Source organism: Passer domesticus, chromosome 3, assembly GCF_036417665.1.
Source record: "Passer domesticus isolate bPasDom1 chromosome 3, bPasDom1.hap1, whole genome shotgun sequence".
Classification (NCBI taxonomy): Eukaryota; Metazoa; Chordata; class Aves; order Passeriformes; family Passeridae; genus Passer; species Passer domesticus.
Window position 1 is genome coordinate 70,565,233 of NC_087476.1, and position 72,089 is coordinate 70,637,321.

General features: G+C 40.8%; 1 protein-coding gene and 3 long non-coding RNA genes across 4 annotated transcripts; 2 read left to right on the forward strand and 2 right to left on the reverse strand.

Moving 5' to 3' along the window:
* Positions 1-6,844: 6,844 nt before the first annotated feature.
* KCNK1 (potassium two pore domain channel subfamily K member 1) lies at positions 6,845-38,576 on the reverse strand. The gene is made up of 3 exons (XM_064413823.1): positions 38,012-38,576; positions 12,373-12,768; positions 6,845-9,476 (listed from the first exon to the last, which is right to left on the reverse strand). Exons 1-3 carry the CDS (start codon positions 38,364-38,366, stop codon positions 9,217-9,219), a joined length of 1,011 nt encoding a protein of 336 aa, XP_064269893.1. The 5' UTR covers positions 38,367-38,576; the 3' UTR covers positions 6,845-9,216.
* On the forward strand, positions 36,150-38,002 carry LOC135296892 (uncharacterized). The gene is made up of 3 exons (XR_010358913.1): positions 36,150-36,280; positions 37,047-37,097; positions 37,333-38,002. It is a non-coding gene; the product is annotated as an uncharacterized LOC135296892 (long non-coding RNA).
* Positions 38,577-38,612: 36 nt separating the features above from the next.
* LOC135296893 (uncharacterized) lies at positions 38,613-50,161 on the forward strand. The gene is made up of 2 exons (XR_010358914.1): positions 38,613-38,838; positions 38,927-50,161. It is a non-coding gene; the product is annotated as an uncharacterized LOC135296893 (long non-coding RNA).
* A 962-nt stretch (positions 50,162-51,123) lies between these two features.
* Positions 51,124-52,758, reverse strand: LOC135298147 (uncharacterized). The gene is made up of 3 exons (XR_010360138.1): positions 52,703-52,758; positions 51,900-52,003; positions 51,124-51,387 (listed from the first exon to the last, which is right to left on the reverse strand). It is a non-coding gene; the product is annotated as an uncharacterized LOC135298147 (long non-coding RNA).
* Between the last annotated feature and the right edge of the window lie 19,331 nt (positions 52,759-72,089).

The window sequence follows — 72,089 nt, forward strand, 5'->3', positions numbered from 1 at the left end:
TTAAATGCATACCTGCAGCTGGTGTGAAGCCCAGGTCTCTATTTGTTTTGATTTTGTCCCTCAAATCGAATTGTCACAATTAACTTCCTGTAATCCACTTAGCTGGGTTTGAGGCTAAACAATACCACACAGAAGAATAGAAGTTAATGTTCTGATTTGTGCATGGCCTTGAACTTTGGATGCAAAATAGGCCAAATTTATGTTAAGTTTGCTAAATTCCATGGGAAGGTGCAATATGGCTGCTGCATCAGGGCAAGAATATGAATTTAATGTAAGCAAGACAGGAACTGAAAAATCACCTCTGATCTCACTGCCTGTACTTGCTTCCTCATAGTCCTTTAGAGACCACTTTGTCATTACAGAGGTGAATTTGGACTCTTGAGATTGAGAGAGAAGCTCCAGGTCTCATACATGCTTCTGATTCTTGGATGAACTATTTGTGTCAATGCTTTAATCTCTGGTAAAATAGCAGCAAAAATACAAAGGGGACAGAATATGGTTGCATTTTTAAAGTGTGATAGAGCCATGGTCTACCAAGCAGAAGGGTTTATAAAATCATTAAACAAGATAAACTGACATACAAGCAAAAATACAGACTGAAACTGGGGTGGTAATTCCTAGCAATACTTGACACGTAGGTTTTCTACCCATTTTATATCTCACATCTAACAAGATATGAGGTTAAATGATGAGATGCAATTAAAACTGCCAGATTGACCACATGACCTCAGGGAATGCCTCACAGAGCTGCCAACATGATAGCATTAGCACACCATGGTGCTGCTGATGTAACATCTCTGAGAACATTTTAAACCAAGCCTGTATTGCATTCAAGTAGAGTGACACTTTCTGGATTATAGGATGGCTGCAAAGAGTGACGGTGACATAAAGGTAGAAAAATAGCAGAAGCAAATTGTTCTCTTAGCTGTCCACTAGATCAGTTTGGTGCAAACACATCATCTTGTTTCTTGGAATTCAATGAAATGATCTTACTGGGGGTCTTGCTGAACCAGGGCTGTGTGCTTTCCATTCATCCCTGCTTCTCTGCTCCAGATACCACCTCTGGGAATTTCATCCAGGCTTACATTTTGCAGCTGGGAAAGAAAGTCCTGCATTTGCCCAGGGGATCTATTTTTGTCCTGTTCAGGGTCAGTCTGCTGTCTGTGTACCAATCATTACATTATTCTGTTTAGTCACGAAGCTCACATCTAAGGGCATTCAGGACTGAAACTTCTCAAAAAACTATTTTCACGTTGTGATTGGTTTATGTTTCAATGCAGACTTTCAAATCAAAAACTGCAACTCTTATTAGCCTTCTTTGTGAGAAGATGAGGTAGCAGTACTTGCACCATCAAAATTATGTTTTGGATTTTGGGTTTTGGATTATTTGGAGGTGGGACCTCACTGCCTGACTCAGGACATCGCCTTACCTCAGTACCATGGAGTTAAGTCTCTTGCCTCATGTTGAATAGGAAATTGCAATCTCAGTTGCATTTTAATAACAACTAGACCTCACCAAGGGGGACACAGTATGCCTGTCCCCAAGAACATCACAGGGGCACTGTGTATCACAGGGGGATGCTACTGCCCTGGAGCAACTCCAGTGGATGTAAGATTTTTTTTTTACCTGTACCTTGAAGTTAATGAAAATCTTCCTACTCTGTGCAATGCCCTCCCTGCAAGGGGCTTCACTCCTGACCAAAGGTGCATTTATGCATTCATATTTGTTCTCAGCACCTTGTAGATGCCTGAGGCACAGCCAGGAGGGCAGGAGGATTGATGAGATGGCCCTCTTGCCAAAAATGAGTGCTCTGAGATTGCCTGAAGTAAATGTGCTGTTGACCCTTCTGGCAGATCTGCCCACGTTTCTTCTGAGCTCTGACAACCTCTTGCATCCCAAGGGTCTTCACAAGAGGCAAACAGCTTCTGCACAGCAGGCTGGGCAGAGGGACTGGGAGGCATTTACAAAGCTCCTGGCTCTTGCAGGGTGCAGCAGACTGTGTTTAAAATCAATGTCTCTGCGTCAGACACTTAGGAGCATTTAGGGCAGAGATGCTGCCACAGGCTCTCTGTCCCCATGCATCTCACCCAGATAAGTAGGGATAGGGACAAGTATCAAGTGCGCTCCACGGGTGAGGAGAGGGATGAAGGGAAACCTGGGCTCCCCAAAAACAGGGAAAGCATGGAGGTAGGGCCATGGTGGCTAATGCCATCTCCCTTTTCCACTCCACGGCCACAACACAGCCCCTTGCAGAGCTATCACCCCGGGTATTGGCAGGCGTGTGGCACCCTGGTTTCAGTGCTGGGTTGAAAAATGCATGTTGAAAAACTGGACCGGGAATGAGCTGAGCTTTTGACAAGATGCTCATGTTCAGCACTCAGAGGAGCGTGGCCTGCTTCACCTATTAAAGAGGACATTTGAAGGATGCTCATCTTTTCAGGGCAAGCTGGTAGCTAATATAATGTGGTAGGTCACTTAGCAGACAAACACGTAACAAAGTCCTATAGCAATGCTGGTTTTGGAACAATTAATTAGAAGTTGTGCAATTAGCCAAAGAAGACAGGAATTTTTTAATAGGGAAGGTACTTAGCATCAGGGGCAGAGGATGAGAGCTGGGACTGTTTCTGTCAGACCTGGAAATCCTATCTGCTCTAATACTGCAGATGTGTCTTGACTGCTGTACGAGGGCATGGAAGAGCATCAAAAGGGTCCTTTCTGCCTTTAAAAGACAGAAATTCACCTTCTCCCTCCACTCCACCTGTAACAGATTGACTAGTCTTGTTCTAGTGACACCAGCACTTTGATAATCCCGCTGTCAAATTATTCTCCTCCTCCCTTCACACTGCCTTGGGCACTGGTCCCTCCCCAGCGGCTGGGCTGGAGGAGGCTGGCTGCCCCTGACCCTCCAAGTCCCACCACGGCCCCCGTGAAAAGTAGAAAAGTGGCAAACTTTTCTACTTACTTTTGGCCTCAGAGCAGCTGTGCTCTCTGCTCTTGTGCCCCATGGAAGCTGCTCTCCCTGAGCCACTCCACACTCCTGAGGCTGATGTTGCTTGCAAACCTTTGCAGGGCAGGCTGCCTGACTGCACGCTCTGCATGGGTCAGCAAAACCCGGGGCTTTTCTCAGCCCTCAGCAGGGTCAGCAATACCGGGTCAAGCTCCTCAGAAGAGGGGGTACAAAATGAGGGCCATTTTCTTCTTTCATATTGATTCTTCTCTCCACTGAACATGAAGCAGGAATTTGAGTTAAATGGAGTGTAGAATTTCATTTTTGCACAATAAATTTCAAACAGGGCTTCATTATCCCATGCAAATAGTATTAATCTGAAAATGTAGCCTACTAAACATTTGAGGGACTTCATCCCAAAGGTGATGCTGCACTTCATTAGTGGGCAATGATATTTTTTGCATCTTTGTTCAGAAAGCATGCCTCAAATCACAGCTGGCAATCACTAAACTAATTTAACAGATCTTTGCCCATAATCCAGCCCAGAATTAGGATTTTCTAATTCCTATTTAAACTGACATTACAGTTTCCTGTCTTCTGTTTATGCAAACATGCTAATTAATTTTTGCCCACGTGGGGTTGAGATGGAAGCTTTAGAGTTGTAGGATAATATGTCCAGATGTAATATTGCAGGCCAGAATTCAATCAGTCTAATGCTCATAAGTAAAGCAGTAATACACTCAAAAAGAAAAATAAACCAATTTAATTCTTCTAAATGAGCTATTAGTTTTGGTGTCATTATGTTACCATTAGCACAAGCACTGGCTGACATGCACAGTACAGATGAGTGAATCATACAGTCTTTTTGTGCCAGACATTGGAAATAGTTTTAGAAATAAAGTGGTGGCTGCAGCTAAAGCTGGGGTGGGGATGGGGCTTTCCTGTCCCCTCACCTGGTCCCCTTTATTAGGGCAGATGATGAAGTCCCTTTCTACTCTCTGAATCTCACCTTGCCACTACTGAGATGGCCCAGCTAGGTACTAGTGAGAGCTTAAGGACAGCCAGAGAATGCTGTGAGCCATCTTCCTGAATGGAGAAGAGAAATTCAGGTTAAGGGGATCTCAAAAAAATCAGGCATAAAGAAGTGGCAGTTCTATGTGCTACTCCAGATACTTGCACATATGTACTGTACACACAAGACTATGAAACCCCTGGGATAACACCAAATAGATTTTGGGGAGTTTTGAAGCTTGACGAAGAGTGGGTTTCTCTCTTTTTAAGGTAGAGTGTTCATTCCTGTCTTTCCAGACAGGCTAGGCACTAAAATTAAAGGCTGACCCAAGGCCAGGCAGTGCCTTGAGCCACTTTTGCCCTTGGAAAGTTTCAGCAGTGACAATGACCTACACTCCTGCTCGGGGGTCTGAACTCCAAGTAAACTTAAGACAGAAAAAGCTTGTTAGGATAACAAGCACAACTTGCCTCAGGGGCCACAGGAGCCATCTACACTGTGGAAATTGCCAAACCATTATCCTGATTCATCGAATATATGGTGCAACTGAAGTAACAGAGCTGCAGATAAATGTAGATAAATGGTGAAAAACTTACTTCCAGTAAACTTCATTTCAGATGACTTTTGGCAATGTCCTTGCTCTTCCTTCCTCTAACTCCTAGTGACAGGCAACGTAGCCCAGCAAAAACTGTGTGGTCACTTAGCAGTTTGCCAGGATGATTTCTCCCTGACATTGGCTGTCAGCCCGTGCACCTGCTCCCAGCCACACTGTCCCTCCTCATTACCTAAATCTGTCACTTGGCCCCAGCTGCCATGAGTGAGATCGTCTTGTTATCAGCTAAGGCAATGGCAAACCTGCACCATCACCAGCAAAATAACTGCACCACAGTCCTCACACTCAGTGGTAACATGATCAACTTTGAAGATAATTGTGATAAGAACTCCGTGATAAAAAGTAAGTAGAATGGTAACTTAGGAAGCAATGAAACTGACAAGGTAGGCATTAAAACTACATACACCCAGTACCTAATCTGCATTAAGCAAGACATAGCTTTGCAGAAGCAGTGTCCAGAATCTCAAAAATATGGTTTCTGTTCAAAACAAGCAACAAGAAATTTTTTTGTCTCTCCAGAAGCTTTCTGATATATGTTGCAATACTGATGGTAGTGCAGAGAAGAGAAACCCCATTCTCTTGTACTGGCATACACTTGGAATAACACTGTTTCCCATTATAGTAACTTTATTTTGCTTCAGTAGAAAGCAGAATCTAGAAGAATAAATAATGGAATAATGTTAGGGCAATGGTATTTTTAGCAACTTATGGTTCATCTCATCACATTTGTGGCAACTGTTTACAAAGCAAATTGTAATGTGGAAATTCAAGATTTGGCATTAGCAAACAGGTTCTGTGCAAATTCCTATCTACCTAAAGGACAGCACTGTCCAAGTAACAGCACATAAAAGGCTTTCCCCTTTCCCCTTTTCCCCATCCTTCCTATTTTCAAGAGCCCATTCCATGCAAGTTACCTGCTAACTGCAAAGCAGCTAACTTGAAACAGCTTTGTGGGAAATCTCCATTTGATCCTGTACAGGACAATCTCTCACTGACCAAAGCAGAGAGCAGGCACCTCAGTGCAGAATCTCTTCCACACACCACAACCACACTGACTTCCCATCCCTCCTAGATACTGTCATGGATCCAGAGCTGCACATTGGTGGGAGCTAGAACATCCGGAGGACTGTTTGCTACACACTTATCCCTTCCTTACATAAGCTCACATCTTGCTCCTGACCATGGAAAGAGACCAAATGCTGGGCTAGACAAATATTTAACGCAATCCAGAACTCCTGGTCTTATGCAACTCCTCTGACATAAGCACCCAGCTAGGGAGGTTCTGCAGTGCTGACATTAAAGCTACAAACCACCCCCATCCCTGGAGTTACCTACTTAGAAAGTAACTAATTTCAACCTCCAGCATGTCTCCAGCACCCACACAAAGTGCCACTGGTGGACCTTGGGAAGAAATTTTGGGAAGAGAATATATTCATTAAGGGACAACATGGCTGTTACTCAGCTCCAAAATCAAAACTCGAGTGGGTTTTTCCATTTTCTTTTCTCCAACACAATGAGTATCCTGCTGGTCCTTTCCCTTGAAATAACAGTAAAACAAGCTTATATTTAATGACTGACAGACAACAAGAAGATGGCAAATGTCAGCTGGAGCACAGGAATAATGCTATTAATGGGATATATGCCTGGAACAATTGACAACAGGAGAGTGGGGACAGAACCCAGGCAATTTTTATGTGTACAAATAATTTGCTTGCATTTCTAACTCTCTCCTGACTTTTTTGAGCACCGTTGCTTTATGAGCCACGCTCTCCATCTGGGTTTACATGCACCTGCTTCCCAGTTTGCCTCTAGGTAAGGGACACACTTTATACTGAGGTTCTTGCATGATAATCTTTCTCCTTCTGATCTGGATTCCAGTTTCAACTCATCATATATGCTGGCTTCATGTGAAGATGTAAAAGCTATATGAAATGAAGGCCATTATTTTCAGCATTTTTTGAGATTTCTCAAATATTGGAGCAGTTGTTTCATAAGGACAGGATAAATGCTATGTCGCTATTTTTTATTTGCTATAATCAGTGAGCATGTGAAACAAAACCAAACTTACCTTGGACTGCTTTTTTTTTTTTTTTTTTTTTTTTTTTTTTTTTTTTTTTTTTTAAAGGAATAACCAGCACAATACTAAGCCACAATTAATATCAAGGTTAGGTACAACACTGGCATTAATAGAGCCTCCTTGAGCTGAAGAAGGCTAACTAAAGGATGCACAGACGTAGACAGGATTTCACATGTCACTAAAGAAAATACTCCCACTTCATAGTGCAGGCAGACAAAAGCCAGACTTTTTATTTGAGTTTAAAATAACAAATATTCACCTACAATCACAGTATACTGCTTAGTTTATCGCTTCTGCTTTGAATCCTGTGCTTTCATTTCACGTGTCTACATTTTGCATTTGTGTACACGCTGCAAAAGTAACTTTGTACATAATTTAACATTTGTGCATATCCTTTAGAGCTTAATATTACATGGAAATTGAAAGAAATTTTGTATTTTAAGATACCGAAAACAACCAATAAAGTTCCACAGAAAAAAATAATATAAATGTTTCTTATAGTACAGTACTCATAATTTTATGTCAGTGTCATTTTAATGCCATAGTTTTCAAATATTGACTGTATAAAGAGGAGACTAGGGGAAAAATTATCTAAAATGCCTTTCCTAAGTCTGTTAGACTCTGGTGATTTATGATATATGTACAGTATATAAATATATTTATGTATATATGTACATATATATAGGTTAACATTCATTATAAATAGAACTCTGTTAACCTAAGCAGTAGAAAAATAGCCACTTTCCTGGGAACATGCAAACACAATATGCTCTCACCTAGTCTATAAAACTCAAAACAACCAAAACCTTTAGCTCTGACTTTCTACAAATATAAATTTCAATTGAAGACTTTCAGCTGATTTAACCATAAAGTAAGTTTTTCCAGTAAAGATATAAAAAATTGTTTGATGCTAGCTATAATTAAGCTCAAACACAGTATATTTTGGGTTATTTACTTTCAAGTATTTTTCCCACGTGCGCTAAATCTAGACACGCTGCATTTGTTTTCTTTTACAGTGAATTATTATTCAGCTCTAAACACTAAAAGCCAAATTACAGGCAATCTGGCATGCTTGCACTGCAGGTAAAAGGCTCTCCTCTACACTGTTCCTATGTGGGAGGCTGTCCTATTATGGCTATTTGTGCTCCAGATCTTTTGTTCATTGCAAAGCATTATCAAGATTCCCCTATCATAAGATTCTTAAGGCCAGAAGAGAAAATATTACAACCACTTAAATCTCATCTCATGCTCACTGAAATTCACTCTGAGGTCCCTGCATTCAGCACAGTGACTGGCAGCTGGACTAAAACACCTCTGCTGTAACAGTCAAAGAGGTTCCAGCTTCAGAAGTTGAGCAAGATCTTGACTTTTTAGTGACTTTTCCCAAGGGGAAAAAAATTCGGTTCCATCTGAACCAAATGTGACATTTTTCCTTTTTTCTTGCCATACGAAAAACTGAAAAATTGTTTTGCCCTGAAACATTCCCTTCTCCTCCAAAGTGTTCCAAGTACCAGTTAGAAAAGCAAGAGAAGAAACAGGAGCTATGTTCAAAGGTGATGCTGCTTCTGTTCCTCCGTGTACCCACCAGCTCAGCAGAGCACACACTGGGCTGGACTGTGGGAGGAACAGCACAGAGTCCTTCTGCTGAGCAGATTTCAACCATCTATTAGCAGAATGCCACAAGCACATGACTGTGCCAGTCATGTGTGGCATATGCTGACTCGTTTTCATTCCATTCCACGCAGCTAATACCCACTCCTGCCCATTTCAGAAGACTAAAATGCATCTATCGTCCCTACCATCTCACCTCATCCAGAGATCTGAATTGCTTTTGCTAACTCTCAGAAAAATATTTCATACAAAAAGCAAACAGCACGGAAGACCCAAGGCACATTCTCTTCAGGACAACATTTTTCTGGTGATTGGAGGACCTTTTAAGGAAGTAGGAAATTAAGATGTAAATGGCATGGGCAAAGGAGGGATTGCAGTCTTATTTTTTCCTTCCTAGAATAATTGTTTACACCTGCAAGTTACTGGGTAATAGAGGGATGACCTAGATATTCCCCCCTCCACCAGATCTAGAGATATTGCTCTGAAAATATTTTCTAGATTAAGATGCTAGCTACTGGATTAAAACTGTGACTATGAAAAGTGCACATCCCAAAATCTGCTGTCAACCAGTTGCTCATTGAGTTGCATGCCCCCAGCTGCAAGACGGGGTATGCAACTCAATGAGCTGGATGTAGGTGAAGGCCTAGTCTCCTAAAGATGTTCAATGAAGTTGCTTGTGCAAGCCTTTCTCTCTGGCATCTCCGAATGCGGTACACCTAAATCCTTATCCCTCAACCAAAATGGCCTTATGTTCCCAGCCACATCTTGTATTTATTCCCTCTTCCCAGGGTGGCTCCCACATTTTTCCCAAAGGTCTTTTCTATGTCAGAAGTGATGAATTCTTGTTAAAGTAGCACAGTCTTCCAGCTTTTATAATTTGAGAAAAAAATATGAGGCTTTCTATTTTTTATGGTAAGTAGCATAAATGCACCAGAACACCGGTATGGATACCTGTGTATTAATTGTTTAGAGAGCTGTCATTGGAAGTTGGGGACTGGGAATTCACAAAAGGCTCGTTTGCCTTCTGATCGTCCTTCATGGAGGCTGCTTGGTCTGAGATGGAAGAGAAGGAGAGCTGGTCATGTTCCATTATATGGACTTGGTCCTCTTCCTTGTCCTTCTTCACATAAAACAACTTCCTAAACTTTTTGAGTTCATGGAGTTCACAGAAAGTCTCAAGAACCACCAACATTGCAATAAGGCCCATCAACAGATAACCTGAGTGAAAAAAAAAAATTAAAAATTAATTATTAGCAAACCAGGTAGAGCTGGACCAGTTTCAAGCCTGTGACTTTTCTCACCCCTGTCATCTCTGACCAGTATGTTAGTTTTCTTTATGGCATAATTTCAGAGCTTTGAACTGTGATATCCATGTGTTCTTTTTCATTTATTAATTCTACAACTAGAAGACCCCACATAAACAGAAAAAGTAATACTAGTGGCTTCAAATCTGTTAGCACTGTGCAAGAAAAAAAACATATAAAGGTGTTAAAAAAACCATAATAATAAAAATTTACCACATGCATACTCCCCTACTTACTTTTGACTTTCATGATTAAGTGCCCTTCAAAAGATTTTGATCAAAAGATGGAAAACAAACTTTTACCACAATATCCTATATATCAAAAGCAGAAGTAAAAATATGGAAGCTAATTATGGTCACTGGTTATTTGTATCAGTTTAGCAGGACAAATCACTTACTACTTCATGAAAACTTTGGAATTATTTTCCTCTAAAATTACTAGACATACAACACCCTGAAATACCTGGAAAAACAAAGCAACCAGGAATGTGTACAAACCCAATAAAACCGAAATGAAAAATTATTGTAAAATTATTCCTGGAATTTGAAAAACCTGACGCAGTTACTACATCTTTTGGGCGCATTTGCAATGTTTTACTAAGGTACATGGTTTACGGAAAACCTCGAAGTCTTATATAAAATGTATTACAAATTATTTTAGCCATGTACTGACAGACTTCTTTTTAGAGGTAATAGTCAGCTCTCATAGACTGAGACTTTTGGAAATGGAGGTCTCTATGACCAACAGTACGCTGTGCTCTTTATTTAATATATATTCTCCGAACATAAATGTGTATAGTTTAAAGGAAAATATTTAAATGAATATTTATTAATCTCAGTTTTTCACTAGATCCCTACTTCTGATCATTACAATTCAATGAGGAGCATGACTACTTATTTCTTTTATCATTTCAATGAAGTAAATGAAGCAGAAGCTAAGTGCATAACCATTAGCAGAATGCACTTGTCCAAGAGCTGCACATTAAGTGTGCTGAAAAATCAACACAGATTAATGATTATAATTTCCATATGGTCACTGTTCTGTTACCTAAAGGCATAAATATCTCACCTGTAGTTACAGATTATTCACTGGCAGGAACACTCCTTTTCCTTCCAGGAGTACCATTAATCAATTTTTAATACTGAATACTCATCTAAATCAGCACTACAGCTAAAATTTATTAATTGTTTTTAAACTTTATATCATAGCATCGGAGGAGAGCTATGCATTAACACAAGGAAGAAGTGACAAAGCTCTATCAATTGAAAAGCATCTGTAAATCTGCACTGAGAATTTGTCATTAAACCTGAAACTCAGTCCAGCTGATTGCTACTTGATTTAGAATGGGACTTGTGTTCTTCTAAAAATTCTTGAAAAGCCTGTAGTACTCATTAAGCATTTTCTGATGTAGAAGTCTAAAATATCTTACAGAAAATTTACGTTCAGGAGAAAACATTTTATTTGGTTCCTTGAATTGCTCACATGAAAGGAAAAATAATAATTTAAAAGTTATAACATTAAAATCTACTGAAATTAGATATTCTAAGGTCGTAACTTTGCCTAAAAGTTACTTTTTCCTTTTAGTATTTTCTTTAGTATTTCCTGCAATTTACTTCCTAATTGTTGTACAGCTTGAACAAGCTTTAATCTGAGCTATAATGTTTTCTTCAGATTTTAAATTTTCAGTAAAGCAAGCCTGTAACAAGGCCTTTGCCATGCGTGACTTTCCATTCACTTCACCACTTAGCATCCCCAAATCAACTCTGTAGATCAGCAGGTTAATTAAAAGCTACCATTCATAAGATAAACATGACAGGGAGAAGAGGAAATCTGCAACAGCAACAGGCCTGGTAGGATAATAACACAAAGTGTTCTATTGCTAGTTCAAGGCCGTGTTTCAAAGAATGAAACAACCTCTCTTCAGGTAAAACACAAAACCAAGTTAACACACTCTCTGCCTACACTATGACTGCTGGATCATGCACAGAAGCACAGTCGAATGCAGTCCAGACTAAGAAATGAACCTGACAGGAAAGGTTTGCTTTGGGTGTTTACATCTTTTAACTGATACCGCTGATGACACAAAGACTGCTCAGGTTGAAGCTGTATGAGAAACTGCCATGTTTCAAAACACTGCTGCTGGAAAATATTGTCCTCAGAATACCAAAATAAAGGTAATTTTCTTCTAAAAATCTTCACTTGATTAAAATCACTGATCACTATGATTTCTGCTGTGTCAAATATAATGAAATAATTTAAATTTAGCGTTCATGGTCTTGCTTTTCTACCATATCTCAGTTGACTTGTCCGACTTTGACAGCTGGTATGTAGCAGTGCCAGCCTCAGCTACCTTCTGTTACAACTGGAGTCAGAAACTTTGCTATTCCGCCTCGTTTTCCAGGGCTTCTTTATTCATTTCTGTCCACCTGTCATCTAACCTTATGGGATGGCCTTAGGTTACATGGATCATCTTGGCTCTGCGATGCACTGAAATGTTAGCCCAAGACGCTCTTAACCATTTTCATAACAGTTACATGAGGGGGTTTTTTTCTACTATTAATAAGAGAGTAAATATCTGTGGTTAGAATAATGGAATTTTAGTTTTAGCTTTTTCTTCCTTAACTAAGAAAACTGACCTTACTTAACAGTTCCCTCTTTACAGGGCTACCTAAATTAATGGCCAGTTTGCTAGCTGACAAATTATCATTATTCACAGAATGGAGTGGAGAAGTCTGATTGTCAGTTTGATGTTGATTGATTTTTTTTTAATGTAAAATGCCTTTTACCTAGCTGGTTAGTTTGATACTTACATGTAATCCCAATTTTATACAGCTCTCGGAATTTTTGATTGTAGCCTTCTCCTGGCACATAGTCTCCGAGGCCAATGGTGCTCAGGGAAATGAAACAAAAATAAAAAGACTCCAAAAAATTCCAGTCATCTTCCAGAACAGAAAATATTGCTGCTGGGATTAAAAAGAAGCAGGAGACAGTGACGAAGCCGAGGACCATAGCATGGATGATTGCAACGACCTGCTTGGAGAAGCCCCAGCGGATGTGGAAGTAGAGCACGGGGCGCCTGGTGACGTAGACGATGATGCGCTGCACCACGGCCGTCAGGAACAGCAGCGTGAACGGGATCCCGATGACCGAGTAGATGATGCAGAAGGCCTTTCCCCCATCAGATAAAGGCACTGTGTGTCCATAACCTGTAACAAAGCACAGAAGGCATGGGTTGAGGCAAAGTCAGACAGCTGCCAGTCTGATATCGGCTGTATTGAGTGAGAGAAATAAGCTGCATAACCAGTAATTCTGCTATTCTGCTATTCTTGACAAATGCTGTTCAAAGGTCTGTTTTAAGCAGGCAGACAAAACTCAATACTAGCCACCAGCAAGTGAACCCAAATATTTTTATATTTCAAAATTGTGAACATCATTGTATAAATGCTTGTTTCAGAGAAGGAAGAAAGGCCTAGTCAGGAGTGGAAACTTATGCCAGAAAATTTGTATTTGATTCTGGGTTTTCCTGCTGAACTTTTAATTTAGTTTTACCAAGGGATGTAACTTTTCTACCTACCTTGTAAACTGGAATAATACATACTTCAGAAAAATGTTCCTGCACCTACAGTAGTAACACACTCAAACATCTATTGTGAAAATCAATTAAATTACATAGAAGTACTATAATCAACATTCACAGCTATCTAATACCATGCCTCCACAGATCATAATCCATCAAAAGGTATCTAAAAGTAGAACAAACATTTTTCACAGCAAAACTCCATGGATCTAGCCCCTGTGGCTAGATTTTTGCCTCACCATCAGGTGGATGACTAGTGCTGCATTCAGAGTACAGGAATGGATCCCCTGGTGTAGGGGCTGATGACAGCCAGCAATCCCAGTGTCACAAACCTGTACAACTCTACTCAGTGCAAGTGGCTATGCTGCCAAAGCACACTCTGACAGACAGCATTTGGCTCTAAATGTAAGTCATCATCACAGAGGGAACAGTAAATCCAACATAAACCAGGAATGCTTTCTTCTGTTTGCCAACCAAGAAAAGGAGAAAAAAAAAAGAAAAGAAAAGAAGAGTATTTTGTTTTCATTGCAGCTAAGAAAAGGAAATCTCTTGAAATTTAGTCCGGGCAGCCTTTACACTGATATCAAACCGAGCAAGTGCAGAAAGCCCTACCAGTTCTGCAGCCCCAGATCAGCCAGCTCATTTGGGTTATATTACTGCTGTATAGCAAGGCATTTTCCAGAGCTACTGCAACTAGCTATCTTGAGCAGTCCAGGCAGAACACACAGTGAATTCAGGGTTATGCTGCTTCTGATTTCTGAACTGCACTCTGCACCACCCCAGTCTGCCCAGTGCAGCACTAGACTGGGCAGACGTTCCATGAGGCCTCCTGGGAACTCTGCCTGCTCTCCTGTGAAACTGGCTGTCCTGCAAGGCCCTTCAAGTTTTATATGAACAAAAGAGATTTCTTCTCTACTTTGATGGATTTAATAATAGAATCATTGCTTTTTAACTTTTCTAGAGGAGTAAATAAAAAATAACATTTCCTTTTCTTAAGACACATAAAGACATTTCCAGACAATGAGAGACAGGCAAAATGCCTTATCACTACGAAGTTCAAAGTCATGTAGAAGAAACACATGAGGTGTAATTTCTCTGTGTTAGCCAACCCAACAGGAAATTTCAGTTGTACTTGCATTTTAATGATATTATGAATAACTTACCCAAGCTCAGTCTTTTGAGCCCTGATAAATTGTATTAATTAATGGCTTTTTTTCCTGCTCACCTTCTGTTTGCTTTATCTGCTTTGAGATAAGAGGATCAGAACTGCACAGAGCAGTTCAATCCGATTTATGAAATTGTAGGGAAGTGTTCTACTGTGCCTAATAATGCTGGAGGTTTGACTGGCATTTCTGACGCTTTCTTGGCCCTGTCTATCAGAAGGCTTGGATCTTACATCCACCAGGGCATATCCCATCACTTAATGTTTGAAACTATGACCGAGCACGATTTTATCCACACTCATTTTTGTGTGACGCTTTACTGCCCAGCTGCCATGGGGCTCTTCCATCATCCTTACTGCCTTAATTAATGTTGTATATTTAGTAAACTTAGTTGCTTCCCTCTTCCAGGTCATTTAGGAATAAGCCCAACACAGTTCTACAAGGAACTGTGACAATGCCAGTCCTTCAAGAACTAACCATTTCTCCTACTCTGTCTGCTACCTTTACATATCTCAGGCTACAGCAAGTGGGGAAGAAAAGGATTCCTATTTTTGCCCAGTATGCAACTGCTTTTATGTAACTTTTCTTGACAATCTTAAGTGTCCAGAAAATTGCCTATAAGCTTAGTTATTACTGTACAAAAGTCATTAAAACACCCCAAACCAACACAGATAAATTTTAAAAGAGAGGAAATTAGAGATCTAATGCCCAAGATACTCCATTGTCTGCTTTCAGACACTTGTGCTCTATTGCCTCCCATCTCTGCTCTTGCATCTGTTTGTACTTTGTACTGTATCCTCTTCAGGGAGGTGTGTGTGCCCATTCACCTTTTTCAGTGGAAACCACCATGATCAGGAGCATTACAGTTGCAATCCTAAGGTATTGTTTTTGCTATGAGAACAGGATGCTCACCAAAAGGGCACTACTTATGAAGGTATTTTTTATTCTATCAAGGGCACTTGCTATGGGTGACTAGAATTAAATCATCAATGCAGTCTGTCTGATAACTGCATTACTGATTATGAAGAAAACAAGATTTATTGAATGCTATAGTTTCATATTGTATAATGAAAATATCAGATAACAGATAATCATCCATTTAAAAACACTGCCCATTGAAAAATCAAACTCTCAGATAACCTGGCCAAGCACTGCTACTCTCAGTGAGATACTGCTACTCTCACACTAGAGATAAAGGATATCACTCAAAAAAAAAAAAAAGCATCCAAGACCAGCAGAATTTGCCAAATGAACTAAGACCAATGTATTGGTTCATCTAGCTCAATGTCTTGAGATGGACCATGCTGGATTGATTACATAAAGAATAAAACTTACAAGATGTTGACAGTTGAGTTTCAGTTCTGTTCACATGTGGGGATTTTTTCCTTAAAAGTCTCTTATGGCTTGGAGGATTTCTACTATTATACACTTATAGAAATATTGAAAATGTCTTTATCAGTTCTGATGTAATTCTGAAGATTGTCACAAAAGTGAAAACATACATACAAATATTTATTTTTAGAAATAATTTAAAATACTGATATCTTTTTACAATTACTTTGGTGCTGAGTTATACACGTCAATGATGTATTCAAGTAAAACTTTCCTCTTGCTGTATTTCAAGTTAGTCTTCTGCTCTTACATCTTTCTAAAAAGGCTCAATCATGACTTTTCTACACTTCTCAGTATGCTGTATCCCTCTTGTGCAAGCTCCTCTTTCAGTTATTTTGTCTTCTGTCTTAACTGTGACTAATTGCTCCCGTTAGATCACTCAGTAGCTAAACACATAGAATTGGCCATTATAGTCCAGGTAAGATGAATTTTCTCCCTCCATTTTTATATACCATCAGACTCTGTTTTCCAGAGTCTCTAGGTTGCTTCCAACAATGTCCAATTCATAACAGGCTGTGTCAAACCCAGTGCTGCCTTTGAGCATTTCACTTCTGCCCTCTGTTAGCTTGGCACTTGTTGGCAGTGGGTGTTTTTCCCTTTCATCCTTCTCAGACACTGCTTTGACCAATCTAAGCAGTTGTGTATCATCACTGCTTTGTCTCTTTATAGTTCAGTCTCTCCTGTAACTCATTAATGAGCTCTTCTCTGTGTTAAGAGGCAGTGGCTGCATCACAGATCTTCCAGGACCCCAGACTGAGCATTTAGTGCCAGAGTGCAGAGGTGCTATGGTTCCATTTTGTAATAACCCAGCCTAGACTTCCACACTAATCCCCAGATGATGCCCCAAAGGGTGGATGTTTAAATGGTGGAGATGGATCTGACATCAACTGAGGCAAGTAACAAGCAAACACAACTGCTACAGCCCTCAGAAAGCTTCCCCCAGCCAGCCTTTCCCAGGCCAGGTGGATGAAGCCTGGCAGGTGTGTACAGACTGCAGCACTGCCTCTCTCTTCCACTGCCCTTTCATAGTTTAGAGGCACTATTCCTTCTAAGACATGTTTTGTCAAGTCACAACTCCCTCTGGCCCCAAGTGACCTGCTGCAACACTACCAGCCCTGTGGAGCACCCTGAGATTCTCAGGGCACAGAGAGGGTTATGTTCAGCACATCCAGCGTCCTCCCCAACACACCCATTCAGATGGCAGAATCACACCACACAGCATAACACAGCAAGTGTGCTCATCCCTTTGCTGGTCTGACTCAATGTCCTTGAAGAGAAGTCAGACCTTTAAGTCAGCTCATAATCTCAAAATACCCCAATAAATTAAGTGCATCATGTACTATGTATTTTGGAGTTATGCAAAAATCTTTAATTCATCCCAAGCATAACATGACTCACTGGAGTATGATGAAGATGGTCAATGATAATATTTACATAATTTCTAGACTTTCATTTTATAAGCCTTTGACATTTTCCACTGTGTTTAACAGTGAAATACATCTTCATAACTGGTCAATTATCTTCCAAGATGAAAAGGAAATGTCAGGTGATGGTAGATCTGTGTGGTAAGAGAAATCATCTTGGCTACTGCTATGCTTTTCCTTATAATAGCATAATCTGAGACTAGTTTTATCAAGAAAGATGTATTTAATTTTTAAACTTATTGTGCTACCAAAATCAAAACACTTTGGAAAAGTTCCCTAGCACCGTTTTCCTAAACAAATCAGAGAACTTGGATTTCTAGCCAGGCTGAAATATGCCACCCTATATTGCAGAAATGAGGAGAGAAAATTCCACTGTGACAGGCATTTTTAAGCAGAGGAAATCCATTTGGAAATTACATTTTGCTATCTCCTCAGTTGAGTTAATAAAACTGATTTAGTTTTAGTGCATTAGAAGAGGGAAGAGGAAGAGGTGTGGTAAACCAAAATTTATGAAATAATCAGAGGGGAGGCAAGGGGAGGGGAGGGGAGGATGAGGTTTGTTTGAAACCTAGTCAATTTCACTAATAAAAGCTTACTATGCAGCCATCAAAGACTTGCACAGGCACAACTGGAGACATGATGAAGGGTGTGGCAGAAACCTCTTAAACCAGTTTTGCCACTGAAGAAAAGAGTCATTAGGTTCATTCTCACACAGCACAAGTAAACATGATTTAAAAGTGATTTAGACTTCAGTCTGAGGTGATTTAGTGAGGCGCTGATCCAGCTCTCTTCAATAATATCATACCCCTCAAACCTCACTAGAATAAAAGTAGTAAAACAATATTTAAATTAATGTAACCATGAAGATTACATCTTCTTCACAGCAATATCTCACCTAATCACTTCTCAGAATAGAACTGTTTTGTTTTGCCAATTTCTAGAGTCAAGGGACTTCTTCCAAAAGTACAAACCAAGCAACCAAAACTCCAAAGAGATTCCAACACACTGATTTACATTCATCTCCTATGTGGTTTTGATTCCTTCTGAGGCTGTTCTCTGCTGCCACTAGTTATCAAAGCCAAAGACTGCTAATTCCTCAATGTCCTGCTGCTAGGTTTGGACCATGGAATAAACTGTGTCCATATAATCAATTCACAAATGTCACCTGCTGCACCAAGAAAAGCTGAAATGGCTTTTAACACAGTCAGTTTAGTAATAAATACTAACTACTAAATAAATACTCATATGAACAATTTGGCTGACTGTCAGAAATATCTGAACCAAAGAAACAAGGCATGGACATATTTGCTTCTATGGTCAAAGACAGTTTCAAAACCAATTTCTACCAGAACAGCTTATGTCAGAACATTTTTATCTTGCAAGGCATTCCAAATCTGCTTTGTCTGTTCCTGCACAAGAAGCTATATTTCACCTGCAGACATTTCAAAGAAACTGCATCCACAGATGTTGGGAAAGGGGGATGCTAACGAATCAAACTGGGGAAAATGTTTATATGAGGACAAGGGATACTTTCACACTTTATTCATATTTTTATGAAGAACAGCTTGCTCTACAGTCTTATGTTTGGTATTGTTTAAACTTCCTTTGGATTTGTACCAGTGCTAGCAAACCACTGATATTCACTTCCTGTTCTCATACATCTTGTGTCAGCTTAAATAACTGGTCTGAAAACGGGTTTACTGCATATGGACATGCAACATATCCTCATTCAGAAATCATGGTGATCAGTAATAATTTTAAAAAATCCAAAACATTATGCTGGAAGCAAAAGTAGTAATGCTTCTAAATTTCCTACTGAGTATGTTCTTAGTTGTCTGAAAAGCCTTCCTGCAATAAGCCCATGCCACCTCTGACTTCCTGGGGAGCCCTACAACAAAGCTTCTCATTGACCAGGACCTTTGAACAGAGTGGCACTTCTGGTGGAAAATAATTATCCATGCAAAAATACATCAAAAATTTAGCAAATAATTTGTGTATATATGAGTTTTAAATAAATGTATTAAGCCCATTGAATTTAACATATAAATATTTAAAACTAAATTAAAACTAATGTGAAAGTATTTTATGTATCCTGTAATAATTTGGTTATTTAATACTTATTGTGCTACCAAAGCAGAATGAAAGTATTTCCTTGCCCTCAAAATGTCCAGCTTCAGTAAAAAAATACTAGTCAGTCAGTGAACATGAATTGAAAAGTGGAAAACAATGATCTGGCAGGGGCAGTGTGCAACACAGCAGCATCCATATGCCACCTGCAGTATCACTCCCTAACCTACTACTCTTTCAGGTATTCATATACTCTGGTGAGTTTCTCCACAAAACCTCTCTTCTCCAGGCTCAGCAGTCCCAGTCTCTCCCAACCCTCACAGGAGAGATGCTCCAGTCCCTGTATTCCTTAGTAGCTCTTGGATGGACTCTCCAGTAGCTCCATGGTTTATTTTGCACTGGGGGGGCAGAACTGGAGCCAGCCCTTCAGGAGTGGCCTCACAGTGCTGAGTAGAGGGGAAGGATCATCTCCCTCAGGCTGCTGGCAGCACTCCTGGTGCAGCCCAGGATCACATCAGCCCTCTCCGCCATCTGTGCATGCTGCTGGCTCACCTGCCTCCATTAATTATGCAATGAAAACCTGAAAGTGCTTTAAGTCTTTTCAAATGAGTCAAACAAGTATGACCAGAATAAAGCCATACATTATGTATCTACTAATTTTCTTAACTAGAGAAAAATTACTGAACCATTTATTTACAACAAGAAGCCCTGTATATTTTTTGCTATTGTAAGACCATTTACATTCTTCTAGAGAGCTGCATGCTGTCATTTCAATCAGCAAGAGAAAATCTGCAGACAGTGCAGGAGGATTCCTGGACACTACATATTTATAGATGGTAATTTACTATTCAAAACATGATCATTTTTGATACTCTTCACATACCAGCAAGGCAGCAGGAGAAATTGCAAGATGCCACAATAAAGAAAATGTTTTTGTGTTAGGCTTGCAAGCAAAACTTTAAAACATGAAAATATTTTGGTTGCAATAGGAGCTTAGATCTTGTATCTGAATATCATGAAAAAAGTAGTATTTGATCATATTACTTAAGAGATCAGATACCTGCCAATTCCTGCCCAAAATCAATTATTTTGACCAATGGAATGCAAAGTATAGGCACAGCAAAAAAAAATAAAGGAAGAAAAAAAATTGCATGGTCATCTTGTTTACATTAGTATTATAGCCCAGTAAGTGTTGGTGCATAGTGCAGAATACTTGGTAGCATGTACCTAAATGCAAGATTATATTTAGGGAACCCAGGGTTTACTTCAGATTTGCTCTATTCTTTTCACAAAGACTGTAAGCCCAGTAAAAGCTGAGGCACTCTTTACTGCTTCAGGTTGTTTAATTAGAAAGAAGTCCAGTCTACATGCTCCAAAACTGTTCCACAAGCATGAACCAAAGCAGGAAGTCAAAATGATCTGTAGTGCACTCTTGATCTGAACCCAAGCAAAGGGCCGAGAAACAGGCAGACTTCAGCTGTCTTCAAAATGTGAAGTTGAATTCAGTCCTTCCCTAGCATCAGCTCCTCCACTGGTACTCCGCAGCAGAGCTGTGCCAGACTAGCTTAATTTCACAGCTCCCCATACTTCCCTGATGGGCTCCAGATTTTTGAGAGGAAAGACTTTCACTTATTTTTTCTGAATTTCCTTCATAGCTCAATAAGATGAACAACAACAGTATTAAAGGTCTGTGAGGCTACCTGAACCCCAGGTCACTTGATAATGCTCAAGGACGCTCTATTAATTGAAGGGAAACTAAATACAACTCTGAGCCAAACCAAATGAATGCTAGTATCTCCTGATTCTCCTTTCCTGTCATCAGAAAGACCATCCATGTCTCTCACACCTACAGCCTGATGGGAATTGCAAATGGCAGGAAGCAGTATCATTTTGTCCATTTACACTCACTGGTGTTTTAGACAGTATTTGCCCACAGCAAGTAAGTGAAACATCACAACCCTACAGCAGTGATGCTAATGATGAAGTGATTCCCATATCAGCAGTTAAGATGTGGAGGATGTGTAAAAGGAAGTACTTGTTACTAGAGCAGCACAACAGCAAATGGAATCCACTGCACAGGAACCAAATGCAGACATAAGATTAAGTGCAGAAATCAGTATCTGCCCCCCACATCTGAGATTATTACTATGAGTGTTTGGTGCACTATTATCTCTTCTCAACAAAAGTATCAGAGGGAAACACAGCTCAAAAGACAGTAACTTTAACTGGAAAATGACAGCACTCTTTCCTGCCACCACCCGACACTGGGCCTTGCTCATCCTGCCTGGATAGATTACGTATGACCAAAACAAGTATCAGCTACCCAGGGAACTGTTACACCCATCCAGTAGAGCCTGCATGAAAACACACATTCCTTGCCACCAGAAAGATGCCTACCATGTGTGAGACAGGGCTCCAGGTAATACACATTTACCATTCCAGGGCTAGTAAATATGCCTGTTGCCTGCAGGAACATGTTCCCTGCAGGAAGAGCTTGTGCTCTCCAGGCACTCAGACAGCAGGCAAAGCTTTCCCATTTCCCCTGCAAGAGAAGATTTTTTTCAAACCCTGCCTTTCAGCTACACGGCTCCTATCAGACTGCCTGTTGAGAAACTCCTCTTTGTCGGGACATGCTAAACTTCCAGCCTGCCATGCAGTCAGTGTGGGCTGGTCCCATACTCCCACAGTGCCCTCCCAACTTCAGTCATGTTTTCTGCATGTGTCATTAAAGATGTCCTGTCCTCTGTGCGCTTCACAGTGCTCCAGGGCAGGAAGACTAAATGTGAGTGACTTCAGCAGACAGAGATCTGCTAAACCTCTGTGCCAAAGCATTCAGGCCTTGCTTCTATTACAGAGGACAGTCAAGAGGTATGCATGAATTTCTGGGTTTGCCATTTGGGTTTGTGGGGTTTTTTTGTGGGTTTTTTTGGGGTTTTTTTAAGCTAACAGAACTTTTTCTTTAAAGCTCAAAGTCTTTATACTGGAAATTGGTTCCTCTTAGTGTCATCCTGGATTTAAGATCCTATAAGAGTTTAGCTCCAGTCCAACCAGGATCCATCTGGTGTTGGGCTATTTTTCCCCCACAGAACTCTCAATAGCAGCAAATTTCTAGAAATACCTATCCAAAACACAAACATCACATCTTTAGATCTGCCTCTAGCAAAAATTTAGCATAAACAAACAAACTCTTTGTTTCACCCATTATTTTCTGTAATCTCAGGTTCATTTTCCAATGGAGAAAGAAGTAAAAATTACAAAAGTCTGTTGAATAAAACTCAACCAACAGGTCAAAAGCAAGGTGAGACTTCCGGAGGGCTCCTCTGAGAATGCAGCCAGGAGAATTCCAATTATTCTTTTATTGGTTTACTTGCCTGCTAGGCAACAGATGGTCAAAAATCTGTTATCAAAGTAAGGGCTCCAACAGACTACTTTATTATTAAGGTTTCCTAATAGAACAAACTACTTAAGTCTCAGAAACTTAAATTTCCTAAAAGAGAAATGTGAGTGAGTTTTATTATGAAAGTTTAACTTGTAGTCCTCTGAAACATTAGGAAACAAGATGAGCTTTTTGCACTGGAATGTTCAGTAATGTGTATACAGCAGCACTGCCATAATAATGGATTTCTAAGCCACTGATCACCAAGACTAAAAAGCAGTAAAAGAAACAAGTTCTTTAAAAACCTTCCTAACAACTTCAATACCAACTTCAAGGTATTGAAAGAGGTTGTTGTGGTTTAATCCCAGGTGGCAACTAAGTACTATACAGCTCACTTCTCCCTCATGGTGGGGGGGATAATTAGGAATAAAAAGTAAAACTTATGGGTTGAGATAATAAATTTTAGCAATTGAAACAAAGCCAAACACAGTAATAATTATAATAATAATGATATGAAGAATGAAAGGAATAAAAGCCAAGACAGAGAAAAGAAGCACACACAATTTCTCATCACCTGCTGGCTGATGTCCATGCCATCCCCAAGCAGCAACTGGCCTCTACCAGCCAACTTTCCCCAGTTCATACACTGGGCATGATGTTCTGCAGTATGGAATATCCGTTTGGACAGTTTAGGTCAGGTGCCCTGGCCATGAGCCCTCACAGCTTCTTGTGCACCTGCTCCCTGGCAGATCATGGGAAACTGAAAAGTCCTTAACTTGGGGTAAGCACTACTGAGCAGCAGCTAAGCTTTCAGTGTGTTATCAACCTTATTCTCATAGGCAGTACAGAACAGAGCACTGTAGCAGCTACTAAGAAGAAAATGAACTTTATCCCACCTGAAATCAGGTGCAAGCCCTTTTACAGTTCTTCCTTATTGTAGCATGGCAACCCCCAGCCAGGGAATAACATGCCATGACTCCCAATGATTTCAGAAGGCTGAAAAAATGCTTTATTAAGCTATACTATATTATACTACATACTATACTAAAACAATACTCTATCCTACTAAGAAAACCCCATGACCCTTACCAGACAGTCACGACACAGCTTTGACGTAAACTGGTCAATCAATCCAAACAACCATCACCAGAGTCCAATTAACAAATCACTTTTGGTAAACAATCTCCATAACACATTCCACATGTGTCTAACCACAGATGCAGCAAGTAGAGATGAGAATTGTTTTCTTCTTTGTATGAGCTTTCTCACAGACTCTCCCCAGGAGAAATCCTGGTAAGGTTGTGCATGCTGCTCTGTGTGAAGAGACCTGTCGCCACACTTCCTGAGGTTCACAACCTGAAATATTCAAAGTAGGGAAAAAACCTTAATATGGACAATGTTTTGCAGAGAGAAAATGTCATTATTGATTAGACTTAGTCAGTAGCTTGTCCATGATATTGACCTTGTCATTTCTCATGTTAATTCAGTAAAAACACATGTTGAGGAATTTCATCTTAACTGTAGCATAGAAGTGATATATCTCACACAACAGATTTTACACATCCAGATTTTATCTGTAATTCCAGAAGTCTGCACCTATAGAAAAATTCCTTTTAGCAGCTAAGACACATTTAGCATCCAACTGGCAGTGAAGCTCAGAGGACACACTTTCTTAAGAGACAGAAGATGGATCTTTCTTTTTAAAGAAAAGGTCTGGAACCACAGATTCATTCTATGCTGCAACTCTGTCTTTCCACAGCCCCTCTAATTTTCATGTAACAGGTGGTTTTCCAGTTCTCTCAATTACTTCAGCTTTCTACCACTTGAAAGACCTTGTGTATGCATGGTGTACCACAGGGATGCGCCAGGTGCTACTGCTGAATCCAGCACCTGTGCACTGTAGTGCTCTGCTTGAAGCCTGGTACAGTTCACTAGAAAAGAGATTTCTGAAAATTTATAATTCACACCTGTTACCATCCCAAATGCAGCCTGGGATGTGTCAAAAGCTTTGAATGTGTTGCAGTGGCACTTACTGCAGTGTTTTAATCACATATCCAGTTACTGAAGAATACCTATCTAGTCTTGCAAACTTAATTTTTTGCACTGAAATGAGCCATGTTTTTTCTTCCTACCATATGGAAATAAAAAGAAACAACCAGCTGCAAATTAGTAGGCTTTCCACCTCCACTTTGAAACAAAGATTGCTTTATTGCACCATCAGAAATTACAGAGCATGAAAACAGTGAAGGGAACTTGTATTGTGGGCAGTAAGGAATTATCACACAACATTAAAAAATTAGGCCATTTCACGCTGTGGAGTTAAAATTGAATCTGTAAGCAGCATCTCTGCATTAGAATGCAACCTCACGTAGAAGTAAGTGTTATCTACTAGATGCAGCAGGGGAATAGGAATATTTACTTCTAATCTTGTTATTGATTTGACATCTGGAACTCAGGGAAATTACAAGCATCAACTCCCTTGTTTGGCAGAGAAAGACACATAGTCCTTGCCTATTTTTGTAAGATATTTCAATATTTCATATATAAGTCAGTCAGTCACCATAATGTATTTGAATGTGGATAAATCCTATTACTATCTTCTGTTTCAATAGCTATTTCTCAGAAACATAAATATTTTAACAACACATAAAGCCAAACAGAAGCAAAACAATTTAACACAAATAGGAAAAAATCACTAAAGCAACTAACAAAACCACACAGAACTGAAGTTCATCATGCTCCACTTTCACACAAACACGTTCCATCTGGAATAATAAAGATAAATTACAAGACAATATTTATATAAGGACCAAAGCGAGATACTTTTACAGATGAGATGGCTTATTCAAAACTCTAAATCACAGTCCTAAATATGATGCTTGACAATACTCTCACATCTGAATACAGTCTAGCTGAATATATTCACCATTTCTAGTTCAAAATAGAACACAAATTTGCAAAACTCAATGGGGAAATACTTCAGCTGTTGTGAGAACTAGTTTACTGAAACATAAACAGGTTTTATAGATACACTAGTCCTATTCAATTACTCACATGTTTAAGACATCCCTCATAGCAAACAATAATTGTGGGAAACATAAATTTGATTAGTTACACTGGAATAAGGACAAACAGGATAATCACAGGTCTAGGGCCTATCACTAAAGAAGGGGAAAGGAAAAGAACAGTGGTTGTACATATGTTCACAAGCAGATAAAATGTAGAAGTTTCTGCTTATCTAGAAGTTATTTAGAAATAAACAGGAATGTAGCATTTAGAAAGGTAAACTACATACACAAGACATTTAGCCAGCTATGTAAAGACACAGACAGAGCAACTTAAACACTCTGTGGTTTTCAAAATCTGTATTGTCTGTTTAGACTAATGGCAATTTGTTTTAAAACAATGCACTTCACTTTGCTACAAAAATTTCTCTTGGTGGGATAGTTGATGATTCCAAAAATTCTTACAACTATAGGATGACTTTCCTATATATGTAGAAATACAAAATTCTAACTTCTAAGGGCCAGAATAAGATAGGTGTGCATATAATGAAAGCAGGCAACATTAAATTGAGTATGACAAAAAGTATGACAATTCATCAAAAAATACTCCAGTTGCCCAATCACAACTCTGGACTCACGAAGTCAGTGAAAAACCATCAACACTGACTAAAGATGTCATTTCCTTAAATCCAGCAAGGCAGCACAGATATCAGAAATGCTTAGCCACCATCCATGCTGAACGTTTCATGTTCAGCACTCTCCTGCCAGCACTTGCATTTGCAAACAGTGACCAACATGGAAAAGGTTGGACTGACACAACCTGTGACTGTGTAAGGAAATCACTATGCTGTACATGGCATCTCTCAGACCTCAGCAAAAAGGGGAGAGTAATGTAAAATTATTGGTAATTCCAAAAGAAAGGCCTAGCACAGAAGAGCCTGAGCAGCAATGAATAAACGGATAGTTAACACATCTTTACAAGGGACAGATTTCTTTACAAGTGTCTGGTCCTATGAATGCATCAAGTTTCTTGTAATTGTCAATGATAAGAATTTGTAAACTGGGTACAATGGTATGACGGCATTACTTCCTTACTAACTCCAAAGACAATGCAATTTACCACATAACAGTAGTTACCCAGCAGGAAAAAATTAAGTTCCCCTGAAGATATGTGGACCTGAAATACACCAGAGAGAAATATTTTAATGATGGCATCTGAATTAACAAAAAAGGAGTCCAGTTAAAATTCTTTCAGCTTTGCTAGCTGATATTTTAATCCTGTGTGAAATAATGCTCCTTTACAAGGGACAGCCAGCAATTGTCAGATACATTATCAGTACAGGAAACACTTTCTCAGATTACCAGCTCTTTTCTTATATCTGTTGTTGATTTGGCTGTGCTTTTTTGATTCTTTCTGTGCTTCTACCACGCAGCTACATCAAATGCCTAACTAATCCCAGAGTAACTGCTAGGAAAAAGGTTGCTGTTGGATCTGCCCCCTCTTCTATTGGTGGCAATTTGCTCAAATATAGTAACTCAGAACAAACTAATCCAGCAGGAAGGGAATATGTTTCTTCCAGTCTGATAAAGTGACTTGGCCTACTGTTGTGGTCCTGTTGGCAAGAGACCTAGCACAGGGATGGACTCTAGCATGAGAATCAGGGATCCAAGACATCTTCCTACCACTGGCAAAGCTGTTAGGTAGGCTCAGCCCATTTTATTTTACAGCACCCTGAGCAAACCCTTTGCTAGGTAAAGAGAGGCATCCAGCATGCTAAAGCAGAACAAATTCTCCCACCTTCTCACAAAGGCCACTCAGGCATTTGATCAGTTATGTGGGTGGCATTATCTGCTGTGTAGGGTGTTTTCTACACAAAGTACACAACTGAACAATTCCCTAGAAGGGAGAGGCAATATTTCTGGATTCTCCACTGAAGTAAAGATACAGAAATGTGCATTGCAGACTTTGATGTGGCTTCTGTAAAACTCTATTCAAGTAGCTGTGATTTCCCGTGAAAAGAACATCAAATGCAAGAAAATAAAAACCTGCTGAAGTGCATCCACAGGATGGGAAATCAGCTTACTGTATGGGAACACAGCCTAGCAGCAGAAATGGACAACTGCAAGACAAAACACACAGGTTCCTAATTCTTGACCATACTAATGGCTCATATGTGGTCTTTCACTATTGTTTTTCCTTTGTCTTAGCTTATCCTTTAGCAAAATACATACAGAAATGTCACTGTGATTTCTCAAGATGCAGAACATAACATCAGTACACTAATCAGCAAAACAGTTTCTGGCATGCACATGCTTCAAGATCCACTGATAAAACATTATTCAGAAATGTGAAAGATTATCACCATCTTCCTCGTGACATCTAAGGACATGGTGTAATGCAAGGCTAAAACCAGGAGCTCAAACTTCTGTTTGACATGTTGAGAGAGATTCCATCTTTTGCTTTGATTGCGATTCATAGCTAACAATAACTCCTAGGATAAATGACATTTTCCTCAAAGCAGCATACAAAATACTCTCAGGTGGCAGCTAGAAAACTGACCTGAGGTGGCCTCACTGACTACATAGAGCTGCCCTAAAAGACACAACTGAAAATCAAAGAGTATCTTTCCACTATAGATAGACAGAATGTAAATACATAACAACTATAATAAAAAACTGTGGCCTAATCTAAGGCCTGAGATTAGTCTTGGATTTAGATTTTTTTACTTATCAACATGAATTGTTGATTCACACAGTGCTGCACCCTGTAGTGTTCACAGTTCCTTGGATATCCCCAACCAGAGCTGCAGCAGTGGACCAGGAGCCAGGTTGGAGTCCTGGATTTCTCAACAACGCGTAAATGCACAGAGGTAAATTAAACAATCCTACATTAGAAAAATTCCTAAGTAATAATTGTTCAAATAATTTACAGCATTTTGCATTAATTTCTGTGCACCACTTAGAGTTTACCGTAGCTGGCATTTTCAAATAGTAACAATAATACTTCTTTGAGCCCTGTCTGTTTTTGCTATACTGCTCAGTCAGCATCACAACACTAACCAAAACAGAGCCATGGAAATCACTGCTCATCGAACTGTTAAGTTGGAAAAACTCTCCAAGATCACCAAGTCCAACCCTCAACCTATATAACATATATAAATAAGTAACAAGCGCTGCTGTGAAGTGTTTAAAATTTAATTGCCCATTAGTAAATCATACAGCCCAGATCTTCCACAACTCTACAAGAGATGGAAGTTCTTTGGTTTGTTTTAGAGTTTTCTCATTTCCTTTAGGCTGTAGGCTTCAAAGGAAAAGGTCTAGGCAATTCTTGTATAGCATACAGCTGGGAAAATAGCTATTTTGAATAACATACAAAGCAGGGATTCCAAGGCCCTCCCATATTAATGTTAAGTACAATGATCAATTTTTTAGGTTCTTTTCCCCTTTCTGTGGAGGGAGATGTATGAACTACTACAATGAAGTCCCCAAGAGTTACACATCCAAACTATTTAATTTTTAGCAGATCTCTGGATATGTTGCTACTTTCTGAACATGAGGAGGATTTTTCCACTTTAAAGCCACATACAGTAGAGTCTCAGCCTATCTGGGAAGAGGTGAAATCAGATTTTTGCCTTGTGTTTGCACTTGGTGACTCTGAAGTAATATCTCATTTTCAAACTATATTGTAAACAAAAGAGGATACCTACTCTAACTTGCCTCTGGACTTTGGCACTAGTACTGCATGTTGCAATGTCTGAGGCTGCCAGTCACATTTTAAAAGCTCGACTGAGCAAAATAGGTGTTCATAGTGTGCCACATAGTTTTAAAATATCAAAGAAACTAGAAGACCAAGTGTCACATAAGAAAAAATTCAATAAGGACTTTAAAATAAAATCATACTTAAGTCCCATTCCAGTCAGTGCTGCAACATTTGAGATTATCTGAAGGGTTACTTTTGCCTCTCAATGCTGAGAAATCTTCTCATACTTGGAAATAATTATAGTTTTAGAATGCATTTCATAGAATCATAGAATGGGTTGGTTGGAAGGGACCTTAAAGGTCATCTTGCTCCAACCCCCCCTGCCATGGGAAGGACACCTTTCCAAGGTTGCTCAGGGCCCCATCCAAACCTGGCCCTGAACTTTTCCAGGGATGGGCCATCTATAACTAGATTCCTCTCTCATTCTGCTCATTGGAAAAAAAACAAACCCATGAACAATGATGCATCTTAACTTTATCATTTCAATATCTAATTCTGGTTAGTCTCTTTTTTTACCTGAAACCAACTTATATGTCTAGTCTTAGAAACCTTCTGTGAAGAAGCTACTGTTGAAGAATTTAAGGTTATTCAGCTGAGTCAATTTAAACAGTGTTTAAATCACTGAAAGACACAGAAGGAGATACTACAAGCAGAATGAAATTCAGAGATACATTTTAACCTTTTCATTTGAGTTATTTTAAGCATATTCAGAAAAAAATACTCAGTATATCAGACACCAAATGCATGAGGAGCAAAATATATGACAAAGCCCCATTCTCACAGTACCAATAATCTCAAAAGCTGCATTTGCAATTATATTAAATTACGCTTGAAAACATTCTGTGCAGAGATTCTGGTCACACCAAAAGTTTTCAATTTGTAGTAGAGGACAGCAGAAAGCCTCTGCTTGCTGTTATCATAACAGTCTGGACTCACAATTTGCAGGACAAAGAATTCTGCTGTGAAGTTTCTAGCACTAAATAGCATGCGACTTTGTCAGAGGGCACAGACTCAATTTCTCACGCACAAGCAAAGGGTACTTTGAAGACTACTGGGCCAGCTTGTTCCGCTGGCAAAACCTGTTTCCCAGCACAGCCTGCAACTGGCATTTCCCTGGTTCCTCAAAGATGATGTGACAACTTCCAAAGCTGCTGAGTGGCAACAGTGACTGGCACAGAATCAATTTAGAGTACAGACCATGGTAATACTTGGGAAGCATCAGCTAGTAAATATTTGGAGTCTGATGACAGCTGGTATACCACTTGGATTCATATGTGCTTTTCCTACAAGGACGCTGGTACATTCTGTTTTCAGAGATGAATGAGTATCTTTTCCTTTCCAAGGGAAAGGAAATCCATATGTTCTTCCAAGAGGCACTTGGATACTTTTGTGAAGCACAGCCACTTGAAAAGCTTTGCTCCATTGATTCCTTTCAGTCCTGCTCTTAACCAGAACCACATTGCTGTTTTGACCTCATAAGAAACAATCTGTTTAAGGTTTAGGCGGGGTTCTTCTGTGAAAAAGACAACTGGTACATTTCTCCTAGATCTTCCGGGTCACCATCAGTAACCACTGTAGGTCATCAGCTGAATTTTGTACAAATATCCTAACTCTCAAGTAGCTGAGGTCAGACCCGGAGAGACAGTAGGTATTTAAGCAGCCAATTCCCAAGAAACTTGTTATTACTGTTCTTTAATCTTGAAGGCATAAAAACTCTCATAGGAATCCTAATTTTTCCTCAAAATGCTAAACTTCTAGTTCTTCACAGGCCAAGAAATATTCTGGTCTTCATACGGTTTAGTAGCTTATAACCTACTTTTTAATTAACCTGGAGCAGTGATTAAAATAGACATCAGTCCATAGATATGGTATTACTCTATTTAAAAAAACCCACAGATTATTAAAATGATGATGCAGTTGGCCAAAGTGAAACAAGGAAAGAACCAAAACAACCAACAAATAAATGAAAACAGGAGAAACAACAGGTTTAAAAGACCTTTAAAAAATTATATTCAGATAAAAGTGAAAATCCTACCAAGTAATGGCCAGGAACTTCAGGATTTGGTTGTTAAGTTTTAGAAATCCTGCTGTGAAAGTATACATGACTTTTAACTTAGGATTTGATTTGGAGATACAAATTCCAGCTTTACAAAAGGGTTGAAAAACAGAAAATGTTTAACGAAAGGCAATTTTGTGAAAGATAACTCTCTTGCTTTCAACTGTTTGTGTTTCAGCACAGGAGGAATGACCCTAGGCCAAACACAGAAGGACTACAGAGGCAGCAGTTGCAGTCCTTCACCTGCTGAGAGCTGCTGGGGTGGCTCCTCATCATTAGGAACTTAGCAAGGCAAGAGAAACTGCAGGATACAGAAGTGAGAACAGAGTTTGTAAGAAAGACATTCCATCCCTCAGCAGCCAGCAGTGCTGGTGATACAATAATACAGTCTTGGTAATCCATGGCTTCCCCAGTTTCTGCCAAGAGATGGTTTTTACTACTCACTGACCTGTAAAGAAGGCCAAATATTGGTTAAGAGCGACTCTTGACACCCTTTGTTTCAGCAAGCACAAGCAGGATTTTTGGCTTAGCTGATTGCTGTAGTCCCATGAGAAACCAGGAGCTACGACCCTGCCTGGAACACAAGACAGGGAGAAACCCAGATTTCCTCTCTGCTACTGTTTACTGCAGTAGAAGAAAACAAGACCTTTGTCCTGGGCATACAAGAGATATGTGGCCAATCTGTTGGCTGTACCTCATTTCTGGTAACTGAGTGCCTTCTGTTCTGAAGTCCAGAACCTAATACCTTTCTCAAAAATGTTTATTAGCATGGATTTTGACAAAATATAGGGGTTTTGGAGATATTCACACCACACATTTTTGGTTTGTGTATTTTGGTAGGTTTGCTTGGTTTTGTGTTGTTGGGTTTTTTTTCAGTTTGCTTGGGTTTTTTAACTTGTCAAGTCCCTTCTTTTCTGGTTGTAAATGTGATTTTTTTTTTTTTTTTTTTTACTACTTAATTGAACATTCCCATGATTTTGTGTTGTAAGGCAAAGATACCAGAAGCATCCAAGGTAGTTTCTCAGCATGACTCCATACATATTCAACTTCTTTCACAACTTCCCTAGATGCTGGTCTTTTTGTCTCCTCTACCTAAGGAGTTCTAGAAAACCCTAGTTCAAATCCTTGTACTGAGATTAACATTAAGCTGAACTCAACGGAAATCTCCCACATCCCAGGAGACAGCATCTTTACCTTGGGGCCAGACTAAATGACAGCAGCAAATCTGGAACAGCTCCATGGGTATAGAATGAAAGAACTTCCCTTGAGACGAAAGCAAACACACAGGCAGACAGAATCACTCTTTGACTTTGTGTTTATACCACTTAACGCAAGAGGTAGGATGCCTGGTTCCAGGACAATTGATCTGGAGGCCAACAGCCTTGGGGCCAGGAGCTGTGATTACCCTGTCCCAGAAAACCCTGTAGGCTTCAACCACTCGGGTTCAGATCCAAACAGTTAGATGCCAGAGGAGAAGGATTACATTCAGTAAGCTTTCTCAACCTACCTCATGATTTCCTTTGCACTTAGAACGTCTCCTGTACAAAAACCACTCTGTTGCAGAGCACAGCACAACCTCCCTTGGCTTCCGAGATCATCCCCAGCAAATTACCTCTCCTGTAGATGTTATTTCCAAGTAACAAACAACTCTTAAAAGAAAAACAAAGTTCCCAAAGTTTGGCATCCTCACCCTGGTGAATAGCTGCAATTCATCACAACAATTTAAATAATCTATGAGTTGTGCAGTCAGAGCAACAGCACAATGAAGCTTCAGTGTTCTGCTGGAGTCAGGGGTGACTACCAGTGAGACAAATCTGAGTTTAATCTATCACCAAGTTTGTATATTTTCAGAGAAGAGGCAACAGAGAATCTTATGTCAGGTCTCTAGACAGACATTTAGTATGAATTATGAAACACATTTATTTGGTGTGTATTAATGAGATAATACAGGCATCACCAGGGACACAGCCCACATATTCTGACAGCAGCAAAAATAGCATATGCATTTTACATTGAATTCAAGCATGGGACAGAAAACCATGTCTTCCCTAAAGCCTCTGTAAACTGTCCTCTTATTTATTATTTATTACCTTAAGTTATATTCACATCTTTCTATACAGGTTTGATAGACCCCAGTAGTTTCTTCCACCTGAGGGTTCTACTGTTAGGGCCTACAAATCTTATGATGTCTTTGTAGTGCTCCATTGTGATGCTTTCATGGCACTCGCCCATCTTCTATGGATTTGTTCAGATGTGTAATGCACACTAAATATGCACTGGATGTGGAGCCTGTTCCCCTGAGGGAGAAGGAAGGCAAGAAAATCAAGCACTTGTGAGAAGAACACAGAGAAAATCTTGCAGACGGCAAGGCTTCTGTTTCCCTGGTCTCTTCATACAGAATGCACTTTCTTTTGCAGTACATCACAACCTCACAGCCTGCTACTTGTCACAAATAAAGGCATAGCTTAGTTTCTCTTGCAAGTCATCAGTAGCAATGCTTATGAGAGTCAGCTCTAATAGAGAACAATTTTATAAATCAAATTATAGATGCATTAACTCCTCATACAGCTTGGCAGTTAAATAACCTGAATGCAAAATTTCCCCTGAAAGCCATATTGTATCTTTACTAGCCCTTCAACCAAGCACTTTCAAAGTAACAGCCTCTGTCAGCATTTATCTGCAACTACTGAATTAACACTGCTTCTTACCCCGTTCAAAATCCAGTGAGCAGAAACCCAAATTTCATTGTGGATTTTGGATGACATTCTCTGAATGCAGCACAATACACCCATCCTCAGCACCAACAAAGAGATTGGTACAGGCTGAATTATGGAGAAAATGCTGCTTTCACAAACCACTTGGCAGACAGCCACGTCACAGGCCTCAGAAGTGGTCAAATACGGATAATCCTCCCCTCTCTTATTGCCTTAACTCCTGTGGTTCAAATGAGAGGCCAGCTGACCTCAATCAAAAAATTTAAAACGTGTTGCCATTGTAGAAGAGGCAACTTCTCACCTTTCCTCTGCAAATCTCTAAATCAAGACAAGGCTATCCTCACTTCCTTCTAATGGGTATCTTGCCAAGCCTATCACAGCAGAGAAGGATACAAAGCAGCTCTTCCTCAGAATCCCTCTGGTATCTAAATGTTATATGAAATCTCCAGCCATGCTTGTAGGTGGCACGGCTTGTAGATGAAGGCAAAAATACTCAAAGCTGGACAGCCTGTTAGTATAAAATGCCATGGAATATACTTGCACTGAGAAGACTCTTTCCAGAAACAAACATAAAACTACAGGCCCCAAGTTCCTAAATTGGCAGCTCCTTTCCTTCCCTACCTATTTTCCTTTAACAAGCAGAAGTCAGTGTACTTTTCACATCTGTCAACACAACCAGTATCAATTTCTTTGGTTGCTTCATTCTGCTTACAACTCGTGTAATGCAGTATTCCCATATTGTACCAATATGGGATAAGATGTTAGACACTGACAGCATGCCAAGATGAGTTAAAACACCACCTGCAAGGGTGAGTGCAAAAATTACCTCATTTTTATTGTTAGAAATAAAAGACTTTAGTACAGATGGCACCACAACAAAGCCAACCAGAAAGAACTGCTTCAGCATAATGATTTGATGGCATCTAGCACTGAGACAAGCAGACCACAGATGTGTGTCAGGTATTAATTACAGGGAATTTCCAAGGCAGACACTACTTAAATGTACACAACTGTATATTCTTAGTGTTTAGGTTGTCAATTATTAATGACCAAAGTGCTTCACCTTACACACCACTCATATGGCATTCTGCACAACTGCTTAAGGTGCATAGGGAGGAATAAAGTCAGAAGAGAAACCTGCTGCCTGTCACTGCTACAATATGCTGAAGCCTCACCACCAGTCAATTTCACTGCCCTTTGCTTGCCTGTCCTTCAGGCAGCTTGTGACAGTCCTGTGGCAGCCCATGTGCACAGCAATATTAATTGCTTTCAAGTAGCAATTTGCCTTATTCTGCCATCTCCTTTAAGATTATTTTTTTAATTCCTTAACTGGCTTTATAATTTCAAGGATTTTCTCTAGTGAGTAAGAAGCTAAAGACTATAATAAGGATGGGAGGGAACAAGAAGAAAAGTCAGGGTTGCCAAATTTAAACACTTCCCCACAAGCTTTATATAGAAAACTGAAAGGCTACAAAAGAAGCCTTGTCCTCTGTACAAGGGGTAGGTGTGCATTTATTTACATATGAGAGACAAATTCACTCAGCTGAACATAAGGAACATCCAGGTGCTCTCTGTAATTTCAATTACACACAGAAACAGCCCTCAGCTGGCACCACCAGTAGCAGGGATCTCTTTTCTGTTTTTGCCCTCAGTGTACTTGGCAAAGGGAGGGCATTTCAGGTGTACATTTCATAAGAATACAGCATATTTTGAATGTTCAAACACTTCTGAACAACTGTTTGAGGTGGCCAGGCAGGTTCTTCTGCTTGTTGTCCCTTTTAATGACCATTTCAAGAGACCTGAATGATTTCTTGCACAGGTGCAGAGTCAATTTAGGGGAAAAAATGCACCTCGCCAGAAACACCTGTGCTCTGGGGAGAATTTGAACATGCATTGGAGGTACTGTACTGCTCTGAATTGATACTTGTCTACTTGTACAAACTCTAATTTATATTAAATAGGGATTAAACACAGCTGAAAGCCAATGCATAAAACAAGAAACAGATAGATTTGGTTAAAAAGGGTCCAAGTCAAAGGACTATCAGGCACAGAAGGAAGTAGCACCACTTGATGCCTGGTCTATTACATCAGTGATGACTGGATGAACTGTTTATGAAGCTGACAGAAATGATGAAAACTCACCTCACACATGTCAGACCTCTGGGTTTTCTGCACACATGCCAGGTAAGTGGCATTTTCAAAACAGTTTTCCATTCGGACAACGGTACCTTGACTCTTCTTCCCTGGCACGGCCTCTATGATCAAGCCAGCTAAAGGGCCAGGCTATGCCTTGCCCTTCAGCAGACATGCAGTGGGAAAGAGATATCCCTGCCTGAGCTGTACTGCTGAAGCCAAACATCCTGTAGCTCTACATCAGCAGGAAGTGTTAAGGTGTTACCAACTCAGACTCACCTCCACTGTCCCAACAGTGAACATTTTCTGACTGAGTCATTAAAAAAAAAAAAAGGCAGGACCTTTTTTAATACCTTTTTAAAAATTATTTTAATGTGAGTTACTACACTACAGAAAAACTAATTTGAATATAAAAATAGCTCTAGGACAAAATAATTTACCTTTTATAGTACCTAACAGTATAACTGATTAGAAATGGAAAAAAGCAGGTCAATTCAGCTCCTTAAATTTTAAGTGCTTTATAGCTTTACAGAAAGAAAAAGAAAAAAGGAAGAAAAAAATTGGGTGCTGAAGTACTATCACAGTTCTATTCTTTTTCATCAGCAGTATTCCAATATGTTCATTAATGCTTGCAAATTTATTCACTGAAAGCATTAAACTGCTTTAAGTGTGTCACTTTCTCTCTTCTTACAAACTCTAGTAATTAAGAAGTGGGAAGGTGAGGTGTTGTGGGGATACCCATAAACCTGTTTTACTTTTTAAAAACACAACTTCCTTATAACCCTAATGTGTACAACTCAATGACAACTATTTATAGGACAAGCATTGCCTGTTTGAGATCAGTCGGGAAGCACTAACATATGAACAGGTAAGCAAATTATTAAATGTCACTGTTAGTATCAGCTGATTAAATTTCCCATAATAGAAGGAGTGTTAACTTGGGGTCAAGGAGGCAAAAAAAAAAAAAAAAGAAAGAAAGAAACAGTGCATATTTTATAGCAATATCAATGTACTGCCAAGACACAAAGCCCTCTCTGGTTGAACAAATTTTGGGGTGATTTTTTAAAAACTCTTATTTGACAAGCCCTCATTATTTGTGTCAGTGACCTGCATTCAAACACCAGAACCCAGCTTCCCAGCACAAATGCCTGCACCTATCCTTTAGAAGGCTTTCCACTATGACGGTATGCGAAATGTAACTACTGTAAAAATAAGTGCTTGTAAAAACTATGGTCAGTGGAACGTTTCCTCGAGCTTTTCAAAACACCAATGCAAACTGCTATGTGGAAGAAAGGAAGCATTATCTTTCAGTCACTTATATGCAAATGTTACATGGAAATTGACAGTAAAACATGAAAATGAAATTTAACATCTTTATAACCGGGTTAGCAGTCCGTCCCTGTCCATCCCCGTGTGTGTATCCCCCCACCTCCGGGAAAGAATCAGCCAGAAAAGAAAACACCAAAGGAGAACGCAAAGGAGTCACCTCTAGCAGCATTTAAAAGTTCAAATAAAGAGACGGGCATCTCGCCGGATTTTCGAAACGATATCAGCGTGGGGGAACTGGCAGCCCGGCTCTCAGCGGGTCAGGCACGGGGGCTGCAGGCTAACCAAACGGGAGGGTTCGGGAAGCAGGCTGCCTCCGGAGCCCCTCACGCCCAGCGCCGCGGGGCCGGCGGTCGCTCCGCGCCCCCACACCGGCCCCGCCGCCGCCGCGGGGCCCTCGGGGGTCCGGGCCTCCCCGGAAGGCCTCCGGCAGCGGGCGAACCGCCCTTGCCTTACCCGTGGTGGAGAGGACGGTGCTGGCGAAGAAGAGGGAGGAGGTGAAGTCCCAGTTCCAGTTTCCCGAGGCGTTGCTGAGCACCGAGACGCCGTAGTTGCTGGCCTCCAGCACCCGCATCAGGAACTGCTCCAGCTGCTGCTCCGAGAGGCAGGCGTGCTCCTCCAGGAAGCGCTGCTTCAGCTTGCCCAGCTCCTGGCGCAGCAGGTCCTCGTAGGGCAGCTCCACCGAGGAGAAGACCACGGCGCCGAACACCAGGTAGAGCAGGTAGCCCAGCACCAGCAGCGCGAAGCACCAGGCGGAGCGGTGCTGCTCCACCAGCCGCACGCAGGAGCTGCCCGCCAGCGACTGCAGCATCTTCCCGAGCCGGGGCCGGCTGAGCCCCGGGCCGGGCCGGGCCAGGCCGCTGAGGGGAGCGGGGGCCGAAGGAAACAGGGAAGGGCAGGGGGAGCGCGGCCGCTGGCTGACTTGGAGGGCGCGGAGCGGCGCTGATGTGGCGCTCACGTGGACGCGCGGCGCAGGTACCGCGGCGGAGGGAGGGACGCAGGAGGAAGGGCCTCCCCCCCCCCCTCCTCCTCCTCCCCCCCCCCCCCTCCTCCTCCTCCCCCTCCTCCTGCCGCCCGTGCCGCTCCCGCCGCCTCGTGTCGGGATGCCGGCGCCTTCTCTCGCTGCCGTTCCTTGTCTCCGAGTAACGCGTGGAATCCCCCGCTGGCGCTCAGAGGAGCCGACCCGGGAGCCTCCCCCCGCCCCGCTGCGGTGGACGTTAATTCCCCTTTCCGCACAAAAGTTTCTGGAGAATTCCTTGCCCCGCTGCTCCCCGCCCCCTGTGGTGAGAAACCCCCAAAACAGCAATTCCTTCCACTATTTGTTGTTGTTATTATTTACTTATTCATTCATTCATTCACGTTTCAACGCAGAATAAGGTGACGCAGTGTGAAGCGGGAGGCTGACTTTCATCCACTGCAGGATGTGATGAGTTCAAGGAGAAAGCCAGATGTCAGGTGTTGAAGTCCTCCCTCAGGTCTGTAACTTCAAAATGGGGCCTGTTTGGGGGTGCACTTTGAGCCAGGTGACCTCCAGCAGCTCCCCAAACAAGCTAAAGGAATCTTTGCTCTTGTGAGACACTTTCTTTTTAATAGTGTGGAGTGCCTGGCTAGTGCTCAGCGCAGCATCCACGGCGAATACAAATGCACTGTGCAGCCAGCCCTCTGCATAGCCCCAGCCAGAGATCTTCACAAGTTTCACTGTGAATGCTTCTTTCTTCATCCATCTCGAACTGCAACCAGCAACCACACAGTAAACTTGCCAGATGAGGCTCCCCACCAGATGAAAAGGAGCAGTAAAAATTACAGCTTCCCAAACTATCCCTTACTGTGAATAAAGACAGCTTCTAGTAAAGGAGAGAGACAGGGTTTCCTGGTCGCAAGGCTCTGCCATGGTCCTTCCACCTCTCAGCTGATAGCAATTTATACAGACACAAAGCACTAACTTGCAAATTAGAAATTTACTAGGGCTAAGCCAGGGAGTTTGGACACAGTAAATAAAATCCAGCAACCTATCTTAAGCTGTGAGGTATCCCTCTGAGCTTTAAGTATTACTGTGGGAAAAGAATAGAAAAATGAAAGGCAAAAAAAAAAAAATTCAGGCTAAAACTGTAAAATTATATGTCAACATTTCCTTTTATACAACAGCTACATGAAGCTATGGGATAAATCTGGCCTGACAGAACAGCTCATCCCGTTCCTGGTCTGTTCCCCACTGCCAGCCACAGCTGGGTCATTCCAGGGCCCTGAACACATCCCCCACCCGCGTGTTTCATTAAAATGTAAATGTGCTCTTGCATGCAAACAGCAGCTGCTTGAATGGTTGGTCAGTAGAGCACTGGGGGGATGTGGGAGGGACGCAGGAGACAGGCTGAGCAGGCAGACTCCCGATGACGTGCTGGGAGAACACATCGCTGGTATTCGTGATAGGCAGTGGTCATGTCTTTGCTATAAAACAGAATTTTCCCTACCTTCAAGCCAAATATTTGTTTAAAGGTTAGAAAATGTTTGCATAAGAACACACCTCTCTTCAGTTACAGGAAAGTGTGTCTGGGTAAGCTGAACCAGCCTCCTTCAGTTTTCCATTTTTATGAATCAGTCACTCTCCATTTTTAGAAGCCTCTCACACTTGGAGGCTTGTTGCACTGAAGAGAAAAGGAGGACTCTCTGCTGAACAGAACCTGCAGTACTCTCCTAACTTAATTTTTATCTCCAAAGCTTTCTAGAGGCATGGACTGAGGGGAACAATGGCAGAGTGTCACAGCTGTGTCACCAAAGCATTCAGTTCTTGCTTCCAAAGCAAACATCTGGACTGTCTGAGTTTTAGCCACCATTATTGATATTCATATTTTAACTCAAAGTGCCTAACATAACAAATAACTTAATTATATATTTCTTTGGAATAAGAAGGTGTCTTCATATTCAGTTTTCTGATTTGAGTGATTGTATTTACCATGATAATATCACATATGAATGCAGTTAGGGCATTCCAGCTTCATTCCACAGTATGCTATATCCATTTACATGTTTTGCTAGTCAAGGATTAGGCTAGTTGAGTATTCAGTGTACTGAATTCCATGTTCTGTCCTGTATAACATGACTTCACAACATGCTTCAGCAGGGAGTGACTGAAACTGGGGAGCAGGCTGCTACAGAACAGCCTTTTCCTAGCAGACGTTTCATTCTATGGTGACCATTCCTCTTAATAAAATATGCATCCAGTTAATAAAGTGTACCGCATCATCACATTGTACACCAACAGTGCTCTGTGGCGACTGGGCTCCTTACTGTTGGAGAAGTCCAGCTGCAAGCAGAGTGAAGAAACCCACTGTTGGAAGATACTGGTGTTCTTCATTGCATGAAACTCCCTCAGAGCTACAGAAAATGCAAATACAAGCTGCCTGTCTAGGGACAGAAAAGAAGGCAGACATTCTAATCCACCATAGAACTGAGACAGAAACCACAGTTGTGTCCTGGGGTACTAGAAAACCACAGAGAAAATTAGTAGTTTCCAACTCTGCTGCCTGGGGAGGTAGGACAACTCCCCTATCACATCACTGGGCATGCAGCTTCTATGGCATAGTCCAGAGGCTGAGAAAATCCTCTCTTGTACATAAGAAGTGTAAGGCCCTTTCAGAGCTATATGAGTCACTGACATTTTCTGTTGGGAGAAAAGTAAAAATGAAATGAAGAAGTGTTAATGGCAGTCTGTTCTTCTCTGAGATTTTTGGTTAACTAGAATAATCTTTAATTACAGAAATGTTGCCAATGAAATGCTGAAGGGCTTGAGACATCAGAAGATAAGGAGGTGCTGGCTAGAGGAAGAGGACCGCTTGGTGGCAGACAGTGACCAGAGAGGGGGATCACTGGACTCTAGTCTTTTGTCCAGTGACTGAAAATGACAATAGATAAAAATAGTAGCTTCAGTGAAAAGCAAGAATAGCACAAAGCAGTGCTCCAGTGCCCAGAGCCTGGTCTGTGCTGGGTGGCATAGGCCAAAGAGGAGATTTGACATGGACGCTCTGCTGCTGTAATCGCTGGGCTCTAGTCAGTGAGCAGGAATGAGTCTGGGGAAAGGGAAACACCCATGTTTGGCACTGTTACTTCTATCAAGATTATAACATATTTTCAGCACCAAAAAGAAAACTGGAAGTTACTCATATGCACAGAAACTTCAAGTTAACTGAAAGGATTATTTATTTTCCTTTTATTTTTGCCCCCACCAAAAGAGTAGTCTCTTAGCCAGATCACAAAACTTTTTCCATCAGTCTTAGAAGAAAAAGCCCTTCCTCTCATTATGTTGTAGAACCTTAAGTCCCAGGAGCTGGGTAAATAAAATTAGTTACCAGGCAATACTTATCCTGCCAAACCTGTTCTGCTCTGGCATACGTACAGCATGAACTCACAGTACAGGGAACAGAGGAGGTGGTGGTGAGGAATAGTGGGATGAACCAGGACAGTGTGGGAGGCAATGGAAAATTAAGTGGGGAAAACGTGAAGCAGTATCAAAGCCGTGTCACCGACAGCTGAATATTGAATAGCAGCAGGGAACTGCTTTGTCCTTCAGAACCTTTCTTCAAATTTGGCATGGATATAAATTCAGTGGTTATGACAGTTTGAAGTCTGATCAGTCCTAAATTATGTATACATGAAGAAAGATTGCCATTAATGTGCGAGTCTCTGAATTCACTTCTATTAATGATTCTGCCCCTGGAATATTTTTTAATGAAACTGATAAGAAGTAGAATCCTTCATTATTTAGTCTATCTGTTAAGTTAAGGCTGGAACATAATACATTTCCTTTTATAGAAGAATATTTTTCTGATCAATTGTTTCTAAATACTGAAGTTACAAGCTTTTGCAGAAGTTAGTACAAGGTTGGCTAGTGGCTCTGATTGAATGTCATGGCCCTGTGGGCAGGCAGGATGTGAATTTGTAAGAATCACATCCTCACAGACAATAACACAAATGTAGTTAAGTTGAGAGGCTGTCAGATGTTGCCATGTGTTCTGTTTCCAATGGGTAAGGTGTTCTATTTTGGTTAAATGGAATAATCTAGATTTGGGTCAAATAAAGTAAAACTTACAAAAGTTGAGAGCCTGACTTTTCAGTGAAAAAAGTAATCTGTGAAGAGGGGATGCATTCCCATCTTAATTTGGCAGGAGGATGGAGATGGAATAAGAGAGTACAGATGTATTTAGGTCTTTAAAATTTATCAGCAGCATACTGCTGACAGTAGATACATTGCTTTGGAAGAAAAAGAGTCAGCAAATTTTGTGTCCATGTTCATGCCATTTCCAACAAAACGTGCCTGGCTAAATTCTACTTGAGAGGGAAGGGATAAAGCTTGAGATTTAGTGGTTTCCTCAAAAAAACCCAAAAAAACAACCAAACATTTTATGCTGTGTACTTAATGGTGCAACGCTGTCCACAAAGGTTAAGACCACTGATGTGTGATAGCAAAGGAATGAATGTACCTAGTTTGGACCTATATTTAGGGGAAGGTTTGCATCATGAAGTAGTAGTGTTTAGAATCAAGGAAGTTTATATGCATGGTCAGGCACAATTTCTTTCTTGAGTGAGTCATCCTTGTTCAGCATAAATATAATTTTCTTTAGAGTTGCAATAAGTATTCTTATCTAACCACTGATCTTGCTGTCCAGTTAGAATAACTGATAGATAACTCTTTTATTAAGATAAGCATTTTATGTCATGGAAAAAGTAGTGTCATGTATATTTGCCACCAGGTTTACCAGTGACATTATCCAGAAAGCAGCTTGGTTTATCTAAGAGGTATAGGTCCAATGGGGATGAGGGCTGCATATGTGTACATAAACACACACACCCATGTATATACAGATATGGTCTTGTATAATTGTATATATAGCATGCTTCTTCAAACTCCTCACTATTATATTCCAGGTTGTGCCATATCTTTGTAGAAAGGTAATTACCTGTTATTTGTAGGATTGAGTTAACACTAAAGAAATGTATTAGCTCAGAGAATTCAGTATGTCAACATGACCTTATTAGTGAATTGCATTAGATAAAATTCAACATTTTCAATAAAATGACCTTGCCTTCCTAAGTCCTGGGACAGTCACCCAGCAGAAACAGTCTTTTTAATCTCTTGTTCAAGATGTTGAAAAGACAAATAGTTGATATACTTAACACTTTGTACTGGAAAAGTAGGGTTCAAGTAAAAAAATATTTTATATCTTTTCCATCTACTCTGTCGAATTTTTTGTTCTTCTTCCCCCAGCCTGGCAATCTGCTCTTAAAGGTGGTCATGGTGGGAAATAAAATAATGCAGTAGCTAAAGTGGGCTCACACAACTGTGGATGTCCAAGCCTCCATCCTGGTCTTCCCAGTTCTGAGACCAGTTTTGGTTTTGTCTTGAAGATGCTATGTCAGTTCTTGGTCACCCAGGAAATAATGGTGTCAGCAAAGCCCACCAGCTTTCTCTGGGCCTGTTTCAAAACATACAGACTTAGAATTGATTACACACTAAATGGTCTGTCTGTAATTACTTTTTACAGTAGTTGGGCTCTATTTCCATGGTTTCTGATTTTGGCTAACTAGGGCCCTAGTCCTGGTCTTAGTTTAGTGGTCCTGTTGGGCTATAGTGTACATCCTTTTGCCTCTTTTAATTCAATTTGCATCAATGTAGAATTTGTGTACTTGTTGTAAAATCAATTTTGTGCTACAGGCTGAGTTGGACTTGTGTTCAGTGGCGGACAAAAACCTGGACGCAGCCGTGGTGACATTCTCTCTGACAGCTCATGCACCCTTTCACCCATTCACGGAAAGGTCACATTAACTTGTCAAAACAGCTTTCAGCTTCAGCTCCATTTGATTCTGTGTTCCTGGGCCACAGCATGTGTACACAGCACAGCACTGCTCTTTGAGGCCTCCTTGCCCTGGGCTATGAGGTTGGAAGGAACAATATGTTCATGCTCGGACTGGATGTACTGGGGCCAGTGTGCTGGAGCTTGGTCTAGACACTGACTGCTCTTTGGCTCTGCCTCAGGCAGCTGGGCTCCAGTGACTGGAGATGTTTCCCTTTGGAGCAGTGAGTGTCTTCATGACTGCAAGGCAATGGTTCCAGCCCATAGGAGACCTAGTGGATAGTGCATCTCATCTCCAGGCCAAGATTCCTTGCTAAAGTAGAGAGGTCTAGTGCTGGATGTAGCTGCCTGCATGTGGATCATACAGGGCAGGTTCTTAGGATTAGTTTCAGATGCTGTCTAGACGCTGCCCAAGAAGTAATCAGCTGTGGAATAAGCAGGGTTGAAGATTTGGGAAAGGATCTCTTTCCCGCTTCATCCACAGCTGATAGCTAGGATCTACTGCAGCTTGGCTTTTCATGGCTCTAGGCTCCTAGAGAGCAGTGCTAGTGAGAGGCCCATCTTTGCAGTGCCTAATGTAAAATACATTCTAACCCAGACACTTGGGCATACGTGAAAACAACACTTGTATCTGACCTTGCGTATTTCCTGTGCTGTTTGGATCCTACAGTTTAAAGGAGCTTAATGTTTAACTGTAGGGTGGCGTAAGTTCCAATGCTTCCCTGAAAATGTCCCAGCAGGATGGAGGACCCAGGCAACCTCTTCCCTGGGCACAGGCTTTACAGCCAGCACATGGTGGAGGGAAACACTGAAACAGGGACCCTTCTCTCTTTGTTTCTGCAGGGCAAATCTGTGTGTTTCTGTGGTTGGTCCTGACAGCTCAGAGGCCTAAAAGTTCTTCTCTGGGAGTGCAGCACAAACCAACACACTGTACCAGAGACCCTCAGCCATGGCATTTATACCTTGTAGCTAAAGGCCCACATTACCACAGTGAAGTCAGCAGGAATTACTACTTCTCGATGAGGAAACACAGGCAAACCATCTAATTTGTGATACTCCCACCTAACCATGCTATTTAGACAGGTCCATTTTCCAGGCAGCCTTTCTGCCTCAGCAGTGTTATATTTTAATAAGTGCTATTCATTGCCTCACTGAACCAATGTCTGGAACAGCCCATGGGTACTATTGCCACATGCACCTGCTATAATGAACACCAAAGCCTATTTCAGTGACCTGAATCTTTTGAAAATTTAGTCCTTTATTTTTATCCACTTAGAGGGAGCACAAGCTACAGTGTCCTACTTTTTCTCAACTGTGTCATCTGACTTATCAATCAAAACTGAGGCTGAATCTTCTTATCACCCACTGACTTTCAATCAACCTAACAAACTGATCAGAAGTACAAAGGAAAGGTTTTGTCACTCAGCCCTATACCTCTGCAAATCTTGAGTCATGTGAGATATTATAAAGTTTACAAAAAATACAATTTCAGTAAGGCCAAATCCTACACTCTTCCTTGGAAAGGTACGCTTAGATAGAAAGAACATCACAGGACAAAGAGAAAAACTTCTGTGAAGTAAGGCAACTTTAATATGAGCTTTTGTACTATTGGGTTGCTTAATTTTAAATATAATACAATAGTAGTATCATTTTTATCCACTTCCATCAGAGTCCACTGTACACTCTTATAACATTTACCAGATACAGAAATATAAAAGATAGTTGGCCTACAGGCTGTTAAAGAAATGGCTTAAAATGTAGGTCTATCCTGAAGAACCTCTGTTAAAAATGTGACAGGTTTTTCCCCTGCACTTTAGAAAATGCATGAAGCAGTTTAAAAATAACGTCACCATCACCCCTACCTCCAAAATCTGGTTTTCTTGTTGTTATGGCAAAACAAGTGTCAGTGACCTGATCCTATTCTGTCTGACTCAGGAGACATATATAGGAAACAATTACAACACATGCTAGAAGATAATTCCTTCCTTCCTCTTAGAAACTCTTTCCCAGAATCCAGCCTGTGATCCTTCAAAAAGTCTTCAGCCTGGCCAGGAATAAAGAATAAAAGACTGAAATATCCCTGTTTCCAAGGAAAACAGCCCACATTTCTCACTGTGCCACCATTTGTCTTCTGATGTCTCACACCTGATTTTAAGACAGATCTACAAAAAACGTTGAAAATATGTTAGGTTGGGACCTAACATTCGCAGCCCTTTTGAACATTGCCAACTGTGGATTTTCTTTTTCTGCTGCGTTGTGATTGTCTCTACCTCCCCCAGTTCTTTGTTTAAATTAGTCCTACCTGTGCCTCTTCTTGCTCCTGGTTAAAGTCCTCGTCTCATACACATCCCATAAAGTAAATTTAGGACTGTATTTTCATAAACAGTAAAATGAAATAAAATTAACACTATATATATTTTTCAAGCTGTCCTTTCATAAATTAAGTCCTAAGCAGTACCTCAGTGCATACAACTAATGATCAAATGCTAAGCCAGGCTGCAGAATTGACCATCAGCATAGGTTTTCCAATGAAACTGAATGGGTGTTAAATTAATTTTGGGACAGTAGATACACAGCTTAGTATTTGGAACAATCTTGCTCACAGGTTTTATGCTTTGCATGAACCTCTGTTTCCAAGTCAACCACCTCATCACCTCATCATACACCTCATCAACATAAAACCAATCAAAATATAAATGATTTATATAAAGTTATAACTAATAGTAATCAGATGTATTGCCACAATGACAATTACTTTTATTTTGTGTTCATTAAATAAAAAATTGAAGTTTTTTACCAGGCAGTGCTCAGAGAAGGAAAGATGAAATAGAAACCCTAATATTATTGGTTGTTGGAGTTAATTTTAATATCACCAGTCAAAGGGACAAATTAATAATTTTAACATTGTACTGATGTCTTCTGTTTTACTGCAGTTAAAATCTTACCATGGAAAGTTTGACTATAAAATACAAAGGCTTTCATATGCTGTGTGCCTCTATGCCACATTAAATGTTTCTTTTTGAAAAAGCATTATTTTGGTGCAATTTACCTGCAACAGCACAAAACTCTGTTGGTAAACAAAAATCAATCTGCTGATGAAATTCAGTACATCTAAAACATATTACTTTGTAAAGGAAATTATTGCCTGTGGAGGAAGGAAAGTATTGTCTGTAGAGAAGCAACTTCTGGGCTGTACACTCTTCTTCAGTTAATCTGAGCTTTGATTGCAATAATGTAGTTTAAAACAGTTCATTCCAAAGAGTGAGACCAGAAGAATCAGACTGTAATAAAAGAATGTTTCAGTAAGATTTTTGTGAGAAAAGTGCATAGTGATACATATTTGACATTAAGCTTCACTGATACTAAGCATTTAGGTTAGTGCTGAGTAGACCCCTTATTCCTCAAAGGAATCTCAGTCACATTCCACAAGGGAAACAAGCATGAGAACACAAGGAGAATGTGCAGCAAGCAGCTAGAGGCTAAATGAGGTCCTGTCAGAATTTCAGTAAGGACAAATCTCCCCTAGCCAAGATCAGTGAAAGGATCTTGTGGAGTTGCCTCAGATGTTTAAGGCAACTAGAAGAGAAACACTATTTGTCAGGTAAAAATAGTTACAAGAATCAGACAATGAGTGAGGTTTTATGAGATTATACTGATGAAGAAAATGATGATGGTTATTCCTACTATCCAAAACCATAGCAATTTGGTCCAGGGTTACAAAGAACCTCAATATTATTGAGTATTTATATCTTCATGCTCTTATCAAATCTATTCAGCCATAAAATTTATCTAATATATGATATTACTGTGTCATAATTACTGAACAACTTAATTTTGAGCACTGAAAAGAGAGAAAATTTCAGTGCTTTAAATCTCCTGACAGCTTGCGAGTGAGGAAATTTTGGTTTTCTGATTTTCTATCTGAAAAATGGAGTAATAGAAACAGAAGATTACTTTCTGAAAGCCAGTCACCATGAGATTGGGAGAGGTATTTAATAACACAGTCAGGAGTGCCAGCAAACCCCTACTGGCATCATTAGGAGTTGACATTCAGTTGATAGCAGTACTTTTTTGCAATCTCATGAAGGACTTGCCAGCCTCCTAAACCTCTAATCCCCAGTGGCTGAAGTCCCTGCATGAGGAGAAAGCAATGATGGAATCAGTTGCCTGCTGCCTGGAAATGAAATCTGTGTGCAAAGCACAGGGAAAGCGGATTTTTCTACAGCGTGTGGAAGGGATGTCTGATTTCCAAGCTGGCCTCTGCCAGAAAGTTTCATTCCCTGGCAGGGTCTTACCTTGCTCCTTCTCTGGGTCACACTTTTAACCTGTCAGTAATTCCTGCAGGATTTTCTGAATGCTTGTATGCATGCAGCCATGTCCAAAACTCAACCAAGTAGAAAGGGCTGATGGTGACTTGCAGCAGAGCAGTTGTGCTCTGCTGCCAGTCACCATCAGCCCTTTCTACTTGACACCCTCTCCTGCTAAAGATTCAACAAACATAACTCCCACTGAAGAACAACGGGTGTTTCCAGTTTAAATGGCAGTGGATGAAGAATCCTATTGGTGTGCAGTCCTTACCTTCCAGCTCAGCACCTCAGCACCTCAGGCAGAGCTGGCCTGAGTGACTTCCCGTGGTGTCTGGGCTGTGGTGGAAATACTGGACATATGCCAGGGACACTGCAGCTGTTGGCTTGCTGCCTTCTCCCTCATGTGGCTTGATGTGGCTCATGTATGGTTTTCCACAGGCAAAGGGGATAACAGACCTGAAGGACCATTGCACAAAAGAACCTGTAACAGCTCAGGAAAACCAAGAGTCTTGCGGTTAGTTCCCTAAACACCAATTCTGAAACTTGAAGATAGACACTTCGAAATTTTTAGCCACAGACTTCTTCCTACTTAGACATTTCCATTCATATTCTGTGATAGATAGACATTATTTTGGGAGAACAAAATGGGCTATTACCACAGGATGATATAAATTCTCCCTGTCTTCTGGGAAGTTCAGACTGAAAGATAATCTGGATGTAACTATCCTAAAACATTAAACATTTATGAAAAATATATATCACGGCATCTTACATACAATTGTGCAATATACTTTTGTGATTTTGCTCCCAAGGCACTTCTTTTAGATATTAAATTGATGAAAAATGGCGTGAGGCTTTGCAGCAAGAAAAGATTTCTCCTCCAACCCCCCAAATGAACTCCCTAAGACATATTTCTTCTGCTTCATGTTAAAGCAGAAAACTGCATTTCCACCTCATCATTTTATATTGTAATGGTTCTGGTTATGAAAATGGAATAATCAAGAAAGCTATTTTTAAAATAGCTTCACTAAACTATAGAGGAAATTATATTGTCTGCTGAGTTAGAAAATCTGTCTACAATTAGATTTAAATGTCACTCCTTTCAGTGCATTTTGGCATTTCTGCAGACTGTAGCCCTTATGAAGTATATAGTTCCAGAGTATGGCCTTCCTCTTTTGAAAGTTATGACCCTGTGGCATGCTTTCAGGAGATGATGTCTTTATATCAGCTGTAAAAGATAATTATCTAATAGTTGATGCAGTCTCATTCCTGTGGCATAATTTGTTTTCATTTACTTTTCCATATGTATTGTGTGTTGTAAGATTGTGAAGAAAATTATTCATCGGTAGCTAAGGATAGTACATAATTTTACTATAAATGTCTCTATTTTGTATTTTACAAGTGATGCTTGTGTATATGAAGTGCTATTTACATAAAGAACAGTGGAATTTCAACGATTGTAGTTTGTTCCTCATTCTGCAATCTTACTGTATAAATAATGAAACATAGTTATTATTATGAAAGATATATAACTGTCCTTTTGCAGAAAAAATGCCAACTGACCAGCTCTTGTTGGGTTTTGTATGGCCTGCAATAATGCCATCATTTTACAAGGTTGGGTTTTTTACTCATCCACCTGTGGTGGCTGTTTCCAAATTGAGATTTGTTTTCTGAAAACTATACTGAAGAATAAAAAGTGACTCCTAAAGAAACTGTTGACACCATATTGTTAGTTCATCTGGTTATCAAGATATTGCTATGCTTTAGTGTCTTCTGGGTACACCTGCAGTATGCAGGATAAGTATGGGGTGGAGAGATGGAGAGAGGAGGGGGACCCACAAGCAGCTGGTGGTGTCCTCTGGCCACCTCGCAGCTCTGCCATGTGTCTTGGTGGTGTGCAAGTGGTTGCTGCAGTGCTGGCAAACCTCCATGATCCTTTTCTCCTTGTCTTCCAGTTCACTTCTAACATTTGACCGGCTCAGATATGTTCCCCAAATCAGTCCCTGAGCAGTGACAGGGAGGGGAGGGAATAGGGAATAAAGGTGCACAAGGCCAGATCATCCGCCAGCATTGAGCAGAGAAAACAAGACCAATGTAGATGGCTTGTCATACCTGCAGTTTGGATGTGGATGCCTTCATCCTTGAGAATAGCAGAGCTTACCCTCTCCTCTACCAGGTACACCTTGTTCTCAGGTGTTCAACCACTGCTGGATTTGTGTTTAAATCAATTGAAGTATAATACAGTGGAAATATTTTCCCTTTGGGACCTCTGGGTTTCAGAAGATATAGTTCCCCTTGTTAGCCAGAAATGAACTGTAAAAATCACACCTCAGCCCATATGAATTCTGACTGTACTTGAAACTTTAACCTCATTAAACTGTTAACTTTAAACATTTTTACATTTTGTAGGTAAGGTAACATCTCCCATTTTGGTGGCCTTTGTACTACACAATGTTGAGTTCAGACATTTGAAATCTAATTAGGGCATATACATGGACTTCACAAACTTGTGATGTAAGTAAGTGGAGCCATGATTTCCAGCTCAGGTGACCCAGCCTGCCTGGCTCTCCTTGCATACCAACCATGCAGCTGGTGAAACAATGCAATTTCTTTTATCAAAAAGTCCTGACTCCAAAGATCTGTCACTGCAAACAGTCATGGGAGCAAATCACATGCCAGCCTAAAAAATCAATATTGAAGAATAAATTGAACTATAATAGCATGTCTGTCTGGTTATTTAAAAATAGATGAACAAAGAAAATGCAAAGTACACAAAGCAGCCAAGAAAGGTTTACAGAGATTACTCAAAGGCTGAAAAATTGCAGGGAAACTCCCCTTCTAGAAACAGCTTAGCTCAACACCCTCTGAAATCAGAGAAATGTCTTGTTCCCATGACTTTGAAAGTCTTCTCAAACACATCATTTGTGTCTTTGCAGGCACAAAGATATTGTAGCTAATTTCCTTTTTTGCTTATATGCTCCTACTGAGGCCCATTGATAGAGCCCAAATAAGGCAAAAGGAAGGGTCTTGGACATGTAACAATTCAGCCTTCAGGCCATGAACTTTCAAGGAAATGGCACACAGCAAATCCATCAACAAACAGTGAGCTGAGATTGTCTCAAGAGGGCTTATTAAATTTGCAGGAGAGCTATGAACACATTCAAAAGGTTGTACTGAACACTGCTATCAAACCTCTGAACTGTTACAAGCATCTTCTGGTGATACTCTGGAGGCTTCTTCTAACATTCTAGAGAAGATGCAGTTTTCCTTTAAACTCCACAGGGTACTTCAAAAGTCTGCAAGGGTTATAATTTTCTGGTAAATATCATTGTATCAAACATTTCTTTTAAAATTCTCTTTCAAAAGAAAAAGTAATGAAAAGCAAAAAACAGTTATAAATCAAGGTTTTGACTATCAAGAAAAAGGGGAGACAGCTGAAAAAAATTAGTATATGTGAATATAGTGAAACTCAAGGATTTATAAATAAATTAATGACATTAATTAATCACTAGCAGGGATCTACAAATAATTATATATTCAAAGCTTCTTAAAGTAACACTTTAGTTGGACAAAGATCTCTTGACATCTGGATCCATAGGAATAAACCTTTCTGGGTGCCATATTAGAGTCAGCAGGTTTTCTCTAGAAACTAACTTTAAATGCTAATAATTTTTCAAAAGTTATCTATGAATTATTCCTAGAATTATCCTGTGCAGCTGCTCCATTTCTCATTTCTCATTTCTTTTGGGGTTGTCCTCAATGGACAGGGGGAACCTGTGAGCTCCAACTTGATCAGTTGTTTGCCAGAAATTGGCCAGGGGATTCATCATGGGAAGGGCTGATCTGATACCAGTTCCCTAAATGTTGTGCTTGAGTCAGCTCCTGGCTCAATGGTTATCAGAAGCCTGAAGTGATTTTCCTGAAGAAGCTGAAATAATTGAGGTTTGTTAGCTTGTTTTACAAGAAATCCACCCTGCTTTTAATCAGCTAATTACCCTGCATTCTTATTGCTGGTTGTGCTTTTCTAATGCATTGTGAAATCTGCTGAATCTGGAGGCAGAACTATTATGACACCTCAGGTTCATGTGCGATTACAGTTTGTCACTGTGTAAGCAGTGACTGTTCTCACAGCTCACATTGCATCAGAGAAACTCAGAGCATTTTATGAACACTCAGAACAGTTGGAGAATATATCAATTATTAATAAGATACATTCTTATGTTTGAACATTATATGCTGTCTTTTCTTCTCAAAATGTTTTCCAATATACAAATACACTAACAGCTTCATTCTCTGTGGCACTGTATACAGTCTATGCTCAATCTAACAGAGTTTAGGGTCGGAAGCAAAACTATGGTTGCTAGAGAAAAGGACAGAAACCACTCTGAGATGCAAATAGTAACTACTCAGTTAGAATTCGTCTTAGGATATGGAAGCTAAAATCTGTGTGCTGTTTTTAATGACTGCTGTGTCAAGGGTGTGCCCTTACAACTGTTTAAACACAGCTCCTATTAGCACCAGTCTGGATTTTGTGTTAAGACAAGGTCAGAGAGATGAGTCATGCACAGTGCAGTACGAGCGGGTCACTGAACCCACACCCGGGTGAGTGTCCTCTACACTAGCTGGGCATTAATGGTGTGTGACCGCTCCGCTTAAGGTGGCACAACTGCAGCACTCAGTGGGGACAGCATGGAATTTCTCTCTGTCCACAGCAGAGAGCATGCACTCCCATCCTGGGTCACACAAAGGATGGGCAAACGTGCAGAGGGAGGGCAAGGTTTAGGTAGGGACCGGCAGCCACATCATTCTGTTCATTCTTGGGCTCTGTGCAGTAGATAAGGGTTTTGGATATGGGAAAATAGCTGATGCAGGGGTTTGGCACACATGTGAGAGAAGGGAGCCATCCTGGCACTCTGCAGTGCCAGAAGTGTTGGTGCTGAGGCAGGGGCTACTTGGTACCTGTGTGAGGGCGTGTGCCAAAGAGCCTGCTGGCTAGTGGTGGGATGGTTGAGGCTGAAGGAGTCTAAGTATTTTTGAGTAGTTGTGCCACTGGTAAGAGAGAGGCTGCTTTACAGGCAGAGAACTGAGAAGTGATGAGGTGACTAAATTAAACCCGAACATGGGAGACAGCCAAGAAATTAACTAACATCTCCATATTCCCTGCCCATGTTCTTAAAGCAGACAGCGTTGCGTGCTCTACTTTTTATCTCTGCCTCTGTGAGAGGCTGTCCCTGTTGAACAGTGTGCACTGCTTTGCATGCTAACAAAATACTGTGCATGATGAAAGGCTCAAAGCCAATAGCTGTAGCAGCCTTACTTAAAAATGCAATTAAAACCCTGGAATGAGTTACTGTTAGCCAAAGGGGCTAGGAAAAACCAGAAGGTTGGACTGGATGGGGTTTTTTTTCCCTCTAACTTACTGGAGTGGGAATGGAGCTGGAGAGATAACACAGCAATTAAAAATGAGAAATGGATGAAATTAATGATGAAAATGGCTGGGAGAGGCTGAACTTTTTAACTTTTTTTTTAATCTGTCTATAGTATATTAAATAAAGAAGTTTGAATAATCAAGAAGTCAGAATGATGCTGTAAAATTAATTGCTAATTAAGAACATAGGAAAAGTAAATGAAAAATGTAAAATATATGATTAAATGTCTCCTGTTATGCATATCTCTAAGGAGCTAGAGGAATCGTGGCGTGTGAATGGATTTGATGGGGTGCTGTAGGGTGTTTGCTTCATCTGGGTTTATGTACCTAAAGGCAGTGCTGAGTTACAAGACTCACCCCTCTGTAGTCATGGTGAGGGAGTCACTTCCAACACCACAACAGGCCATGGAAAGTCCAGAACAAATAAAGTGGTTTATGTCAGGGATAGATATGATGAAACCTCATGATGATAATTAGGTACTGCTTCAATCAGCTTATTACAGTGTTCTTATGACCAGGACTTTAGAGCCTTACAGATATTGAGTTCACACTGGCTCTGTATTCCCTTAACTCCATCAGCTTCCAAAGAAAAAAAAAGGAAGGAAACTCAGAGACAGAAACAAGGCATCTTCAAAGGGCAAAGTTGCCACTTCAGTTACTGTACCAGCACTAAGCTCAGAAGGGTAAACTTCAAAGGGAGTGAAGCCTCTTTTCTCCACCATCTGGGTGAAGCAAATATGACACATATCAATGCAGACAGAGTTTTTTTCTGAATCCAGAGCTAAGAAAACATCTTTCCTGCATCTAAAGACTTGGAAATCAAAATTGATTCCCTCTCAATTTCATCCTTGTGCTTTAATCCTTTAATCAGAAATGATCCCTGGCAAGAATCTTTGTTAATAAGAACCTGCAGTGAACTGTAGAGTTGGTATACCTCAAAAAGCTGCTGAAATTGCTAAAATAGCCAGCAGCAGGACAAGACAGGAAAATATCCAGGGATCAGTTGTGCATCTTTCCATTGTGTACCAGCCTTGCCTTCTGCTGAAGATTTATGCATCCTTGATCATTTGCATCTGCTGCCTGGGCTCTGAAAGCAGTGTGGAGTGACTGTGCACAGGATAGTCTGGAGGGAGCGTTCCAGTTGTCACATAAGGAAAGCACTGCTGTGCTGGTGTGAAAAGAGAGAAAACAGCTCTGACAAGCAGACCATGTCTGAATTATTAAAACGCTACCTGCCCTGGCTGCTGGAGTCCTGTATCCAGCATTAGTACACTGTGTGCTACAAACAGGTGGCACCAGGGAGTTTAAGAAAGCAAGGGAAAAACTATGTTGCATATTGTGGTTGTTTTCCTGCTGCTAATTAAAACCAGACATATTAAAAAAAAAAAAAACAACCAAACAAAAAAACCCCTAAATAATAATAATTAAAAAAAAAAAAGAAACCCCCCCCCAAAAAAACCCCAACCAAACAAAACAAATAAACAAAAAAACACCAGCCCCATAAACCAAAATATTTTCTTTGCCCTGCTCTTTCTGAGCAGCCTAACAGGGACAGAGCTGTCTGCATGCTGCCATTCCCAGCAGGACATTGTGTCCACCATTCCTGATCCACATAAACATCCCAGAGAGGACAGAGGGATGGCAACTCACTGGCAGCATGTTTCACTCATCATTTTGAGCTGGAATAAGGGTAGAGGTCTGAAACCCCCAGCTCAGTCTGGAAATAAGCATAGAACCTCATCACACTCCATCTCAGAGACCAGCTAAAGCAAAAGCCATCAGTGTGTAAGATGTGACAGCAGAAGACCCCAAGCCACTAAATGGACAAATAGTCTATTTTAACTTGTGCTGCCAGGGCTTATTCCCAATGGCCTCCATCCTGCCCATCAAATCAGCTGGAATAAGGCTGGGTTCATCAAATTCCAGTGGCTTCCCCTGGGTGATTCCTCTTTATGAATGTGTGCAGAGGAAGGCAGGAGAAGCTTGAGTGGCATTTTAACAGCTTTAGCCTGCAGCTTCCATCAATGTGCCACTGGTAAAGGAACCTGAGTGTACCAGTGTATCTAATTCCTTCACAGTAGCCATCACTGGTAAAACACTACAGACTCTCTGTAATATGCACTAAGGGCTTATTAAGAGGGGACAAAGGAAAGCAGAGATTAATAGCATGAATTTGATGTGGAATTTCATGACACATTTTTTCCTTAACCTGTTTGTAGTCTTGAACTCCAGCGCATCCCATTTGGTATTTTCCAGGCAGTATTTTGGTGTTTAGTCAGAAGGGAAGACCTACTGCAGGCAAATGAAAGATGAGCAAAATATTTTTATCCAATTCTGCCATGAACACTGTCTGGTCACCTACACATTTCTTGTTCAGAAACCCTGGGATAAATTTTCATGAAACTGTAAAAATGAACACTGAGAAAACAAGCAGTGCACAAACTGGGAAAAGCAAGGATCACAGCAGAAAGATAAACTTGGATCTCTTGGTCAGATTTGTTTTAATACCTTGTACTTCTTTACTTAGATCCACACAATGTTTCATCAGCTCCTCTGACCTGGTCTCAGTGTTATTCCTTTGACGTTACTTATTCCCTCTTCTGTCATCAGAAAATATGGGGGAAAAATGCCTACCTCCACTGGGTGTGGAATGCATCACTGTCTGCCCTAATGAGGATGCTGTTCCTTGATGTGCTCCCTCTTCCATGTCTTTGTCTTCTCTGTTCAAATCTGCTCTTTTAATGATCATCTGCACCAACCTCCGAGATTCAAATGAATTCCCCACTCAACTTTCCCCATTTGTCACTATTGAGAGTTTTATGAAAAAAACACAGCTAACTAACATTATTTGGCACATTCCCCTTTGGTTTTCTGAGAGATGTTAGTGTGGATATACTCCTGCAACGTTACACAGGGGGTTAAATCATCCCCAAGACTTCTACCTTCTGTAAGGAAAAGTCATCAGCATGAGTTTCTGATGGAAAATCATCATCAGAAACTCATGCATGAGTTCATCACCTGCAACTCTCATTCTGCCTTCAGGACTAGGTGCTATTGAAGCATACAAAAATAAAATTCTACATTAAATTCATGCTATTGATCACTGTTTTGCTTTAGCCCCACTTAATAAGCCCTTAGTGCATATTATAGTCCATAGTGTTTTACCAGTGATGGCCACTATGAAGGAATTAGATACACTGGTACACTCAGGTTCCTTTACCAGTCACACAAAATAAATGAGAAAATTTTAAGAAGAGCTTCTGATGGCTTTGAATTGCCTGATTAGCACAAAATTATGGCTGCAATGCACTAAAAAACCCACTCCATAATCAGTATAATTAAAACCTTATGTACCTCCTCCTGTTTCCCCCACAGAGTGGTCATTTGTTAAATTGCCTCATAAGGTTCCTGCATCAGCTTCACATTTCAGCCTGATTTCATGGTGTAGTAGGGCTCTCACAATCACTCTTTGTGCTTGCTTACTTGCAGGTAGGTGTGTCAGCACTTGTCTAATGACTACTGTACTAACCAGGCAATTTCAGTCGAAGCTTTGGAGGTCTCAGAGGTGTTCTGGTCCTGTAAGATTTACAACAGCAGAAACTCTGTGGAGGGAGAATTTTCTGTACGTGCTTTTCCTGATAGAAATGTAAATACCATCCACGTTATTAGATGTAAGGGGATCCACTCAGAAGCCCAATTAAGCTTTATTAGTCCTCCAGTTTGCCAAACAATTTGTAAGTAACCCAATCATCCCACATGTACAGAACCATTGTAAAATAAGGAAAACAGGGACCTCTGGGAGGCTTGTAAACCAACCAGCTGGATAAATGATACTGTCTCATACCTGCTAAACATCTGTCTAAAACCTGTTGAAGATTCCCAGCCCTGAGGTCTCCCCAGGCAATTGTATGAGCAAACAGCTTTATTCTGCACTGCCTTATGCTACGGCTGAAACTTTGTAATACATTAGAGAAGCTCTGTAAAATGTGGTCCAAAGCCTGCAGTCTGTGGCTGCATTTGCAGCAATTTTTTAAATTTCAATTTAGAGTAGTCTAGGTAAGGCATGGAAGGTAAAAGCAATGCTGCAGCATTGATTTCTCTCAGGGACATGACAGTTGCATAAAGGGCTTTGCTAATTATAGCCACCAGCTATCAACAGACCCCACAAAAGCCACAGCAGCACTGCAGCTATTTGGTGCCTGCCACAGTGCATAGCTCTGCCAGCTGAAAGCATCTGTCAGACTTTAGAATTGATTTCCAAAGGTAATGACCTGGCAGGCCCCTGCAATAAAATAAGGGTGGACTTGACTCTGAAAGGTCCTTCCGATGGTGATTTGCTGCCAGAGCACTTTCCTGCAGCACACCTGGTTTTAACTGATGGGACTTCTCAGAGCTGGATCCATTATGCATCACTCAGTCAGCATCAGGACTTTAATCCCAGAGAGGTTACTAACAAAGCTCCCTTAAATTTATTTTAGAAACGATATAGACCACTCTTCAGATGAGAAAGTGCAGGCAGAAATATACAGTTCAAATTTATCTGTTCATAAAAGACTCAAGAATGTCATTGCTTCCTAAAAAGCCAGAAAATATTTTCCAAGTTAAATAGGATGGATAGTCTGGGTAAAAATTATCGTCTTCATGCATATTTTTCACCACCTAAACATAAGCTACATTTGGAGGGATATGTGATAATTTTATACACAGTTTAAAACAGTGCTTTGAGGAGGATTAGGAAATGCCATCCTCTCTCTTTTCCCTGGCTTGAGGGAGTCCCAACTGCTTATTCTTTTCCTTCCTGCCCAGCTGACACCAAACTTCTGCCTGTCTGGGTCCCTAGGCTCTGTCTATACATGCTGTAAGGTTTTGGGAAAGAGGCAGCTGAAGCAATATCCAGCAAAAATAATATGAACTACTTTTCTTGACCAGACCTTAGCTCTTTGCCTCTCCCAACCTTTCCCTAGGAGTAAAAAGTTTAGTGTGAAATTTTCTTCGGTCAAAATCCTTGGTTCTCTTTCCAGCATCTTAAAAACCTACAAGCTGCTGCAGTTTGGCAGCAGCTCCCTCTGCTCTCTCTGCTGCAGGGGGGCGATGTTGGCTTCCATCAGGTTTGGCTGCCATTGGCTTATTGCAAGAGGGTAATTCCTCAAAAGAGTCGGATAACTTCATAGAACAAGACAGCGATGCCATTCACACCTTCTTGTCCCTAAGCCTGCTTTCTTGCCAAAAAATGACAAAATATTTAAGCATAACATAACTTTTTAATGGTATGTTGCATTTGGAGTTGAAACTCTAAGCAATAATTATGCTAATGAGAGATAAAGTATGTTTTTGGCAGCTGAAGACTTTTTCACTTTTTTGTTGGCATTGTCATTGATTTGTTTATTTGTTGCTTTCTTTTTATCATTGCTGGCTCTTATTTGTATGCAGTAAATGCCATTTACAGCTGTCCTTGAGAAAACTGCTGCAGTTTCCAAAACCTGGTTTTCCATTTCTTCCTTTTTTTTTTTTTTTTTTTTTTTTTTTTTTTTTTTTTTTTTGTTTGTTTGGTTGGTTGGTTGGTTGGTTGGTTTTTTTATTTTTTCCTTGTTTCAAAAGTAACAGCTTTTTGACTTTCAGGCCTTTGGCATGCTGTGGAATTTTTCCCTGGAAAGGGTAATGACTTTCTCACCAGAGCAGTGCAGCAAAGCACCAGGGGAATAAATATGGGGACTTGCCATTACAACAGATAGGATGGAAATGAAGTGCCTGTCCACAGGGGCCTCAGTACTGGGCTGAACGATCACATTCCCATTTCAGTTCTTAATTGCACAATGAGCAGGGTGGAATGGAGTAGATCCAGGGGGATCTGCAAAGGAAAAAAAACCAAATACTCGGCCAAAGCTTGCTACAGAGAAGAGCTTGCTGCTCTTCAGCTTACACATTTTGAGCATAAGGAGCAGCTCTATCTAAACAAAGCCATTTTCATATGGAAATCCCTTAAAAAAGTGGCGATTCCATTCTGTTTTCCTCCTAAGATGGGTCTTTGCTGAGGTGGGAAGGCAGGGAAGGAGAGGCTGCGGGGCAGTTGCACAGTGCTCTCAGTGTGCTGAGCAGCATCACCGAAATCCTCAGGGCTTCTGCCCTGCTGGGTTTGGGCTGGGGTAGATGTGCTCTGCCTGCAGAGGAGCCCCACCCACACATGAAGGACTTTTAGCTTCCCAGCATACCGTGAGGAGCAGAAGCACCCGTTCAGCTGCAAGGGAAGGATGCCTCAGTTCCCTTAAGCACATTAATGTGATCTGCATGAGCCCAAAAAGCCCTCGCTGTGAGAGCTGGGTCACAAGCTCTGTGTAGGAGCACTGCTGTGCAGTGCTGGTGGCATGGAGCAGGACTGGGAGTCTTTAAGCAGAGCCTTTAAAATGGATAGGAAGCTGGTTTCCCCTGTCACACCTGTGGTGTGGCACCCAGCAGGTTTTTGGCATTTCTTAGTAAGACACAACAGATTCTGTTCAGTGACTGAGTTATCCGGTGATACTGGTTTGAAATAATGTAAATAGAAAGTGAATTCTGTGCTTGAATTTAAAGCTACTAATATGTGGGTAGCTCTTAGAATTAAGGGGCAGAGCACAGAATGTCTGCTGGATCTACCATGTGTCTCTAGCATGCAATAACTGACATGCTTCGTTTCTTCTTTTACTCTTTGGAGATATTGCTTGAAAAATCTACTACTTACCAGATCAGTGAATCAGTAGATGCTCTGTTTCTCCTTTTACTAGCTTTGCATTAAGCACAGCAAGAAAAACCAGCCTCTCAGACCATGGATGTTTATGATTTGTAACACACAAAACATACATCAAAGCTGTATGTTCCAGCACTTTGTGTTCCACATCACCATTTCTCCACCACTGTGTATACTTGGTGAACAGTTGAGTTTTTAGGTTTTTATTAAAGAGGAGAGATGACTTCCAGAATTACAGAATCATCTGTAATTGAAAGAGCTACAGACTGACCAAAATACACCTGGTAGCTTGCTTGGGATTTTACCAGAAGCACCTTTCTGGCACTCAGCAGGCATTCCTGAGAGCTGCCCTGCTGCATTGAGAGCAGCTGCTGATGACAATCCCACCACCCCAGCATGACTTCTGCTGTGCTGACACAGCCCCACTGTCTCTAATTCTGCTCCTTGACAGAGGATCAGACCTACCCAGGGCACACTGCTGCTGGGAAAACAATGCAGTACACACATAAAATAAAAACAACCAGGAATCACAAGGGTACGTAAAAGAACATACACTTTGTGCTGACTGACGTCAATGCAAGCACAAGTCACTGGAGATTGAGGCTGTACTCTCTGGCAGATGCTTTTCCTGCTTCTGTCTGGCCTCTGATTCTTTCCTTCCTTATTGCTTTACTCAGTAGTCAAAGCATGTAATACACCATGTAGTTATACTGCAACACATCTGTAACGCTCCAACATGAAACCCAAAACAAAATAAAGGCCAAGGGGGGATGTCACCAGCTTTCTAATAGAGAGCAGCACATGTATGAGAGAGGACATTTCCACAGGTCTTGGGGTGAGCCACTGATGTATGTCAGTTTGTTCCTTGATACCCAGGTAAGCAAAAAGGAAAGAAGGAGTTAAGAAATTGCTGCCATGTCAGTATCTGTTTGCTGCTGACACCCAGCCTAGGTAATCATTTACACCCATGTTCAGTGTTTGTGAAACTCTCCCCAGATTGCACTTCAAATTCATTTTCCATTCATAAGGAGTGAAGAAATAAATGCTCAGGACCAGTGCATTTCTATCTGCTTCCATGTGTCAACCTTGAGTAGCCCCATGCTTCAGAAAACTCAGGATTGTTTTTACAGCTACCTTCAAGATGTAGCTTTTGTGTTCAGCTAAAGGACTGGTGCTCCCTGTGCCTACTTTCTGAATCCTAAAGGAAACTGAAAGAGCCCACCACCCATGAGACATCAGGATTTACATTTCCTTAAATGTATGCCTTGAAATATATCCCAGTTCCAGACCAAGAAGGTTACTGTAGTTCCTTGAACATAAATGAGGATGTTACATAGCTTTTAGAAAAGCAAAGAAGAAAACAGTGATGTGGGACTCTGTCCCAAAGTCTGAAATAAGTTTTAGTTTGTTGCTGGAGGAACATTTTGATATTTGATTTTGCTGCACAAGGGAGTTTTCTTTCCATTTCAAGAGTCTGAAAATTGATTTTCCATAACCAGGTAGCATGATATCTCAAAGATCTAGGAATCACTATACCAGGTTTCTTGAATGTATTAATAGCTATGTTTTTTTGTTAGCCTAGAAGAAGAATAAGGAGGAGGCAGGTGGCAGTCACTGGATAAATAATCTTCAAAATGTGGAAAATACCACGCAGTATAAAAGATGCTGGCTGTAGCAAGATTTTTGCAAGTGCTGCTGACTACCAGGGAGATAATTCACGCTCAGGTGTATGAAGCTGCACTTGATTTGTGCAGAATGATGAAGGACAAACAAAGCAATGCAGAAGGACCTCATGTCCATTCAGGAACTTCCCTACATTTCCCTTTAAGCAGCCCAGACAACAGCCATATTCTAAGTCTAAATGTCATCTGAAAATCTGGGCCTCATCACAGAATTTAAATCTCTGGTTTATAAAGGTGCACAGGATAAAAGGTGCACCTGACAAATTTTTGCACATGATAAAATGCCTGGTTGAAATATGCCTCAGAATTAGAGCTGAATGAGAAAGAGATGGTCAGCTTTATCTCACAGAGGATTTAGATGTCTTAAAATCTGGTTTTCCTCCCATTTCGGTATTTCTAGTGTTCTAGAAACTGCCAAATTTCTAGAATAGTATTCTAGATGTCTAAAGTTTGTATTTCTAAAGTTTATGTAAACTGGAAGGGAACAATCTACAGTGAGGTGGACCAGGAGCCCAGGAGGCAAAAGTGCCACTGTCCTGCCAGTGCCTGGAGGAACCCAAACCCCTGGATCCCTGACAGCCACATGGGAAGTGAAAATACAATTTGTGTGTATGGTAGGTGAGAGACAACTACTGTCAGAGGGAAAAGTGGCTTCTAAACAGAAATTCAGGCTCTTGTCAGGTTGTGCACAGGAATTTGTACATGATACTAATCAAAGAGCTGCTGTGACTGCTGGGATTATTTTGAATATATATGGCATATATATGGCATTGCAGCACCATGTGACATCTAAAAGAAATTCCCTTCAGTTGAAATTTATACTGATTATTTCAGCAGATTTGGAACTTCATTTTTTATACTCAGTACAATCTCATTCTTAGTTTGGTTTGTGAAATCAGATTGATATTAAAGTGCATTTTGATGAAGTTATGTCTGTCTCATTTTTACATCTTGTAATGGATGTGCAATAAAAGATTAGTTTGCAAAGAGTACATACTGTAACACGGAGAAGAATACAAAGAACAGAATGTTCCTTGTGATTTGGCTTAGGACAAATTGGATTCTGATATTCATCTCGTTCAAATGAAGCATACTTAAGGTGTTCATTCTTGTACCTGTGGTTCATTTACTAATATGATTTTATATAATCTTGACACCTTTAAGTTATATTTACATGTACTTTCAAAACATCTTAGCTCTTGGTGCGTGATGACCCTATCCATTTCTTGGCAGCTGGATTTAACCATGTCAGAAAACAACAGACCACTACAGAGCTCACACTGTTGAACTTTGCCAGTTAAAGGTCTGTCCTAATTTTTCCTATCCTGTAGAAATCAGAATTGAAGCACAGTTTACTTGGCATCTTCTCAGGTGTTTCTGTTGCCAGGTGCAAGTTTCCTGTGTACATAAAAGCACATGGTCTTTATCAGTGTATTCAGTTACACCTTACAGCTGATCAAAAGTGACACTATGTACAAAAATGTCACACATTTATTGTGTTAGCCTTCTGCTCCGAGTACCCTGGACATGCCCTTTGCATTCACAGCAGGCCTTGGAAACCTGTGCATTGGTTTTACAAGCAACCCAATAACCTCCAGAGTATTATAGGTATGATTTGGATAGTGTGCTGAGATCGTGCTTGGCCATTATTTTGAGCTGGTTTCAGCCTTGCAGAAATGAGGACAGACTAATTAGACTTGGACTCCTTAGCTGAAAAGAAGAGACAGCTGAGAAGGGAGATAATAGAGGTTTATAATGATAGCTGAAATAAACACAGAACAATTACTCAATCTTCCACCCACTATGAGAATTAGAAGACACCCCAATTATCAGCAGCAGGATTAAAACAATGAGAAAGAAATGCCTTTTCCCCTAACATCCAATTAAACTGTGAAACTAAGTGCTCATGGAGGTTGCAGAGGCTAAACTTATACATGAATTAAAAAAGGGATCAGACAAATTCATGTAAGCATCAATGTCCAGCAGTGGTCAGGGAATGTGACAGTCTGGATGCAACCTTGGACTTGGGAAGCCCCTTGAAAGAAACCTGTAGCTGGGAAGGCACTACTTTGCGTTTGTCCTGCTTTACCTCCCTCATAAGAATCTGTTTCTGGCCACAGCTGGAGGCACGATGCTGGGTGGATCTTTCAACTCACACTCTATAGGTGTTCTGTATTTCCATTACAGCATTCAGCACATGCAGCACATCTGCTTTCTTCTCCAAGATCACCAGCTGGAAGGAAACAGGAGCTCTTTACCCAATGTTACTGCTTTGTGCCTTTTGCTGTTTGTGACCTTTTCCCCTTCTGAGAAGTGTAGCCACAGGGCACAGTTCTCCATTCAGTAGAATTGATGTTGTGAGAGAATCAGGATTATGATCTCTCTTGAAAATAAAATTTATTTCATTAAAGGAATTAAAGAGTCTCACTTCATAAAACAAAAACCTATTTCAGATATCATACAGTAATAAAAAACCCAAAAACCTTCTAAACCAAGGAAATCACTAAGGGATCATTATATACAAATTTCAAGTATTGGACATATCACCTCACCAAAGAGATGGAATGTGTCCTTTTAGTAGCTCACAAATCAAAGAGAAGAATAATCTGAGAGACACAAAACTGAATCAATATACTTTCTGCTTTCCTCCTGAATGAAAATTGCTCTCACTACAGTTTTCTCTTTAAAAAAAAACAAAAGAGGGAAAATGACAAGACAAAAACTCAAAGAAATAATATAGCTCCCTTTCATAGTTCTTTCAAAGTTGATTTTAGATTGTAATTTGCCCGGGATTGCATCTTGAACAGTATCTTGGCTTCCTATCTGCTGGTCCAGGTTGAATGAAAGGCACAGTTGCTGCTGGTAAAATAAGCTTTTTCTTTTGAAAGTGTGGCAACTTGTGTTCTCTGCCAACAGCAGATGAACCAAATAGTTCTTTTTAGGAGATATGAATTTGCAGACAGCTCAGCTATTTGAAGCCCCGGCATAATAATACCAAGAACAAACAAACAAAAAAAAACCTTGCAAAAGAGAAAATAATCCCTTCTGTAACATCCATAAAGACAAAACAAAGAGATAACAATTATATCATTATCCACCTAATTTAAACTGATGTGAAGAAAGCATGCAAGAGGATTTCAAGAAATTTCAAAATCACTAATGCTACAGCTCAAATATACAGAAAATGTTTACCAGTGTAATTCTATCAATATATAGATTGCAGGTGATACAACCTTCTGTGTGACAATCCAGATTGCCCACCAAAATAAAAAAGGCAGTTTAGAGAGCCAGATTGTGCTGTCTCTGCCCACCTTCTGCCATTTGCTTCCCAGGGGAAGCTCCAGCCCAGCTTGCTGCTTGTGGAAATGGCCCAAGACAGATGGGAAGGGAAGCATCTCCTCAGGAGCCGGCATGGCAGGTGAGGCTGCAGGAGCACTCTCCAGAGCAGGCTGCAGAGGCTGGGTGAGATTCCACCTTCAGTGGAATGTTTGGCCTCTTTGCCAGCACGTTGCCCATGCAGTGGGGCTGGGAGAGCAAGGCATATCCCAAACCTCCCAGATGTCCTAAACAAACTTTTCTTTATTATAACTGTTTAGCTAAAGACCCAGATGTTTTATGGAAGAAACTGAGAGGCAAATGCCTTTAATTCCCCATTGCTATCCTCCAGTAGCAGGCAGACCCCTCAGGGCTGGAGGGCCAATCCCAGATTAAAAGCCTGGCAGGCAGCTGCTGGGTGGTCGTGTACCAGCACCCAGACTGTGTCTGTGTCTGTGCCTCAGCCACCGTGCTGGTGGCAGAGATTAATCATCAGGCTGGTTTTCTTCTGCTGAAAAAGGTGTCCTTTCCCTATTTTCTCTTGTTGAGGCATCATTTCATTTAATTTCATTATTTCACTTAATTTCACCAAGGAATGTGAAAATACTGTCTTGGAGCCCACAGCATCAAGTGAGGGAGGAAAACCACCCCCCACCAAAAAGTCCTAATTAAAACTCTACACAGGAATAGAAAGACATGTTTTGATCTTAATGCTGTTATTTTGGAAAAGCTTTATCCTGGTGATTTTGGAAGCTTTCTGGCTGCCCCTTGCTGAGCAGAGCTGCAAAAAGCTCAGGACTGTATGGATCACACAGCAGTGCCTGTGTTCTCTGCCAGCCTGCCAGGCAGGAGCTGTTTTCCAATCCATACATCATGTACAGTGTGCTCCTGTATTTCCACGAAAGCTGGAGCATTTTGTCAGAAAAGCCTTATTTTATGACAAAGTCAGCTGTACAACAAGAAAAGACAGATCTTGGAGGGTAGCAGCATGGGGGAGGCTGAGCCATATCCATCCATGGGGCTGATGCAGCAGCAAGGGCTGTGAAGGACAGGAAGCCAGTCCAGTGCAGTGTTACTGGGGAAAAAGCTGCTGGCAGGATAAGCAGAAGAAAAGAGACAGGATCAGCAGCCAGCCTGGTCCACCTTTCTTGGCTCTGTCAAGCACATCTGCGTTCAGATTCTTGGCAAACTTATGGTTCATGAGGATTTTCTACAAAAGTCCTTGCAAAAGCATGATGCCATAGTGTTTATGGATGGCTGCTTTGGCACGTAATACTGACGTACTTCACTGCAGAGGGAAAAATCACTGTAAGCCTGAGGAGTTACGTACTTGCCCAGGAAACTGTTCAGACAGGGGGAACTTCATCAGACATTTCCTGTAGAGGCTGCCTGCAGAAAGTGTGACAAAAAGGTGAAACCCATGTCATGCCTCATCTGCCAAATTCAAAAGCCCTCTGATCCAAGTGTGAAGGTGACAACATAAACCAGTAATTCCAGTTCACTGTGGTTTGTACGCTCCAGAGACTTTTCTAATAGCAAAACCTATTTGAACTTTACTTAGCCAGCCACACTAGATGAGAACTGGTTGTATATTTCAGGCTGGAAACACATGCCTGGGTCTGTCAGCATAGCTGAGCCACCTGAATGTGGGGTCATTAGTGAGGGAGAGATGCTGGCATGACACAGGTTCAGAGTGCTGTGTGTTTTTACAAATAATCAGGGGAAAGCAGAGATGTAAAGCTTATTCTACAAGATAACAGCAGCTAAGGCTACAAAGGCAATGATATCCCCAGAAGTTATTGTTTCCCAATGCTGCAGGTAACATGCAGAATCTAGGGCTATTTGCACTGAAGATTTACAACCAGGACCTAAAGCTGTCATCTGCTTTGAGAGGGGTTAACTTGAGTTGAATACGGAATAAATGAGCTAGTAGGAAAAACCAAAAAGACATAAAGAATAGAGAGGGGAGTAATAAGTCAGTTGTTGAGCTTATGACATTTCAATGAGAATAATCCTTTCTCAGACCACAAAAACATTTAGAGAGGAAATGTTGCAATAAACCTCAGAGAGGCACTGATGAGAGACTGTAAATTCAATTCCAAATGTTTGAGAGGTTGTTAAGTGGACTAATATTAAGTGGGATTATAAGTGTAATGGCATATAATACAGCTTTTAAGTAACTAGGGAAGCATTATGTGAACTGACAATGGTGATCTGTGGCTGTGGGACCTTAATAAATTTATGAGAGTTTATTACTAAATTTCATTTATTACTATCATAGGAAATGCTCATGTATGAGAACATTACATGAATTGAGATAATTGATCATACAGGGAGATGCCTAAATGCATTTAGTGGAAACTTTCAAATACAAATTTCAAATTAACAAGAAAAAAAGAAGTTAAAATCTATTCAGGGAATACTGTTGTTAGCAGGACAATGCCAACCCCCTTAGGCAGGCAGTAAATGTTCCCTGTTGTATTTGATCTTGACTACAAAGGAAGAAAGGTTTCAAGCTCTCCCAGTACAGATACTCTCCCCAAAGACTCAACAGTCCCAATGAGCAACACTGAATCAATTCACTAGAGGTCTGAGTACCAGCTTGGGCTCTGGTTGTTCATGTGCAATAATTGCAGTCTCACATTCAGCAAGTTACTGCTGTGCTCTAAATCCAGGGAAAAAGCCGTGAGGGTTTCTTCAACATGAGTTGTTCAGGCTGGAAGATGGCTCCAGGGCCATCTAGTCCAGCATCTGCTCAGCTTTCCCCAAGGAGAGGTGATATAGGGAGATGGGAACATGAGTGTTTTGCTCCTTCAGGCTGAGCTGGGGGGAGCACAGGGTCACCTCCCTTCCCTGCACAACTGTAAGCCACTTGTGGAAATTATCTAGAGTCACCAATGGCCACAGCTGAGCCCCAGGAGCGGTGAGGGAAGGAAGGAGAGGGAGAAGGAAAGAAGAAGGTGTCAGAAAAATTATGAAAGGTAGAGGAAGGGAAGGTGTAAGGCATAAGAGAAAGAACAAAAAAAAAGGAAGGATCAGAAATAAACTAAGAAATTGATCAAAGAGAAAATGTACTTGAGGAATGGGCAAAGGACAGTAAAAATTACTAAATAAAAGAGGAAGTCAATGACAGAAGTTGAGACTGCTATGACAGAAGTCCAATGTCAGATGTCACTGAGCCTAAATTGGGTCTTCTTATGTTTGAGTAAGATTTTTTGGATGGATTTTGTGGATTTTCATAGTAGTCCAAAGAGCTCCTCTCTCAGTACAATTTCAATTGTACAAGAGTAGATGATGCCAAAACATCATGACCGACAGATATGGAAAACTAAAGGAAGATAAGATTAAAAGACTGCAGGTTATACTGTAGGCACAATGAATTACATGTTGGAGAAGCCCACCCTTGGCTAAGGTCCTGAGCAAGTAAAGAAGAAATCAAATCATGTAGTCTGGAGCCACATAACTTAGCTGGGACCTAAATGACAGCAGTCAGGATCCAGGGAGAGCTTCCCAGTGTGAATCTCCATCTCTTTCTCTACTAACCTCACCCATCTTTACAACTTTCAAATGCTAAATATCATCCCTTATTCACTTCTAGGCCTTAGTATATCAGTTTGCCTAGCCTTTTTTTTCAGGCATTTTTATTTGAAAGCCTTAAAATATATGTATATTCTATGACTTTGACTGCTTGGTAAATGAATTTGTTAGAAGGATTTCAGTAAATTAAACTGTTTAACGATGTGAGATAGTTTTCCACAGGACAGTGCCAAAATGGGCAATCAGATCCAAGAAGCAGGACTGATTTTTACTGCAGCAGAAGCACTGTCAAAACCCTGGAGAAAGCATCTGGCAAATTAACAGAATATTAAATACAATCAAATAATATAAAGTCAAGAGACATCTTCTGTGTAGCCTTGGGAGTTTATTAAATGTGTTCATTTTTTAAAGGCAGATGGTGACCTTTGGAACCTCTCTGCTGTACAAGTCTGGGAATGAGCTGGGAGCTGACATCAAAAGAGTTTTCATGTCAGAGGGCATCTGCAAAGAGTAAGTGGTGAGACAGCAGAGCTGTTTACACCTCCAGTACTTCAGAAGCAGGCAGTAGGACACTGCCAATTTAAGCTAACATCTGTACTTGGCCAAGATGGTTTTTTGGTGATACATTCTCAGTCAGAGAACTCTGTGTGTGTCATTGGCTCTGCATCATCAGGATGCAAACACAGGTCCACCTCCACTAAGCAACCTGTGGAATACACAGACAGTGGGAAAGCAAATGGGGGAAGGAGAAATCAGAGTCTGTCATGATCATCAGTCAGGATGACTGACCCTCTGTACTCTCACTGGTGAGGACACACCTCGGGTACCATGTCCAGTTCTTGGCCCATCACTTCAAGAAAGACATTGGAGGGCAACAGAGCTAGCAAAGGCTCTAGAGAAGTCATGAGGAACAGCTGAGGGAACTGGGGTTGTTTAGCCTGCAGAAGGGAAGTCTTTAACATTCTCTACAGCCTGAAAGGAGGGTGTAAGCAGGTGGGGGTTGGTCCCTTCTCCCAGGCAGCAAGTGACAGGACAAGACGACATAATCTCAAGCTACACCAGGGGAGGTTTAGGTTGGACATCAGAAAGGAATTTTTCACTGAAAATGTGGTCAGCCATTGGAGGGGGTTGCCCAGGGAGGTGGTGGAGTCACTGTCCCGGGAGGAATTCCAGAAATTACTGGATGAGGCACTTAGTAGTATGGTTTTGTTGAGAAGGTGGTGTTCTGTCACAGGTTGGACCCCATGATATTGGAGGTCTTTTCCAGCAGTAACAATTCTATGGTTCTACAACCTATTTTCTTTGTCTTTCCCTTTTCATCTATGTCCATTTCTAACCATTAGCCCATTAGGAAAAAAAAATAAATTGGAGTTATCTATTGTTTTCCACTTGTGTATGTGAAGTGTTACCAGCCAGCAAAGTGATGTCTGAGCGCCACGGTGTGGGTTGAAGTCTGCTCTGTACACTGGATCTGCTTCTCTGACATCTCTTTGAAGTGCAGATGTAAACATCCTTGGTCATGAGTCATTAAGAGTCTGAAAGGTTTTGAATGAAGGCTGGGCAGCTCAGTGAACAGTATGTTTTTAATGAAACTTTAATTTAATAAAAAAAATTCATTTGGCACATTTTTGACATATTTTCTCTCTTATTTCCACGTACATTAGGAATGGAGATCTAGGGTAAATAAGGACAGAAAAGTAAACTCTCACTGGAGAATTACTTGCTTCAGTTCTACTTTTGAAATTAATTTCTTGTCTTTCTTGCTCCAAAATGGGAGAGAAGGAACACTGTGTCTTATGTCCTATCCCTGGTGACAAGATTTATGAAGCCTTTGATCAGATTTCTCAGCACACAAAGCAGAGTCTGAGTCACTGAGATGTTCCTGTGGCAGCACCCTGGGAGGCTCAAAGGACTAACTTAGCAATATAACAATTCTTGTTACATATGCGTCCCTCACCAAGCCCTAACCCAGCACCCCTTACTACCCTCTCCTGTCTGGATGCAGGTGTGGAACAGGGACACTGTGCTAAGGAGAGCTGGCTGGTTCCATCCCATTTCCTCCTGGGGTCCCAGCAGCACCTGGTCCAACGTGTTCATCTCCCTCTGGAAAATCAGCATGTATTATTTACATTCACTTAAACTGGAAGCATCCCTCCTCTTCTTTCCCCTTGCATCCTGTTTCTCATGTCTTGAAATTGTAATAACCCCTTTTTGCCCCTTTGTATCTGCTAGTCTGAAATCTTGTTTTCAGAATATGCGTACACACACTTGGGAGCTCAAGCCCTGTAGAAATAAGAAATCAGCTTTTATGAACTGGTGAGCTTGTGGGAGCATATGGTGGTGACTTTGAATCTCAGTATCAAAAGAAGAGTGATCTCCCGAGATTTCATTTGGAGTTCTACAGATGCTTAATGTTTTTGTTTTAAAAAACAAATTTTTGTGAAATGAAACTTCTGGAGATCTCAAAATGTCTCCCTTCTGAGAGAGCATCTAAGGTGAATGGAACATAATATACAAAACTAGTCCCAAGAGAAAATGCAGAGAATATGATAAGGAAAGAAGTTCATTCCTCTAGCAGAGATCAGATATCAAGGTCACAATCCACACATCTTTTGCCAGAAAAGATCTTGCATCTAAGAAAATCCCTGGACTATAGTATGTGACTCTTGCTATCCACTTAGTTTTCATCTTTATTCCCA

Bases quoted from the DNA above. Each gene is read 5' to 3' on its own strand.
- KCNK1 (XM_064413823.1), bottom strand. From the start codon at position 38,366: ATGCTGCAGTCGCTGGCGGGCAGCTCCTGCGTGCGGCTGGTGGAGCAG. The intron at 12,769-38,011 runs GTAAGGCAAGGG...GCTTTGTTACAG, and splicing joins CACCGTCCTCTCCACCACGG to GTTATGGACACACAGTGCCT. The intron at 9,477-12,372 runs GTAAGTATCAAA...TTTTTCACTCAG, and splicing joins GTATAAAATTGGGATTACAT to GTTATCTGTTGATGGGCCTT.